Source organism: Lampris incognitus, chromosome 1 (assembly GCF_029633865.1).
Source record: "Lampris incognitus isolate fLamInc1 chromosome 1, fLamInc1.hap2, whole genome shotgun sequence".
NCBI lineage: Eukaryota > Metazoa > Chordata > Actinopteri > Lampriformes > Lampridae > Lampris > Lampris incognitus.
This window is the reverse complement of record NC_079211.1, coordinates 131,280,302-131,351,787: the sequence shown is the minus strand read 5'-3', so window position 1 is coordinate 131,351,787 and position 71,486 is coordinate 131,280,302. Positions and strand designations below refer to the sequence as shown.

Here is a 71,486-nt window from a genome sequence, read left to right as displayed (position 1 = left end):
GTGGCGTGAGTGAGTGGCTCGAACGTGGAACTCATAAGGGGGAGTGGGTATTTATTTTTCACCGTGATATTATTTAACATACGATAATCTATGCAAGGCCTCAGGCTGCCCTCCTTCTTTGCCACAAAAAAGAAGCCCGCCGCCACCGGGGAAGACGAGGGCCTTATGATTCCTGAGGCCAGGGACTCTGTGATATAATTGCGCATAGCCTCCTTCTCTGGGACGGAGAGGTTATACAACCGACCGGTGGGAAGGGCGGCCCCGGGAAAGAGATCTATGGCACAATCATAGGGACGGTGAGGGGGGAGGGAAAGTGCACTCTCTTTACTAAATACAGGGGCTAAATCGTGATAAATGGAAGGAACACCAGTGAGATCCGTGGGAGGAGGCACGGGTCTGAGGCCGCTGGACGGGGAGTGGGCGGAGCGAAGGCAGTTGGCATGACACGCAACGCTCCAACCCAAAATCCGCCCAGTAGACCAAGAGATGTAGGGATCGTGCCGTTCCAACCACGGTCTTCCTAACACCAGGGGCGCGCAAAACCAAGAAACGGATAGCTTCCACGTGATTACCCGAAAGAGTGAGGGTGAGGGAAGCAGTGCTGTGTGTGATTTTACCAAGTGAACGTCCATCTAGGGCAGGGGTCGGGAACCTTTTTGACTGGGAGAGCCATAAAAGCCAAATATTTCTAAATATATTTCATTGAGAGCCATATAGTATTCTTAACGTATAATAAATTAAATATGTCTTACTTTTAATGCGACTTCTGGTGCTGCATGGTTTTGCTGATGGCCTTGTAGTCTGGTTCATACGTGGTGAGGTTGAGCTTCATGCAGGCGTTGAGGCTTCCATCAGTTAAACGTGAGCGTAGGTTGGTCTTAATGTTCCTCATATGCGAGAAAGACTGTTCACATGCATATGTAGAGCCAAACATGGTCAATACGGCAATACTCACACGCTGCATTGTGTGGTATGTCACAGGAAGCTCGTTCCAAGTTTTAAGAATCAGCTGGTCTTCAGGTTGAAGATTTTTAATTTCTGTCCACTTGTGTTCCCTCGCCAGCTCTGCTCGCTGTCGCGCAAGACTTTCCAACTCTCCATTAAGTGACTTGAACTTACTCATCCACATGTCTGATGCCTTCAGGTCAGCAACTTCCAGCTCAAAGTCTCCGATAGAGACCCCGGGGATGCATGTCAGGTCGATTTTGTCCACTGCACACTCATGTGGATGAGTGATGAACTTGAAAAGACCAGTGCGCGCACGAAATTCTCCAAAACGTGCTTTGAATGACTGCAGGAGATTGAACGTAAAGCCAGCTAGCTGCTGGAGATCCAGATGTTGAGTGGAGTCACTTGCTAAGCATGCATCTCTAAATTGTTGCAGTCTTTCAAAGTGCAGAAGACGACCTGTTTCAATGTCCCTGAGAAAGACTTCCAGCTTGCTTTCAAATGCAAACACTGCTTGTTGAAGGGATGAGATTGTATTTCCAATACCTTGCATTTTCACATTGAGCTGGTTCAGATGGCCAGTTATGTCCACGAGATAGTGAAACTGCAGGAGCCAGTCAGTGTTGTCTAGCTCAGGATGCTTGACGCCTTTCATTTCAAGAAAAGTCCGGATTTCACTCAGGCAAGCTGCAAAACGGCTGAGCACCTTCCCCCTTGACAACCAACGCACGTTGCTGTGTAAAAGCAGACCGGGATAATGATTCCCAACTTCTTCTAACAGAGCTTTAAACTGGCGATCATTTAAAGCTCGGGCAACAATAAAGTTGACCACTCGAATGACCAGAGACATCACCTCGCCAAGCTCCTGGCCACACGTCTGAGCGCAAAGCGCCTCCTGGTGCAGGATGCAATGAAAACTTAGGATGGCTCTCTTTTCATGTTCACGGAGAAGCGCTACAAATCCTTTGTTCTTCCCCAACATACAGGGTGCACCATCAGTACAGACAGAAATAAGTTTATCCATCGGTAGTTTTTTTTCTTTAGCAAACTCCATGAAAGACATGAATAAATCCTCTCCTCTTGTTGTCCCTTTCATTGGCAAAACAGCCAAGCTTTCCTCACGCAGTGTGTCACCTGCAGCACACCTGGCAATGATACTGCACTGAGATAGATGGCTAACGTCTGTTGACTCATCTAACGCGAGAGAAAAGTATGTCCCGGCGTTTATGTCCTTAATTTGTGTTTCCTCGACCTGATTTGCCATCATGATGCTACGATCGTGCACAGTTCTTGCTGACAGGGGCATGTCTTTTATTCGTTTGATTATCTTGTCTTTATTTGGGAAGTCATCAAACAGTTCATTGGCCACATCAAGCATGAATGTTTTGGCATACTCGCCATCTGTGAATGACTTTCCATTCCTTACTATTGCCAAAGCCCCCGCAAAGCTAGCGGAATTCCCGTCACCTTGCTTGGTCCACACACGTAGTTGCTGCTGACTCGTCTGCACTCTCCGCTGTAGCTCCTCGCATGCCCTTTTCCTGCTGTCCCCCGCTGGATATTTCGATGCAAATGAAGCATGGTGCGTATCGAAGTGCCGCTTTATATTTGACCGTTTCATCGATGCAATTTTATCATTGCATATTAGACATACCGCAGATCCTGCTCTCTCCACAAATGCAAATTCCTCTGTCCACGCAGCCTGGAATGCACGGTAATCATCGTCTTTTTTTCTTTTCGCCATCTTTTCCGTTACAAGGGTTGAAGCGGATAAACTAGTTGGCTATCTGATAAAATTGATTTCTTCACCTTTACAATGACCCGGACATGCTCGCGAGCCATTGGTTCCCGACCCGACCCACGGGTGACCCGTGACCCGTGAAATTTATCTTCAAAACTAATTTCTGTTTACTTTAAAATGACACAGTATTATTAAGAAATATCACAAGTATTTTAAAATCAGTTCCAAACTGATTTTTTTGAAAAAAAATAATTTTCAACTCAAAATTGTCTGGGAGCCATATGCCGTCACCGGAAGAGCCATATATGGCTCGCGAGCCATAGGTTCCCGACCGCTGATCTAGGGCTTGGGCTGTGAGGGGTGTGTCTAGGGGGACGAGTGGAATGCCGGCCTGCCGGGCCAGCGAGGTGTCCATCAAACACTCGTCCGCCCCCGAATCCAGGAGTGCACCAACAGACAGTGAGCGGTTACCCCAGGTGAGAGTGACCGGAAAAAGGTGGTTGTGCTCCTTCTTGGGCTGGGGCTGAGGAAGGGTCGTCAGGCTCACTAGGACACCCCTCACCAGTGAGCCGGGTCTTTTTGGGCGAGTCGGGCAGGCCTTGATATAGTGGCCCGACCTCCCGCAGTAGAGGCAGAGGTGGCCATGCATCCTCTGCTCCCTAACTTCCAGCGGGAGCCGTGACCGACCCAACAGCATGGGCTCCTCCTCCGGCCTGGATCCAGAAGCCACCCAGGGTTGCGAGGGGGAGTGTGAGGGTGGAGAGAGCCCACGGGACGCTGACCCAGGGAAGGCACCGGTAGGACGGACGGGGGTTGGTCTATGGGAGGGGCCAGCGCGCGGGGCGCGTTCCTGGCGCCGCTCCCGCAGCCGTTCGTCCATCTGGAGGGCGAGGGTGACGAGCTCGTTGAAGGAGGCAGGGCGGTCCCGAACGATAAGATCCTTGATGGGCTCGCTCAGCCCCCTCCTGTACGCGCTCTTGAGCGCAGTGTCATCCCACCCACTGTCTGCCGCGAGTATCCTTACCTCCAGGGAATAATCTGCCACCGACCTGGCTCCCTGTTGGATGGAATGGAGGCGGCCGGCAGCGTCCTGCCCGTCAGCTGGGTGGTCGAACACCAGATTGAACTCGCGGCGGAAGGCACCATAGTCCGAGGCGAGCTGCTCGGTATGGCCTACCGCCGCTATGGCCCAGCTGAGGGCTTTGCCGGTGAGGAGGGACATGACAAGGGCTACCTTGGTCTCTCCTGTCCTATACCTAGCTGGCTGGTGTTTGAACAGGAGCTCACACTGACCAAGGAAACCCCTGCACAGCTCGAACTCCCCACCGAAGGCCTTGGGGCAGGGGAGGTTAGGCTCGCACCGGGGGTCCAGTGGGGGTTGACTCGGAGGGGGAACATCGGGACCAGGAACGGGGAAACCGGAGGCCGAGCTGGGGGCAGAGACCGAGGCCAGGGCAGGGTGGTCGCTCATCCTGGAGACCGTTGTGGAGAGTGCAGCGATCTGCGCGGTGAGGGCATCTAACGCGCTCGTCGCGGCCTGGGAGCCGGACTGAAGATCGCTGATCTCTCCGGTGACACGGGTGAAGGCAGTAGTAAGCTCTGAGCAGAGAGAGGCAAGTTGGCAACTGTGACTTCTTACTACTGCCTCTAGGGGGACGGAGCTCTGGGGCGTCACAGGGACCGTCCGCTCCTTAGGTTTGCCTGGGTCCATAATGGCTTCGACGTTCTGTTAAGCTCGCGCACCAGAACCTGACCCGTGTGGCGAAACCCAAGACAGACAGACACGAGATGACTTCAAAAGCTACAAAGGGAGGTTTTATTGTGGGAGGGAAATGTATGGTGAAAAAAGGCGTTCTGTTAGTGGGATGTGTGGTGTCTCGTGGTTTGCGTGAATAACTATGTGGGAGTGTTTTTAGCCAATGTGTGGTGCGGTATGTAAATGACCAGGAGGTGTTGAAAAAATGTGCGTGCGCCTGGCGAGAAAGTCCAGTCCGTGATCCAAGAGGGGTTGTCCGAGAAAGTCCAGGTCCGAGATCCAGGAAGTCGAGTCCGAAAGGAGGGGTCCAGATAGAGGGACAAGGGGGGAGATCGCAGGAGAGGTCCGGGGAGAAACGTGAAGGTCGCTGGGGACGAGGGAGACGCGGGGAGCCGTGGAAATCGCGGAGGGAGAGTCTTGGGAGGAAACAGAGACACGAAGATAAGACACTGGGGAATAAACAGAATGCAAGGAACGCTGGAGGGCTTGTCAGAACTTTACCGCAGGGTTCAGTACGTCGAAGCACTGAGAGACGTTCTGGGAGGCTTCTTGTAGAAGGCTGCCTGATTGCCACAGGTGTGCCTGATGGATGATGGCAAACACCTGGTGCAGTGCAGCGCTCGTCTCCTCAGGGCGCGAGCCGAGCGCTCGGATGTTTCCGGCACGTCCGAGCTGGGGGAGTGGCTTGAACGTGCCGGGGAGGCAGCTCGGGGCGGTGAAAGCACAGCAGTTTCTTTAAGGAAAATTAATACAAATGAACAAGTACAAATAAACAAGTACAAAAGACCAACAAAAAACCCCCAAAAAAACATATAGATAAAAGAAACACTCAATGGTAGGGAAAGTGCTCAACAAATAAGGAGCATAATAATCCAGTGAGTCAAGTAAATTCTTTATGAGACAGCACAAGCCTGTTTCATGCCATAAGCATGTATATAAATATATATATATATATATATATATATATATATATATATATATATATATATATACTACCGTTCAAAAGTTTGGGATCACCCAAACAATTTTGTGTTTTCCATGAAAAGTCACACTTATTCACCACCATATGTTGTGAAATGAATAGAAAATAGAGTCAAGACATTGACAAGGTTAGAAATAATGATTTGTATTTGAAATAAGATTTTTTTTACATCAAACTTTGCTTTCGTCAAAGAATCCTCCATTTGCAGCAATTACAGCATTGCAGACCTTTGGCATTCTAGCTGTTAATTTGTTGAGGTAATCTGGAGAAATTGCACCCCACGCTTCCAGAAGCAGCTCCCACAAGTTGGATTGGTTGGATGGGCACTTCTTGCGTACCATACGGCCAAGCTGCTCCCACAACAGCTCAATGGGGTTCAGATCTGGTGACTGCGCTGGCCACTCCATTACCGATAGAATACCAGCTGCCTGCTTCTGCTCTAAATAGTTCTTGCACAATTTGGAGGTGTGTTTAGGGTCATTGTCCTGTTGTAGGATGAAATTGGCTCCAATCAAGCGCTGTCCACTGGGTATGGCATGGCGTTGCAAAATGGAGTGATAGCCTTCCTTATTCAGAATCCCTTTTACCCTGTACAAATCTCCCACCTTACCAGCACCAAAGCAACCCCAGACCATCACATTACCTCCACCATGCTTAACAGATGGCGTCAGGCATTCTTCCAGCATCTTTTCATTTGTTCTGCGTCTCACAAACGTTCTTCTTTGTGATCCAAACACCTCAAACTTGGATTCATCCGTCCACAACACTTTTTTCCAGTCTTCCTCTGTCCAATGTCTGTGTTCTTTTGCCCATCTTAATCTTTTTCTTTTATTGGTCAGTCTCAGATATGGCTTTTTCTTTGCCACTCTGCCCTGAAGCCCAGAATCCCGCAGCCGCCTCTTCACTGTAGATGTTGACACTGGTGTTTTGCGGGTACTATTTAATGAAGATGCCAGTTGGGGACCTGTGAGGCGTCTGTTTCTCAAACTAGAGACTCTAATGTACTTATCTTCTTGCTCAGTTGTGCAACGCGGCCTCCCACTTCTTTTTCTACTCTGGTTAGAGCCTGTTTGTGCTGTCCTCTGAAGGGAGTAGTACACACCGGTGTAGGAAATCTTCAATTTCTTAGCAATTTCTCGCATGGAATAGCCTTCATTTCTAAGAACAAGAATAGACTGTCGAGTTTCAGATGAAAGTTCTCTTTTTCTGGCCATTTTGAGCGTTTAATTGACCCCACAAATGTGATGCTCCAGAAACTCAATCTGCTCAAAGGAAGGTCAGTTTTGTAGCTTCTGTAACAAGCTAAACTGTTTTCAGATGTGTGAACATGATTGCACAAGGGTTTTCTAATCATCAATTAGCCTTCTGAGCCAATGAGCAAACACAGTGTACCATTAGAACACTGGAGTGATAGTTGCTTGAAATGGGCCTCTATACACCTATGTAGATATTGCACCAAAAACCAGACATTTGCAGCTAGAATAGTCATTTACCACATTAGCAATGTATAGAGTGTATTTCTTTAAAGTTAAGACTAGTTTAAAGTTATCTTCATTGAAAAGTACAGTGCTTTTCCTTCAAAAATATGGACATTTCAATGTGATCCCAAACTTTTGAACGGTAGTATATATATATATATATATATATATATATATATATATATATATATATATATATACACTACCGTTCAAAAGTTTGGGATCACCCAAACAATTTTGTGTTTTCCATGAAAAGTCACACTTATTCACCACCATATGTTGTGAAATGAATAGAAAATAGAGTCAAGACATTGACAAGGTTAGAAATAATGATTTGTATTTGAAATAAGATTTTTTTTTCATCAAACTTTGCTTTCGTCAAAGAATCCTCCATTTGCAGCAATTACAGCATTGCAGACCTTTGGCATTCTAGCTGTTAATTTGTTGAGGTAATCTGGAGAAATTGCACCCCACGCTTCCAGAAGCAGCTCCCACAAGTTGGATTGGTTGGATGGGCACTTCTTTGAGCAGATTGAGTTTCTGGAGCATCACATTTGTGGGGTCAATTAAACGCTCAAAATGGCCAGAAAAAGAGAACTTTCATCTGAAACTCGACAGTCTATTCTTGTTCTTAGAAATGAAGGCTATTCCATGCGAGAAATTGCTAAGAAATTGAAGATTTCCTACACCGGTGTGTACTACTCCCTTCAGAGGACAGCACAAACAGGCTCTAACCAGAGTAGAAAAAGAAGTGGGAGGCCGCGTTGCACAACTGAGCAAGAAGATAAGTACATTAGAGTCTCTAGTTTGAGAAACAGACGCCTCACAGGTCCCCAACTGGCATCTTCATTAAATAGTACCTGTTAGAGCCTGTTTGTGCTGTCCTCTGAAGGGAGTAGTACACACCGGTGTAGGAAATCTTCAATTTCTTAGCAATTTCTCGCATGGAATAGCCTTCATTTCTAAGAACAAGAATAGACTGTCGAGTTTCAGATGAAAGTTCTCTTTTTCTGGCCATTTTGAGCGTTTAATTGACCCCACAAATGTGATGCTCCAGAAACTCAATCTGCTCAAAGAAGTGCCCATCCAACCAATCCAACTTGTGGGAGCTGCTTCTGGAAGCGTGGGGTGCAATTTCTCCAGATTACCTCAACAAATTAACAGCTAGAATGCCAAAGGTCTGCAATGCTGTAATTGCTGCAAATGGAGGATTCTTTGACGAAAGCAAAGTTTGATGTAAAAAAAATCTTATTTCAAATAAAAATCATTATTTCTAACCTTGTCAATGTCTTGACTCTATTTTCTATTCATTTCACAACATATGGTGGTGAATAAGTGTGACTTTTCATGGAAAACACGAAATTGTTTGGGTGATCCCAAACTTTTGAACGGTAGTGTATATATAAAACAAGAACAAAAACAGCAATGACAACAAAAGCACAGCCTCACCTCTGCAGCATTCGTGACATAAATGCTTCAAAAGTCTGTCAGCACATCATCAGTCCTTGAGGGAGTCGCCAAGTGACCCATTCTACAACTCAAACCTGGAAATCGAAAAAAAGTTCCTGTGGCATAACCAAAGCAAAAATAAGAGCTAGGACTAGAGCAAATGCTCATTTGGAGATCTTGGGTAAACACGACCGGTCAAAGATGCATTTTTTTTCAACTTTATAGCCAGCATACACAAATGAAACAGCTGCACATCCAGGATTACTTTCATATTTTGGTGTTTTGCTTTGGCACAACAATGCATCCACACAGAATCCACGACACACCTTAATCAAGCTGTTCTGACAAATTAGATAAATGTGAATATTCTTTTCCATGTTCATTTAGAAAAGCATATTTGAGAACATCTTTGCTCTATATGCTAATGCTTTTTCTTGCTTTTTTTAAAATAAATTTTTTATACACTTATAAGAGAGAGAAAAAAGAAAAAACAAAGAGAAAAATTATGTACAGGTAGGGAGTGATATTTTCTTTACACCGTAATCATTGACTTGTGAAAATAAAATCATGCCTATGGGGTTCAGCAAATTGTTCCAATTTATGATTGACAGATGCTGTTATCTTCTCCATTTTATAAATGTCCATTGTAATTTCCATCCAGGGCTCTCCTGTGATAACCATTTCCTGGTAAGAGTCTTTTTACCAGCCACCAGCAATATTTATCTTTTTTCAACCATTCTTGAGGTATATACCAAAAATATATGGTCTTACTTTCTAGGAGAATTTTACATTTAAAGATGTCCTGTGTATCGCTCTCCATTAGTCTTTGATAACAAGGCAATCCCAGAAAATATGGTAATGGTTTGCGTTTTAGTTTCCACAGTTTCTCCAGCAAACAGAAAGGTTACTATCATAATGGGATTTCTGAGCAGGTGTAATAAAATACCTTAGCAGTTTTTTCCAACCAAACTCCCTCCATTTCTGTGAACTAGTACACTTCCATTGATACCTCCATATTGTTGTCCATTCTTCCTCAGATATAATTGTCCCTCCTTCCTTCTCCCAGTTTGTTTTAATGTATAAAGTTGAATGTGTTTTAAGATTTAACAGATCCTTATACATCCATGAAAGGATTCTACTATCAGTATCTGAATTACATGCTTTTCTAAACAGTTCTATCAGACATGTACTTGCTTTGGTTACATTTTTCTTCTTCATATTAACATAATGTCGCATCTGCAGATACCGATAGAAGTCTTGTTTTTCTAATAAGTGTTTCTCTTTAAGCATTTCAAAACGGAACAGTGTTCCTTCTTTCATGATATTGCATATAACTGTTATTCCTGTAGCTATCCAGTCCTTAAATCTAGTATCTAGTTTATTCGGTGTAAAATCTGAGTCATATGTGCACCATTTAAGAAAAACAATATCTCCCTCTAGTTTTTTTCTTTTATAATAGTTTTTCATATTTTAAGGGTGCATTTCACAAATGCACCCTAAATACTTGGGGTCAACTGTCCAAAGTAACGGGGAGTGCAGGAGAAGCAGGTGAAGAAGATATTGCAGGCAGGGTGGAGTGGTTGGAGAAGAGTGTCAGGAGTGATTTGCAACAGAAGGGTATCAGCAAGAGTTAAAGGGAAGGTTTACAAGATGGTTGTGAGACCAGCTATGTTATATAGTTTGGAGACAGTGGCACTGACGAAAAGACAGGAGGTGGAGCTAGAGGTGGCAGAGTTGAAGATGCTAAGATTTTCACTAGGAGTGATGAAGAAGGACAGGATTAGGAACGATTATATTAGAGGGACCGCTCAAGTTGGATGGTTTGGAGACAAAGCAAGAGAGGCAAGATTGAGATGGCTTGGACATGTGTGGAGGAGAAATGCTGGGTATATTGGGAGAAGGATACTGAATACAGAGCTGCCAGGAAAGAGGAAAAGAGGAAGGCCAAAGAGGGGGTTTATGAATGTGGTGAGGGAAGACATGCAGGTGGCTTGTGTGACAGAGGAAGATGCAGAATACAGGAAGAAATGGAAACAGGTGATCCGCTGTGGCGACCCCTAACGGGAGCAGTCGAAAGTAGTAGTAGTAGTAGTAGTAGTAGTAGTAGTAGTAGAAGATAGGCATCTCCCCCTTTCTTTGGCCAACTGCAAAGTTTTGAGACAAACCCTAGGTCTTTTACCTTGCCATATATACCTTGATAACATTTTGTCCCATTCATTGAATTGGTTTTGGTTAATCTCTATTGGTAGGGTCTGAAAGAGATGTAATAGTCTGGGCAATATCTTCATTTTAATGGATTCAATCCTTGATCTGAGACTAAGGAAGGGAATTAGGTTCCATCTTGTTATGTCTTAATTTTTTTATTTATAGGCAAATAATTGCATTCTGATAGTTTTGCCAAATCTTTTGGCATGTTGATGCCCAAATATTTGAAAGACTCTCTTTACCATGTCAAGGGGTAGCTACTTTCAATTTCTCCCGGTGGGCTATAGTTATATGAAAGTAATTGGGTTTTATCTGTGTTGGTCTTGTATCCTGATAATTGACCATATTGTTCAAAGGATTGCATCAATTTAGGTAAAGACTATGTTGGTTGCCCTAGACAGATCAAAATGTCATCCACGTAATAGGCCAGTTTATGCTCTGTCCTTTTAATGGTAATTCCCCTGATATCTTCATTTTGTCTGGTGTATTGAGCTAGTGGTTCCAAATATAATGCAAAGAGTAGCGGTAACCATGTGCAACCCTTTTCTAAAGCCCCTTTCTAGGGTAAAATTATTTGATTAATTTTAATCCTAGCAGTGGGATTGTCGTATAGCACCTGTATAGTTTTAATAATTGTGTCATGTAAACCTGGACCCCCTGCGTATTTTTGATCTACCCTGAGGACCCCTCCACCTGATCTTGGGGGAGGGGGGTTGCAATTTGATAGAAACAGTAGAAACTGCATTTTAAATTGCATTATAGCATTTATTCACTCTTTGGGGCAAAAATAAGAGCTTTCAGTTGTAACTTAGATATAGTTAACAAAACAGAATTCTTATGCAGTAACTTTCAGATATATGTAACAACAGAATTTTTATGCAGTAACTTTTAACAATGCAAACGGGAGCGAGATCTCTTATTAAAATACAATAAATTACACTTCTGAAACAGATGTAATTAGAGAAAAAAAGTCCTGTTACCCTTTATAGTTTAGGTAGATAAAGGTCTCAGTCACATTTGAGTAAAATAATCCCATTTCTATAAATGTCATAGGATCTTTTTTTAAAGATATTTTATTTTCACGGACCCCTTGCAATTACACCACGGACCACTAGGGGCCCGCGGACCCCCGGTTGAGAAACACTGGTCTAAATGACCCACATTCCATTTTATCCTTGCATTCTTTCGGTGTAGCTGAGATTATTGCCTCCTTCCAGCTGGGTGGAGTTTGCGCCTTTTTTAAAACCCAGTTAAGCGTGGGGAGTATAACAGGAGTTAACTCATTTTTAAATTTTTTATACCACTCTGCTGTATAACCATCTGATCCTGGTGGCTTGTTTAATTTAAGCCTACTAATTGCAGTTTTTAGTTCACCTTCAGTTATGTCAGCAGTCATCATTCTATTTTGTTCGTCAATTTTAAGTGGGAAACTCTAGGGAATCTATAGACCCACTTTTAGAACGAATGCACAACAAATAAATGGTATTTATTAGAGTAGATGAATAAAATTTGTCGTGACATGGGAAATGAATTACACTGACAATGAATTACTGTTGTAGCGAATTCGGGGGACAACGCAACCACAGGAACTGCCGCGGCCGGGAAGCGGACCCGTATCGCCCGCACCGCAGGAGGCATCGCTAACCGCTCGACTAAAGGGTCAGACCCGCGAGCCAGCGGCCAGCGTGTCTTCTTATGCCATGCACGTTACACTATGAAAGTGTACACTTTTTAAAATAATTATCCTTGCCTTTTTTTACAGCATTTGTCTTAATTTCTTCCAACAAATGCTAATCAAAGGAGGTGATTGGCTCAGTAGCTCTCTTCACGACAAAACAGACACAGGTCGGTTCTTTGAAACGGGCGTTTATTGCTTGGGCACGTCTTGTTTTTCTGATACATCCATGCCTTAGTCACGCCGTGAGAACTATATTTGCGAATAAACACAATATAAAATACATCAACAAATTATACAGTACATATTGTAACGTGCATGGATAAGAAGACACGCTGGCCGCTGGCTCGCGGGTATGACCCTTTAGTCGAGCGGTTAGCGATGTCTCCTGCGGTGCGGGCGATACGGGTTCGCTTCCCGGCCGCGGCAGTTCCTGTGGTTGCGTTGTCCCCCGAATTCGCTACATTGGTGTCAGAAGTGGGATGGAGCGACCGTAAGGACATTGGAAGCGTATGCGCCCTGAGGCGTAAAGGAGCTGATATGCTAACAATACATATACAGCTATACAATATCATGAAATCGAATAAAAATACAAAATGGCGCTGAGTGTGAACATGAAAAAAATGCATTCTACAAGTAGAACAAAATACCTCGTTGGCCGCTTGCAAGTAAAGAGCTAAGTGGCTAGTGAAGATTCGGAGGGATGCATTTACCGTCACCAAGAGTACAAAAGTGTGTAGGAGGCATTTTGAACTGGGTGATTTCGCTGTGCCAGCTACAGGTGTGTTAAGGAGTCTCAAGAAAGGAGCTGTCCCCATATTCTTTGCGTGGAATGAGTACTCCAAACCTGCACCCAGGCTAGGTGCCCCTCTGCCAGCTCTGGACTCCTCTGATAATGAGATGGATGTCAGCAGCTACCTGCAAGAGCTGACTATTGCTTGGCTCCTAATCCTGCCACTTTGGATGATGCCCTGGCCCAAAACGAGTCAATGAGGAAACAAATAGAAGTGCTCCAGAAACAACAAGAGCTACAGTCCAAATTCAGCCTGAGGCGATTTGCAGGTTCAGATGAGGACATTCGGCTTCACACCAGGTATGTCTGATTTGTATCACTTCATTTAATCGCCCCTGCCAGCTAGCTAGCTAGCGCTAGCATAGTTCTAATGATGCCATTACTCACCCCCATAGTTGTCGATGTAGCTCGAAATATACATCGCACACTCACGATGCGATGTACATCGTTGACCGTGATTTTGGGGAGGTCCTGCAAACAGCGAGTGTAAAACAAAGCCATCTCTTCGCTCAACAAACCAGACTGGAAGTTATTGTGCAAGTACTCGTATGTCGGAAGTCGAACGACCCCATCTTACGCACCCAGGTTGTTGGCCGTGTCTGCGGGTGGGAAGCCAGATGTGGGTGTGTCCTAGTCGCTGCACTAGCGCCTCCTCTGGTCGGTCGATGCGCCTGTTCGGGGGAAGGGGGAACTGGGGGGAATAGCGTGATCCTCCCACGAGCTACGTCCCCCTGGTGAAACGCCTCACTGTCAGGTGAAAAGAAGCGGCTGGCGACTCCACATGTATCGTGGGAGTCATGTGGTGTCTACAGTCCTCCCCGGATCGGCAGAGGGGGTGAAGCAGTGACCGGGACGGCTAGGAAGAGTGGGGTAATTGGCAAAGTACAACTGGGGAGAAAAAGGGGGAACCCCCCCCAAAAAAAAAGAAAAGGAAAAAAAGAATGGCAACTGTAAAATATCACACCATAGATCTAAATTTGGACAATCAGCCTTCTCTATAAAGGGCAGTCACCTTTGGAACACATTACCAGCTGAAATCAAATTCATTCATTCATTCATTCATCCATCAGCCGCTTCAACGGGGTCGGGTCGCGGTGGCAGCAAGCTAAGTAGGGCACTCCAGACGTCCCTCTCCCCAGCAACGCCCTCCAGCTCCTCCTGGGGGATCCCAAGGGTCCCAGGCCAGATTGGACATGTAGTTCCTCCAGCGAGTTCTGGGTCTACCCCGGGGTCTCCTCCCAGTTGACCGTGCCCGGTAAACCTCCAAAGGAAGGCGCCAAGGGGGCATCCTAATCAGATACCCGAACCACCTCCACTGGCTCCTTTCGACGCGAAGGAGCAGCGGCTCTACTCCGAGCTTCCTCCGGATGTCCGAGCGCCCCACCCCATCACTAAGGCTGAGCCCAGACACCCTACGGAGAAAACTGATTTCAGCCGCTTGTATCCGCAATATCACCCTTTCGGTCACTACCCAAAGCTGATGACCATAGGTGAGGGTTGGAACGAAGATTGACTTGTAAATTGAGAGCTTTGCCTTCCGGCTCAGCTCCCTCTTCATCACAACGTCCGGTACAACGTCCGCATTACCTCCATCCTACCCTCACTCGTGAACAAGATACTTGAACTCCATCACCTGAGGCAACAACTCATCCCCAACCCGGAGGAAGCAATCCACCATTTTCCGGTAGAGAACCATGGCCTCAAACTTGGAGGTGCTGACTCTCATCCCATCTCACCCTCAGCTGCAAACCGCCCCAGTGCACGCTGGAGGTCGCGTTCTGGTGAAGCCAACAAAATCACATCATCTGCGAAGAGCAGAGATGCAATTCTGAGGTTAATTAATTCCACATATAAAATCTTTTTCAATAAAGGTTAAGGAAAAGCAAACCAGAGCTGGACCCATTTTTGGCTAATTGTAGTTTTCTGTTTTGTTTTGTTTTGTTTTGGTTTTTTTTCTTCTTCAAACTGTAGCTACACCCCAGTCAATGTATTTCATGTATTTTACTGTACTTCCATATCTGTAGTGTATTGTGGTTATATGATAATGAAAGCTGTATATTTTAATAACACTATAAAGCCCAACTAGAGACAAGAGTTGAAAATTAGCAATAGCGCTAAACTGTGCGGCATATTAGTTTCATGCTCTGTATAACTATGTTAAATTGCATTGTCCCTATCAAATAAAATTAAAACTAATTAATTGTAGCGGACTATATGGGCAGAGTTCACTATAACCGGTTGGCGAACTGGGTTAGGTAGACACGGGCCCTTTAAGAAAGGGTTTCCGGGTTGACAGGGTGGAGCTGGGAGGAGGGATGAGTGGAGCAGCGCCATGTTGTTGATGATGGTGATTTTGTACGGAAGAATAAATGATACATGCGTTCGTGTAGTCAGTGAGAGAAATTGTCCGTCTCTACTTTCCTGCAATTTCCACATTATCACGTCGGGGTCACCAATGTGGAAATTACAGGAAAGTAGAAGCGGAAAATTTCTCTCATTGACCACACGAACGCGTGTATCATTTATTCTTCTGTACAAAATCACCACCGTCAACAAAATGGCGCTGCAGCACTCATCCCTCCTCCTAGTTCCACCCTGTCGACCCGGAAACCCTTTCTTAAAGGGCCCGTGTCTACCTAACCCAGAACGCCAACCGATTACGGCGAACTCTGCCCATATAGTCCGCTACATAATAAAATTAAACCAACTCTCCTGTCCATATTTATCTGTTTGTCTAAAATTTTACACATCCAATTAATATGAAATATTTTTTTTATGATTCTGTTTCAATTTGCATGTTTACTCTGACTAACGTAGTTGGGGGGGAGGGGGGCTCACAACGCTTTTAGCCTATTTGTTTTCAACATGAGGACGCAAACATTTTAAAAAAAATTATTTTTATTGAACATTGTTCATATTCATGTACAGATTCTTGAAGAAAGTTCATTATAAAACAAACATGGCAAATATACATTCCATCCAAAAATACATAGATATATCCAAAGTGCCAAAGGGAACAGTATGTAAACATTTCTAAACAGTATATCAGGAAGTACATAGAGATTGAATGTCACATGACAAATATACGGTAATGTATTATGAAAATAAGGGTACAAACAATAATAAATTAAATACATGACATACACTAATTGAAAATAATAAAACGTAATCCATCATACAAGGGGGAATTAATAAGGATATCAGTCTTCTAATTCAGTGGGAAAATGTCTTAACACCTCATGAATCTTTAGAGCTTTTGTATCGGTCATTAGTTTTAAAGATTTCAAGTATAATCTAAATTCATTTAAAAAAAACAACAAATTGGGGGGATGACTTAAAGTATCTATTTTTATGAATAAAGAATTTGGCTAAGCAGAGGATTACATTACAACAGAGTTCATCGTTTTTGTTTTGCAAAATCATACCAAATGTTATATTGTCTCTAGAAATCGAAGTTGGAAAGGACAAAATCCTTTGCTTTATCCATTTGTGAACGTCAAGCCAGAACACAAGTACCACACCACGTGAGAAAAATACATGGTCCGTAGTTTCTATGTCATTTTCACAAAATGAACATATATTATCGTCAAAACCAAACCGTGACCTAAGTAGTTCTTTGGAGGGATATATGTTATTCATAATTTTGAAGTGTGTTTCCTTGAGGACGCAAACATACAAACTACCGGGCATGCTACCAGTAGGATTACAGCAACAGCAACCATGCATGGCGTCACGTCCGGTTGGTGCTAACCGTCTCATCTTCCACGCCACCTGGTTCCCTGCGAGTGTACATGCAACACGTTCAACTCTTGTCATCAATTATGAACTGTGTCTTCGAAGCAAATTGCGTAAAAGGTAGTACACGTGAGGCTAAATTATTTTTTCTACAAAAGAGCAACTTTTAAGCAAGTCTGAATAAGGCAACTGTGGTGTAGGCTAGCTAGCTCGTCTTGACTAAACATTGATGGACGAAGTTCCCTGCTACGTCATGACATCTGTTGAGGCTGGGCGATATTGACAAAATCAGAATATCACAGTAGTTGTGGCTAATACCTCGATATCAATATTGTGAAGATATTTTGGGGATGACTATAGGTGCTGCTTTCTTACGATATTTATACACAAATGTTGAGAAATGTGGCTAGGATGCCCAAGCAGGTAGATGTTCCTTGTTAATTTCAGTCAGCTAAAACAATGAAGTTCAGAAAATCGTGTCCCTTTACTGTAATGCAGCCATCAGGGCCAGGGAATGGCAACATATAAGTTAAATCTTGATCTTACAAAAACCAAAATCTCAGATATCTAGTCTTTAATCCCGTCGATACTTTACTCATACTGCCCAGATCTCTTGCAGCATTTGGGGAAGCTATCCACGCCTTGTCACGAATTGGAGATGACATGTGGTTGGATCCAATGGTCAAAGGTGTAAGCAACCCCTCTCTGCGGACTGTAAAGAACTAAATTTTGCATTGTCATACACCTACAACTATTGATGCGTCCCAAAATGAGGCTTTGTCTGACCTCTCCTTCCTCTTTCTTAAAGTTGGCGGTGAGGTCAGTGAATTCATCTCATTCTGCCTACGCCTGCTTCCTCTTCTCGCCATTGTTTTTCAAGCAATACAGCCCAGATGCAGCACAAGCTCGGGACAGAGAAACTCTCAAATGCAAACTAGATTTTAAGGTATACTGACCAGCTTTTACTTCATTTGTATGCAATCTTACATCATCATGACATCAGAGCTCAGGTGTGGTCAGTTCTCCTTTTCTGTTTCTGGAAATTGGAGACAAAAGTGAATAGTCTAAAGACAACTTGAGTAAACATAAAGCAAAGAAAAACAGCATTACATGAAATGATCCTCAAGTAGGAAGCAAATGGTTTTACCCACTTATGGAAAAAAAATTAGCGAAAACTAATCATACAACAAAGATTCCTGTTGAGAAGGACAACACAAATGACATGATACTGCTGGAAATTTCTTGATGTTTATTAAAATGCTGATGAAGGTTTAGTCTAAAAGATGTTTATTTATTCTTTAGTCTGTGCTACCACTTTTTCGGTGCCTGGCTTCCACTGAGCGTAATGTGGAACGATGTCAGATATCAATCAACATCCCTGGTGACCAAGTGACATTCCAGTTTTACTGCAGGCATGGTATACAACACTGCATTTCGTGGCATCAGTTCGCTGTAGACTAAAAATAGATTCACGATACATGTTGCATATAAGACACTAAGACATTTCTTTGGATATTTTTAAGTATACAACAATGAACCACAGGCTGGTGCAATTCCAAAGAAAAATAAAAACTGGAGTGAGAACCTCTATCATTGATCACTTGGATTGGCTTCTCAAATTTTGAACCCTTCCTGTACATGCTTATTTTCTGACATATTCGTCTTTTTTATGAAAGACACGCTTTCCTACTGAGTTAGGCTAAGTTACCCAGAGATAAAATGTCACTCAAATGGAGATTAGTCTCTACTTGAATGAGATAGAAGAGGAATCATCATATCATGTCATATTGGTAGCACTAGGTGGCAGTATGCTCCAAACATTCTCTCTACATTTGTTACAGGTATTATTAAAACCCACGATTTAGGATTCCATGAAAGCGAGGCTCTGCAGGCAGTGTTTCTCTCACACCTCTGTCCCAATGTGCTGAAGGCTCCGGCCAGGTTAGCTGATCAATGGACGAATATAGCTTAAGCATATTTCATCAAGTTAGAATTTTGATAGCCTGTAGCCTAACCACCGGTGGCAAAGTTAGAGACTCCATAGCCCTCTATACACTCACGTTATGCAAAACACCAGCAACATCTTCCCATTACTGAGTTCCAGCCTTTATGCACAACCCATCCCTCAGCTTTCCCAATGCTTAAAAATCCTTCTTTAACCTCCACTATACCATGATTAAGTCTACATCACTCATGCTGGGGACTCAAGCGGACTTAACAAAAGTGTTAGTAGAGATTAAAGAAGGATTTATGATTGAAATCAATAGAAATATTAGCTCATACCTGAAACCACCTTGACTGTCTGATATTGTTTTCTATGTGGAATACTGTAAGCAGAACCCCAAGCCCCAAAATCCAGGACATACATCCACACACCATTTCTGTCAATAGTTTTCCGACACTTATGTATGGGGCAGTGTAGCTCTATCAGCGTCTCATCTGTTGCAATCTCTTAATTTTCCAGGCTGCTTGGTGATACGGTGATGCAGTTTCCTGTGTCCCAGGAGGAGATTACGCTCTCCATGACTCCTCTGAGAGTCGACCTTAGGAATCACTATGAAGAAGAGAGTGACGGTGTGCTCACATTGTTTCCCAAATGTTGCCATGTGAATCAGATGCTGGAGATGCTTTTTATAGAATTATAATAAGGCAATAACAAAGGTCTAACAAGTCATTGAATATATACTGTATTGTACTTATCACACCATTGCTTTGGTTTTCACCTGGGTCAAATAGTATTAGCAAACTAACGTTAGTAGTTGTTTTAGCATACTCAGGATAGCAGATAGGTGGGGTTTCCCTTACAAAACATAATGAGAACCAAAAACCAAGACTATTTTGAAATCAATTTAATATGTTTATCTAAGAATGACTCAGTCTTTTAGGTAATTCTATAAGTTCTTGATTGGTTAAACCCCATCCATCTAAGGCTGCCACCATGTTAAAACAGAATTATTCGCAAATAAATTTGGATTTGGATTTCTTGCAGACCACACGAAGACAGTGTACACTGAAATGACTTTACATCCAAGTGAGTTTGACTATTTCCAGAACGGCGTTGACTCAAACATAACATTCAGTTTGAAGGAGTTGAAGGTAAGGTACTTATTTTTAGTAAAGTCCTTTTTCTGCCCCTTGGGGCTGCGATTATTACTTGTGTGTATTTATGTGTCTCAGTGGGCATGCAGACATATTTGCATGTGTGTATGTGCGTGTGTGTGTATGTGTATGTGAGTGTCTTCTCCATGGATTGTCACCTTGTGGTGGTGAAGCTTGCATGGTCCTGAGATCCTGAGAGCAATGCCATCTAGAGCTATGCTCCTGGTAGGGTCGCCCATGGCGGTAAGGTCATGGAGGAGGTCCCTGACAGAGCAATCCAACCAAGACCTCAATCATGGAACAGGCGGAAACTGATGGCTGACTTTAGAGAAGCATCACACCGGTTGGGAAGGCGGATGAAGGCTGCAGCAAAAATGGGCCTCCAATCATCTTGGAGTCCATGCCACTGAATCCTGACCCAGATCTGTCAAGGACCGTGTGGTGGTTGTCTGTGCACCAGTCTCCTCATGTTAAACAAAGTCACACACAGGTGTCCTCCATAAAGGGAATCCACCCTAACATCCCGGATTAAGTCCTATGGTGACCGGCAAATGGCGATGGGGGCAGGATTGTGAGATATGGAATCCCCTAGTCATGAGCTGGCACTTCAGGCAGTGGGTGCTAGATTCAGTTGCTGGGCTCTTGGAATGAGGTAGAAAGAGAGCCCTTCAGTAGCTGCACCCACAACTGAGCAGCCCTGTTTAGGATCCACTCTGCTCACCCCACCTGAGGAAGGGGCTAGAAAATGTGCCCTAAAAATAGCCTGCCTCCAACCTCCTGACTGGATTACTGCGTCCAGAGGGATCCCCGCATGTGGTCAGAAACATAGAAACATGAACTTCAGAGCCTGGAATGTGCGCACACTGATGAATAGTTGTAACGTGAAGCTGGTGTAGGTGGAGAAGGCCGGCAGCATTAGCAGGGGCTCCGGGATAGCTGGTTAGCTCAGAAAGTCGACAGACAACCAAGTGGAATTTCCACACGGCAACTTTATTCTACAGTACTTAACATCGACCATACAATGCCAGGTCTCCACGGCACTACATTCACTAATCATACATGAGAAGTGGAACATAGATAGCATAACCTGCACCAACTTGTTACTGATGAGAGTCCTCTTTGTGGATGTCGGTCGGAGCATGTAACATGGCGGCTCCATGTGTACAACTCTCAGCTCTTAGTACAACACACCAAAACAAAAGGAGGTACCGCCTTGTGGCGCTATTCAGTATTGCAGTAATACCACATTTACCAGACTCTGGCTGTTACATAGCGCAACCAGTGACAGACCGGAGAGGAGAACCACGATCATCGCTAAAAAAGTGAAGCGATGCCGGATTGCCAAAGTTGCCCTTTCTGAAACCCAGTGGGCAGATGAAGGACAACCGAAGGAGGAGAAAGGTGGCTACACTTTCCTCTGGAAAGGAAAAGCTGCTGACGAGCCCAGGATCCATGGTGTTGGATTTGCCACCAGGAACCAGATCATCAGCCACCTGTCTGAACTTCCTGTGGGGATCAGTGAGTGTCTCATGACCATCCATCTGGTGCTTGCCAACAGTGACAGACCGGAGAGGAGAACCACGATCATCGCTAAAAAAGTGAAGCGATGCCGGATTGCCAAAGTTGCCCTTTCTGAAACCCAGTGGGCAGATGAAGGACAACCGAAGGAGGAGAAAGGTGGCTACACTTTCCTCTGGAAAGGAAAAGCTGCTGATGAGCCCAGGATCCATGGTGTTGGATTTGCCACCAGGAACTAGATCATCAGCCACCTGTCTGAACTTCCTGTGGGGATCAGTGAGTGTCTCATGACCATCCATCTGGTGCTTGCCAACAGCCAGATGGCAACAGTTGTGAGTGCCTATGCTCCTACTTTAGACCCTGAAGAGGAAGTAAAAGAGACCTGCTACGCTTGCTTAGATAAGACACTGTCAAGAATCCCCAAGGAGGATAATCCTCCTTGGAGACTTCAACGCCAGGGTCGGCTGGGATAAACACCTCTGGAAGGGCACTATAGGAAAGGAAGGTATCAGGAACATCAACGCCAATGGAGTTCTGCTTCTTAGCAAATGTGCTCAGTACGACCTCACCATCAGTAACACTCTGTTTCACCAGAAAAACAAATTTAAGGCATCTTGGAGACACCCCCTCTCCAAACAGTGGCATCTCCTTGACTATGTCATTGTACGAACCAGGGACCACCATGATGTGAACATCACATGGGCCATGACTGATGCAGGTGACTGCTGGACAGATCATCACCTCATCCGCTCCACGATGTCCATCAAACTCAAGAGGAAGAGGAGGGTTCAAAAGAAGCAGGTCTGGCCAAGACTGAACCTTGAAAGCCTGAATTCAACTGCCATCCAGCAGCGACTTCAGGCCTCTCCTGGAGAAACCCTCCAACAGGAATATCCTGATGACATTGAGAAGCACTGGAGCCTGCTCAAATTCACCATCTTCGACAATATGAAGACCAGTCTGAAGAAATTCAACATCACATCGAGCAACTGGGAACACATTGCACTGGATAGACACTCCTGGAAGAAATCCTTGCAGGAAGGAGCTGCACGTCATGAAATGGAACGCCAATGTGCCGCAGAGAAAAGCGACAGCACTGCAAGGAGAGAGAAAAAAGCTCAACCACCACCAACACTTTCCCCTGTCCACACTGCATCAAAGTCTGTCAATCATGGATCAGCCTCTACAGCCATCTGAAGACCCACAAGTAGACAACCCAACAGAGAGGACAGTCATACTCACTTCGAGTGACCGCTGATGATGATGATAATGATGATGATGATGATGATGGTGTGTGTGTGTGTGTGTGTGTGTGTGTGTGTGTGTGTGTGTGTGTGTGTGTGTGTGTGTGTGTGTGTGTGTGTGTGTGTGTGTGTGTGTGTGTGAGAGAGAGAGAGAGACAGAGAGACAGAGAGACAGAGAGACTACCTGGGGCTATTTCATGTATAAGGGGGCATATTTATGGTTCTGGGCACTGATGTGTCCTGAAGACTCAGTAGCCAGCTCTCTGTATCATTTTCATGTGAACTTTCCCCTGCAGGCCACAATTCACTTTAATAGCAAGGGTCATCTAACCTCAGTGGTAAATAGAAAAAGTAATTGGTGATATGATTAGCAGATATTACAGGCTACATGTGGTATGAATTGTTTTAGGAGGCTTAATTTTCAAGTCCATTCAAAAAGAGGGACCCTGGGACTATAAATTAATTTGTTATACTAAATGTAAAGCCAACGCAAAACAAATGATCTCTTAATACAGTAATGTCATCCCGTCATCTGAATTAGCAAAGTGCCTCCATTGAAATGTCTACGTGAACCACATCTGGACCTGCATTGCTCGCATTTGTGTCATAGTTGCCTTTGAAAATAGAGTGCAAGGGATTCATTGTCAGTCATTTGGAAATCTGGATAGATGGTCGCAGTATAATTAATGAGATTTGACCTGCGCAAACGCCCACAACTCTGTCCCAGATGTCTTGGAATGTTTCTTATGGGCACCCCATGGTGAGTTTCCTCATTAGGTTGCCTAGTCCTCAAAAACTTCTTGTACTTGTGAGCTGCTGCTAGGGTGACATTGGGTTTAGATGATTAAGATCAAGGCTTTGAGATTCTGTTGGTTATGCTTATGAGAGAGTGTTAGAATTTCTCTTTCAGTCTGTTCACTGGAAACATGACTGGCCTTCCATGCTGGACAAAGAAGTTATTGATCAACATTTGTCTGTACAAAGATGTGTGAGCTAAAGCCACTCTTTTGCTTTATAATTTGCTTGCTGTTTTGTTTTTTTGTTTTTCGTTTGTAGGGTTTTATGTCTTTTGCAGACTCCCATAGTTTACCAGTGTCGGTCCACTTTGGTGCTGCAGGAAGGTAAGTCTCTGCGCTGTCATGATGTGCCCATCCCATCTCGGGTTACAGTGAACAGGTCAGCCTGTCTAGACTCCCAAGTAGCCCAGCCCTATGTTGCGAAACAGGCCAAGTTGGGTAAATTGGTAAATTTTGGGTATGGATAATAGTCTCCATTTTAGAAGGTAACTATTATAGTCTAAAAGATTGTTTTCCTCCTGTAAAAGATTTAAAAGATTGTTTTCTTTCCACGTGGGGGGGAACAACAGAAGTGAGGGATGAATCAAAGATTTCCTCAGCCACTAGGTCAAATTGGGAGGGGGGTAGTTTCCTGCCCAGGTCACAAATGCTGACATGGTCATCCTAATCACTGCAGATATTCAATAATGATTTTACTTTGCCACTGATGCCATGCTTTTGCTGTACTTTAGCCCTGTGTGCTTCAGTGTGGACAACGTGGTCCTGGAGGCCAGTTTGGTGTTGGCTACCCCAATATATCCTGAGAGAAGGGACCTCTCTCAGACTGCTGCGGTCCAGCCCATCACTTCACTCAGGTAACTGTCACTACGCTGGCCTTTTGATATTTCCCTGCTCTTGTGTACCAGATACACATACAATGGCACACAACGCCTTTAATTTGACTTTTTCTGTCGTGTCAATATTTGTTATGAACTTAGAGTAGCAAGGGTGCTTTTCTGATGTACGTAATTTTGACTAGACAGGATCCATGCCTTGACTTAAACTGTTGTAAGCCTAGTTTCCTACATTGGCAGTGACGGTGCATTAGTGCATATAATTGAATTTTCCCACGGGGCTTTACCTGAGCATTCACGCTGGCACCCTGTCAAGGCTGTTGGCACTCATTTGCGTTTTTAGCTTCCATAGGGTGTAGTGTACCATAGGGCATAGTGTTACCCGATCAGCTTTGTGTCTGTTACAGGGACATATGGAACAAGCCAAGGGTTTGTGGGGGTTAGAAGCCGGACAAGCTGATCACCCATAATCCCTGGCTTTCCCCCACACCAACCTGATTCCCTTTTCTGCTGATGTGACTTTATGGCTCTGATTGCTTTCCTCTCCTGGCCTTTTTTGTCTCTCTGAGTATCTCTGCTGTACTCTGGGCTTTACGGGTGGAATTTACTTTACCCGTCTCAGCTGGATTATTAGAGATGTGAGCCAGCTATAGCTCTTTTTCCTTACGTTCACTACTGGGAGTCCACAACCACATCACTGACCTGATGAGCAGGCAGTTTTACAGAGCGCTCTCCATTAGTATATTTCCACTTTGCTTTCAAATAAGTGATTCATGCATTGTGTGTGCAGGTGACGTTACCACAGTCGATATATTTTTGGTACACAAAATATGCTTGTAGTAGCAAACCTTGATTTTTCTGCTCCCGTATGGGCATTATCAAGTTTAACTAGAGGTTAAGGTTGTTTGCAGACATTTCAGAACCAGCCAATTTTTCTCCCCTTCCACAATACAGATCTCTCATTTATAAAACAGTGCATAGGATCCTTACTAAAAGTGTGCGTGCGCACAAAAAAAAATCGGACTTATAAAACCGTGCGTACGCACACCTGCATGCAGTCTTCCCGTTATAAATCACAGTCCACCTGGAAGTGGCTGTTGCAGCTAGAAAAGCGCTATAAAAAAAAGCAACTTGATTGATTGATTGAGATGTGCGCACCTGTGCCAGCCTCATATCCCGCCCTCTACACGCCCAAATTCAACCATATATGGCCAATGCAAAGCGCCGCATGAGCGCTGATGCATATAAATGAGCCTGCTGATCAACGGTATTGTAGCGAATTCGGGGGACAACGCAACCACAGGAACTGCCGCGGCACCGCAGGAGACATCGCTAACCGCTCGACTAAAGGGTCAGACCCACCAGCCAGCGGCCAGCGTGTCTTATCCATGTACGTTACAGTATGTTACAGTGAATCATGGCAAAAAACCGAGAGGGAGAAAATGATTTTTTTTTTGACACAGAAATCGAGGTACTTGTGGGTGAGGTGGAGGTCAGAAAGTAGATATTGTTTGGTGGCCTCAGCAGTGGGGGGGTCATAAAACAAAAGAAAGTGCAGCGAGTGGCAACATGTTGCTGCTGCAGTTAATGCTCTGGCTGCGACAGAGTGGACAGTACCAGAAAAAAAACATTGGTCAGATCTGAAGGTGGAGGCAGAAAAAAGAATCGCATCCCACCGTTAGAGCGTGTCTGCACACCCAAGCTCACGCCGCTGAAGTGTGTGTGGCATAGTGTCGGAGAAGGAGGGAGACACGGACATGGCTGAAACCACAGACGACCCCGGTAAAGCACTGTTTTATCTTTTATTTCATGGCTGTGTAAACATTTTAGAGACGTGAGCAAAACTGCTTTTATTTATGTTGGTTTTGTTATTTTAGCGCCAGTACAAATGACACCACTGGTTTGAATGTTTATTATAAGGTGGATCTATATTTAACGTTTGCTATTAAGTGAAATTAAACGTGTGAGAGGCATCATTACACAATCTGGCCTCAATTCACCGCCTCACCATCTGCGTCGCCAACTTCGCATCTCAAACGTTCGTACGCATGCGTCAGTGTTGACGTACAGCAGCCGTGCTCGGGGGGGGGGGGGGGCACCGTACACATTCTCCCATCAAGTGTGTTTTGCGTGGGAAGTGGCGTACGCCTCTTTCCGTTTTGTGCGTACGCAACGGCTATAAACGAGACCCTCCCCCCTGGTCTGTTTGCCTCTGGATGTTTGTGACATGGATTGTGTTAACATGTACAGAGTTACAAAAAGTTCATACTTAGTCCCAGATATTCTGGTTTTGAAGTTTTTTTTTTTAAATTTTTTTTTTTAATCTACAAATTTTGATCAGAAACTCCTGAGGATCCAAGGAAAGGTGGATGGGAGGGATATGAGGGATGGAATGCTTTGGGATGTAAAGACGAGTGAGGAGATAATTGTATAGGCCTCTGTACAAGTATATGTGCATTTTTTTGGTGGATGTACCTGTGCTAGAAAAGCTCAATTTAAAAAAAAAACTTGTATGTGAATGACGAGAATATTCCGGACTACCTAAAGAACAAATCTCTCTTAAAACCATCATTAGTTGTTCACATACCCTGCGCTCTGGTTAATATCCCAGTTGTCATAATTGGGTGTCTTTTAATTGGTATATGATCTTATCTGGATGACAGTATATGATGTTAACAGGGGAAATATCACAAGTGGAACACGCAAGTATACCAAATGAGAAATATATGTTCATAAACAAATGGCAAGAGGCAAGATCTTGAGCTGCATCCCTGGTATTTGTTAGTATGCAGAGCAGTTGAAGTTAATTTTTCAGGTAATATCAAAAACCACCAACTCTGCAACATGTAAGGTGCTGATGATCTAGGGAACATTTTGTGCAATGTAGTTTGCCAACAGTCTCAACAACACTCTTAAATAGATATCTGACCTTATGTCTCTTAAGTTTTCCTGGCAACATGATGTTCCTGTGTGGTTTAAGCAGCAATGCTTTGGCAACTCCAAGGGCATAGTTTCCCATCAGTTACCCAAAATAATGCATGTATCTGTGTTATGGGGACCATGCTAGTGAAGGGCTGTGTTTGAGTGTTTCTTACGTCCTCTATCTCCACCCCGTGTTCTCCCTGGTTTCAGGACATACTATGTCAGCACATGTGCCGGCATAGTAACTCGGGCGGTGCAGTGGTGACCCCCGCATCCTCATGTGGATGTTAAGTTTCATTTGAACATGCAGACATCATTGCTTCATCCACATTGAGAAAATGGCCCTGTTGCTCTACGATGCAGCTCTTGTCCACCAAACTTTCTCATGCTATCTTTCCCGCTGCATGGTTTCATGATTTATTATATACTTTTATCTTCCTTCTTAAAATGATTTCACTGTTGAATGTTTTCATGTTTCTCAACAGTCGTCATTACCCAGATGTTATCTGCTGGGTGTTGAGAAACCGTCTTTGCAGGCAGCTTGTCTCTGTGGATACAGACAACATAGCCGTTGTTCCTCTGATCACAGGTGTGGAGATGCTGTGGGTCCTGCAGAGGGTTCATGTGAGGCTGTTCCTCTTGTGACCGAGATGATAGCATCCAGTCAAGGAAGTGAACCAATGAGCCCAGCACCCTCCAAGAGACGGGGGAATGCAGTTGAGGACTTTGAGAAGCTTGGTGCAACCGACCGCGGCTATGCCAGAGCTATCACTACTCCTACCTTCCATAAGGTAACAGTAGAGCTTCTCTGGAGATTAATTAAAGTGCAGTTTTAACTCAGGACACTCCGTTTATGCCTTGAGGTTTGTCTGTCCTTATTTTGACCCTAAAGTGGAAGCATGCCCAGACTGCTATAATGCATCACCATACAAGGTGTGATTATGAAAAACAAGCAAGGTTACAGTGAATGATGGAAACCCTTTGTGTTTGCTGTTCAGGCATCATGTCATCCTTATAAAAAAACTTTTGTTTGCATCAGATTTTACTGCTGCTGATTTTCTTGTTGCATTCGCTTGTGCTAGGTGGGATCCTAGTATTGTTGTACTGTGTAAGATGTTTTGGTCATGCCCATTTTTTTCTTATCCCCTTAGAAGCCCTGAAAACAGTGTTCTAATATTACTTCCTATTGTACTTAAACTTTTTAGTGAGCTGCATGGAATAGTAGGAGTGACCTGATAATGAGACCATATATTTGAGTTGATTCACTTCCAAAACAGTTGAAAGTGTCTTTGCATATGCTTCGTCTCCTCTTCCACTCCTAGAGCCACTCCCTCTTATTCGGGGCCTTGTTTGTGAAGCAGGGGGAAATCAGTTGTGCCTCCATGCCACAAGTGCTGGCATGTTCCAGTGACGAGGAGGATGATATCGGAGGTGGTGTTCAGGAGCCCTGAGGTTTTAACCACAAACCCATTACCCCCTTTTTGTTTCCAGTTCAGTCTGTCATTTTAGAAAGCAGCCACTTGAGGTATTAAACGTTTGCAGAAAGAGGAGCCGTTATAACAAAACATGAAAAACCACATCTTCTGATTTGCGTTCTTAAGTGCTTATTCATATTCTATTGCATGTTACTTCTAACGTTGTTTTTTTTTAAAATTTCCCCACAAAATGCTGAAATACCGTTGACGGGAAAGAATTTTGCACATTTGTGGGGTTTGTTATTTCACAATACAAGAAGTTGGGGGGGGGGTAGCCAAGCTGTCTTCCCCATGGAAAGTTACTCGGGATCTTTTGAGATGCCTCACCAGTCTGTTGATAGCAACGCGTTGCGTGCCCAGCACACTGCCTGAGGAATGTGGGAATAAATATAAAAATCCCAAGGAGTGGTCTTGTTTGGTGTCATCTTTGTCGTAGCACAGAACGGGGTTTAAGTTTAGGTAAAATCTTGCGATGGCGCATATGGAGCTACAGCTGGAGAATATCCTGGTGGGAAATGGTGTCTTGGAGATGAGTGGCCTCCATATGGAAAGAGAGCCTGCAAAGTAAACTTTTGAGGGTACAAGCCAGTGAAGTTCTACAGCAGAACAAGTTTATTCTTTTTCTCAAAATAAGGGCAAATTTATGCTAGTCTCTTGTGAATTGGAAAGAAATGGCATTCCATCCTTTATTAAAATAAACATACCAGGATAATAAATACTATATGCTTTATTTAAATATTTATACAGATCTGAAAACACTTTTTACAGAAATTGTATCTACATTGTTGAACTGTACACCCAATATATATATATGCATATATAGACATGCATCTCTGGTTGTAACAATTGTGTTTTGAAACAGGGAGGATGAAATGGAGATGACGGGTACTGTGAAATATGGTAAGACGTGGGAACAAAGGCTAGAGGTAACAGTACCATGACTGGGAGGATCGCTTCAATATTAAGGCTGCTTGGATTATCTTCACTGTTAAGTGCCACGATGTTTGAAAAACATTTTTAAAAGAAACATTTCACCAGAGCGGCAGCAATCCTTTTCACCCGATCTTAATCTACTCTGCCACGCTCATTGGTCCACTTCTAACAGGAAGTGATAGCCAACGGGGCCGGTCAGATGCCTTCAGCCAGGGAGGGAGCCTTGAGCATGTTATTAAAAACAATACCTCGTTTCTTAAAGATAGGCAGCTCAGTTGTATTTCACCATGACAAAGACTGCAGATTTCCAATTTGAGCATGTCAATCCAGGGAAGGCATAGAGGACAAAATGGGAGTTTACCAAGCAAAATAGTGCAGTTTTCTGAGAAACATTGTCCTATCTGAAAATGTCCACTTCCAAAACAGATTCCAGAGCAGCAGATTTCAAGCAAGGAGAAAAGTTTAGTAGTAAGACAGCAAGGCATGATGGGAAAGCTGTGATTTATAGCTGCTCAACAGTTTTAGGCTCTGTGTCCAATATAGGGCACACAGTGAGAATTTAAAAAATTATGTACATATTTGCCAGTATCTATAAAAACTGATACAAGGCACATCTGCTCGGCAATTTGAAACCAAATCGAATACATGTTTGACAGACAATTAACTGTTGTTGCATGTCATGTCATTGCTGCCGTAAATCTGGAGCAAGGGAAATTGCAAACTCAATGATCAGTTTGCACATGGAATTAAACCTTTAATGACCTTAAAAGATGTGCCAGTGGGGTTTTACAGCAGGGAAGAGATGAGAGGAACATAGGAAATATTCAGATATGACAGTCAGTCCTTCAAACTCAAATCGGTCCCAACAGGAAAAAAGGTTTGTGCCTCCTATGGCTGTATGACCAATGTAGCCCAGTGGATTCTGCCTGGAATTTGAATTCGCACAATTTTTATAGAGACAATTGCGTAAATCATCTGACACACGCAACAGACAGGAAGTTACATACTGTGACAATGAGCGCAACATACACACACACACACACACTCAATCCTTTTAAGCAAAATCAATACTTGAGCAGCAGCTGTGAGATCAAAGGTATGACATCGGTTTGGGAATTAAAATCATAGACTTCGTTTGTTACTTTATAAGACCTCTATATTAACAGCCATGAAGTGTCAAGGTTTTTGCAAGATCAAGATACAAATTGCACCGATATGGAAAAGGCAGCTGCTGCTGTTTGTCATTAAGAATTATTGGGAGACATAAATCTGCCCGCCCTCTGCAAAAAAAGGAAATACATAGTCCCTTTCTCAAACACCTACTCGCCAACCACTCATATCATGTTGTTAATACTCCCATGTACCCGCATACAGGGTCTCGGGCCCTTTGATGAGGTATTCTAACCTGGCATTGTGTCAAACTAGAAACCCTTTGGGGACATCCTCTTGCACAACACAGCCCAATTATTTAGCCCTAATGCTGTGTTGCCAGTTTCTGTTCCAGATCAGCTCAGTTGCCCTTTCAGTACTCCTGGCCTAATCGACTGTCCGTTTTCCCTTCCAGGGGCACAGCAAGGAGCCATTTGACAGTCTAATACCAAATGTTTGACTATGTCTGACCCCCTTTCTACCTTGCAACCTTTTGAGTTTTACTGCCAGCCCCAATCCCACACTCGGGAGAGGACAACTTATCCACTTCAGACAGGAGTCTCATCTCCTATGAGCCCGGTGATGGTGTTTATTCTTAGGAATAGGATTACCCAATGTCAACTGGAGCACTTCCAAGATGCACCCACTGCAGACTGGGCTAGAGAATGTGTCTGTCCAGCCTACATTCTGCAGTTAAATTGGTATGGATAATCACATCAGGGAGGCTGGCGTGCATGACAGTTGGGAAACAGTCAGGTGGGGGTAGAGGCAGTGTAGCAGCACAGGAGGCGGGGTCCAGCCATCCAATATCAGCCCTTTATCCTAACCAGCAGGAGTCACAGAGCCTGACGCCCGTAGAGTCAGATGCCCACAGTTCCATCCCACACAGAATTGCTAGTCAGTGTACTCGGCCACTATGGACAGCAACACTGTGATGTCGTCTGGCTTTCCTCCTGGGGAAAGAAAGAACACACCAATTAAGATGATATGTTATACGCTGTCTTCACATGAACTTTATCCATGCCTCCCCCCCCAGAGAGTTCAAATTATAAAATGTTACCTTGCATCTTCATTACAATTCAGTATATGCTTATTTTCTTATTTATGTTGAGCATGCTTATACTGTGAAGACAAGCCTTGCTGGTGCACCACGGCAGCATCTTAAGTTTCCAATAGTTTCTTGTAGACTCGAGACATTTACCTCTTACATTTAGTCCGTTGTCACAAGCAAACTGTGCAAAAGGTGACATGTAATTTGGATCGTATGCCAGAACGTGGGCCTGCTCCGCAATGCTCCTGGCGGTCTGCTGGATACTCTCATAGTTGGTGTTCTGACAGACAAAGCATGGCAGACAACATGTTAGCTTTAATGGCTTGTTTCTTACTGTGATGCAACTCTTGTGCAAAACCCGTTTGTGCCAAAGTTAGACCTACCTTGAGTTTCTTCAGCTCTTTCAGGATCATGTAGTCGGGCATGTTGTCAAATAGACCGTCGGTGGCAGTGAGGATGATGTCTCCAAGCTGAACGTCAAATGACGAGCTGTCTGCAGCGTTGGGACTGAGGACACACAAAGAGCAGGATTTTACCAACCGATATTACTGTATGCTTATCTGGGTCCATCTGTAATAGCCAGGAAAAAGCAACACTGAGTGTCATACAACGGAATGTGCTATCAGTGTTCTAATAACTTTGAGAGCAAATGCGTTTTCATGTTCCATATTCAGAAGTCAGCTTTAACAGCAAGCAAAGAAAAGCTCCAAAAGAGAGCAATAATGATTTCGCTAGGTTGACCCGCAAACTATCCAGTTTACTAGTCCAGCATGAAAGGGGCAGAAATATCTCAGTTTTCACTGTATGTGACATCCGGTTGGTCTTCTGTACTGTGAGACCAAGTCTTGCTAATGTCCCTTCAACAGTCACAGAGAAAAAAATTGGGGGTTTATTTTTATTGGCGATTATAAAGAATATTTTTCTTCAAAAATCAGTCACTGTCTCATGGGGATTATTTAAAAAAAAAGAAGTTTATTTACGGGTTGTGACCATACTAATTCCTCAGCTAAAAGCTCTTTGCTTTACCTTCCATTTCTAGCTCTCCTCTTTCACACCACCATGTAGTAAAATCAGTACTGACTGACCAGGCAAACCTTAATCTAACTCTTTCTAAACCCGCCCCTCCTCCACTCATCTGTGACATACCACCACACACTTTCAGGGCCAGCCGGGTACTACTAGATTCCACCCCCCCTTTTTTCTCCCCAGTTGTACTTGGCAAATTACCCTATTTTCCGAGCCATCCCAGTCGCTGGTCCACCCCCTCTGCCAATCCGGGGAGGGCTGCAGACTACCACATGCCTCCTCCGATACATGTGGAGTTGCCAACCGATTCTTTTTTTTCACGTAACAGTGAAGAGTTTCGCCAGGGGGACGTAGCGCATGGGAGGATCACGCTATTCCCCCCCAGTTCCTCCTCCCTCCCGAACAGGCGCCCTGACCAACCAGAGGAGGCGCTAGTGCAGCGACCAGGACACATACCCACATCCGACTTCCCACCCGCAGAAACGGCCAATTGCGTCTGTAGGGACGCCTGACCAAGCCGGCGGTAACACGGATTCAAACCGGCGATCCCCATGTTGACAGGCAACGGAATAGACGGCTATGCTACCCGCATGACCCTGGGTACTACTAGATTTACGGGGTAGGAAAAGATACTAGTAAAGCAATGAAAGCTTCACCTGTTACCGATACTTTTGACAGTTATATGACTCTGACTAATGACAAACTCTTATTGACGTAACATGGTGACTATGAAAAGTAATCTAAGGAGTGGTCACATGGGTACTATGGAAAGTACACTTTGGTCCAGTGAACCTTCCATAAGGGACAGTAATTACTATGAAGTCTGCCATGCAGAAGCAGAAGAGGTCAGCCAAGTTTGGCTGACAGTGTCAAGTTCACTTAATGGTAGCGGAAGGGGCTCCTAATTCCCTTGTCCAGGGCAATCTTGTCAGTGCTGGCTGTTATTCATTGCACATCAAAGCTGCAGTCTGAGTTGGCTAAATTCTTTAAAAAAACAAACAAACTCCAGAAATGATTGTTATTGGCTTGCAATCACAATGAGAATTTGGAAATGGTGGCTGCAGTCATGTTGGAAACCAATTTGCATTTTGAGACGTATTTAAGTCCTATCAGCAACAGATGAAGTGACGGCAAGGTCATCCTTGAATTTTAAAACCACCGAAACTACATCTGTTTATCTCCTTGACAAGACTATCGCGACACCATTTGCTTAAACCAGACAACTTAAAATGTCTTCAAATTGTTCCGAACTCTGCTGCAAGGCATTTAACAACAACAACAACCAAGAAGCAGGATCATGTCTCCCATCTTTCAGCCTTCTTCTACTGGCTGCCAGTGTGTTTTAGAATTAATTTTATGATTTTACTTTGTACATTAAAAAAGGCACTTCATGGTCTTTTTAACCTCATATGAGCCAGCATGTAGCCCAAGATCCTCTGTATGGGCCCTTTTGGCTGTTCCAAAGTCCTGATTAGAGACCAAGTGTGACTAGGCTTTTGCTGTAAGAGCCCAGGGGCTTTGGAATGACCTGCCTGAAGATACTGGGTGAGCAAACTCAGTATGTTCTTTTAAAATCACTTTATTAAAATGTACTTGGGTCCACGGTGGTTTAGCGGTCTAAGCATCGGCTTTGTGTCGATGCAGTTGCCCACTGGGGACCGGGGTTCGCGCCTCGGTTTCGTCTGATCCGACTATGGCCGGACTCAAAGCAGCAATCATTGGCAATGCTGTCTTTGGGAGGGGGGCGGAGTCGGCTTGTGTTCGTCACATGAATGCGTCTCTGTGTGTGTTGGAAAAAGCAGTGGTTCAGCCTGAATTCGCCTTGTCACGAAAGTGGCGAGGGGTCTCCTTCGAGACTGCTGGCCGGAGAGATGAAGTTGGCAAACGCATGCAGTACGAGGGTGGGTGTTTGAATTAAAAATAGGGAGCGATTGGCCACTAAATTGGGAGAAAAAGGGGGGAAAAAACAGAAATAAATGTAGGGGAAAAAAAAGAAAGTACTTTTATCACAATCTTTTCATTTCCCCCTCTCCCACTCAGTCATGTGCCCTCTCCCAACCTCCTCCTCTATTCACTTTACTCTTCCACCTTTCTCTGCCGTTAACTCCTCTGTTTTTATTCATAGCACATCTTGCTCACTCTTATATTCCCAGTGATATTGTCAGAAATGCAGGGTGGTGTCTAAAAAGTTAACAGGAGCGTTCAGGAAGCGGTTTCCTTTCCTGTATCACTAGTCGTGCCACTTGATGCCTCCTCCTGTTTCATCTCCTTACCTCAACCATGCTCAGAGATACTCAAAAGGGAACAATCATGATTTTCATCATTACCTCAACATACATTTTGTAGGTATAAAACTCAATTAGCAGCCATAGTACTGAGCAGTATTCTGTGCGTATCTGAAATGGCGCTGAAATCTTAGCAATGTAACTGGTGATGCTGGTTGCTGGTGATGTAACTGGTGGACAATCCATGAGCTCGGTCCTTGAGATTTACTTCCTGGTTTGAAAATAGGCCGCGTTGTATAAGACAATGTTAATAACAATACTACATACAGCTGTATAAGAAACTGAATAACACTGCTACACTGAATGTAGTGTTGTTCTTCACATTTTTTTATATTCTTATATTCAGAGATTGTTTGCCAGTGACATCACCAGTGAACACTGTCGGTGTGTCCTCTTCGCAACTGTCCAATTGGCAGACTACATCCTGGTGCAGGAAGCGGGATTTGAAATCTTCTGTATCCCTTCTAGACACCAACAGAATGCTAGGGTCAACAGTCATGATTTAAACTAGAAATATAAAATTTAAATTTGCAGCTCAAATAAAAAACACTGTACTGAAAATGAAAAGTGGGACTGAGGCATATATGTGAGTTAAAAATTATTCCATCTTGCTCTTACATCATTGATCTTAGGTTACTTTTATATCTGTTCCCATTTTGTTGATGGCAATATCTGATTCGCTTTAACCCGTGGTTCCTCTATCTGTTGAAAGAAACACATGAGCACCTCTCAGTAATCTAAATTGAGAAATGTGAAAGGTCTTTGGGCCAGCCAAGGCAGGACTGGTTGCAGAGTAGAAAGCCCTCAATACACCCATCCAAAAGGGACTTACCGGACACAGAGAGAGTGAGAGCTAGGCAGCCATCCAACTCCCACCCTGCACTCTACAACAGTCTGCTGCGGCTTGCACTCAACAGTGATAAGACACAGCGGCACACACATACACACTGACAGCCTTCCTGTACTGTATACCTCTACCACTATAAACAGCCTTCAGTCAACGACTCTACTGCTGGACCGTTATGAGGCAGGAAAAGCTAAAACATACAACCACAAAAAAAGGAACCATGCTCAACACTTTGCCGAACTATTAGTCTTGCTGTCAGCATGTGAAAGCCATACCAACAAGTACTCTGGGATTCTGCTGAATGACAGAAGCTAAGTAGGTATGGGCTTGGCTAGTACTTGGATGGAGACCTCCCGGGAAAACTGTTACTGTCGGAAGTGGTGTTGGTGGACCAGTAGGGGGCAGTCTTCCCTATGGTCGTAATAACAAAACCCCAATGCCCCAGTGCAGTGGTGGGGACACTGCTGTAGGAGATGTCGTCCTTCGGATGAGATGTTAAACAGAGGTCCTGATTCACTGTGGTCATTAAAGATCCCATGGCACTTATTGCAAAGAGTAGGGGGTGCCTTGGTGTCCTGGAAAAATTCCTAACCTGGCTCTCTCCATCTGGCCACCTAATCATCTCCCTGTGTAATTGGCGCAAAATGGCTGCCATGCATCACCCAGGTGGGTACTACACATTGGTGGTAGTTGAGCTGAGTTTCCCCCTGTCACTGTGAAGCGCTTTGCGTGCCTAGATAAAGCAGTATTTAAATGTAATCCATTATTATCATTACATAAAAGATGCAGGGAAATTTCATGTTAGCATTTTCCTGCTAAGAATGCAGATATACCTGAACTACCGCTTGACCTGCCTTTTCCAGTCAGCTCAACACTCATCTAGTATGGCTTACAATGTGTGGCAGCAGGAGAATAACCAGCCTCACCAGCAGTTAACAGAAAAACTGATAAAACAGCTGCTTTTGATAGATAAATGTGCACAGCCATTCACTCATTCAAGAACAGCTGAAATATGCTGCTGAAATTTTCTAAAATGGTGAATGCAACCTGTGCGGAGAACCTATATAGACTGCAAAGAACCACAATGCGTGTGATAAGACATGGAAAATGTCCAGGCAAGTGATTGTCTGACCTGTCACTGAGAACAGCGCCCTCTACTCCTGGGGGAGCTATAGACAGCTGAAAAGGGGTGTTGAAGTAGTGCTGCTGCTCGTCTGACCGGTGGACAACCTCACCTCCCCGCACAACCAAGAAGCCCGAGTCACCCAGATTGGCTGTGTGCAGCTGGTGGCTCTGCCGGTCCAGCACCACAATGCAGGCTGTGCTACTACCTGGGGGGGAAAAAAATAGAGAAATCAGTCATGCACAACCAGACACGGGCTGCTACAACCCTCCTCGCTCTCTATGACTGCACATGTTTAAAGGAGAAAAAAAAACACTCAATGTTTATGGAAAAATACCCAATATCTGAAAGGAATTTGAACAATTAATGAATTCAGCTTGAAAATATAACATTTATGTAACTTAATGAGCAAAGTGGTTGATGGAATGTTTTTCAGAGGCCCAATGCCAGAGGGATGCTGAGGAGGAAGTTGGCAGAGAGCACCAAGAGTGTAACAACCACACCCTACTGGTGATTCATCGGGCCCACCAATATGTGGTCTCTGGAATCAAACTTCAAACCCCTTATGCACTGTGACTCACTCCCTTTCCTCTCCAATCTCTACAACAGTACAATTATACACTGCCGGCCTCAAGAACAGTCCCTCTGCTATGAAGCCATAGAACAATGCAGTGTTGTTTTCCCCATTGCACATGTGATAACGGGATGGAAAACTACTAACACTGAGACAGACATCCTTTGCAAACTTTGTTTCCCCTCCAAAACGCCTGATGGCTGAAGCTGCAAGTCTCCGCATGCTACAGTCAGTCCTGCCTCAAAAGCAGTTGTGGAAATCACTTGTAGGGGGCAGGTCAAGACTTGGGACATTCCCAGGACTTCTTGATGGGATCTAGCAACTCTGACTCATGTTGCAAAGATTTCAGTGCCACCGACCACTAAACTACAGACGTAAACAAATAACCTAGCCCTAAAAAAGCTTATCTTCGCTAAGAATTTGCTGGTACATGGAAACAGCTATGCTTCCACAGCTTTAAAATCCCTTATCATACAACCTGTCACTTTTAGTTCTCCTACTCAACCAGTCCCACCCTGTGCACAAACTCTAACAAGGTCTCCTACGGACTGGAATTTTTTCTGATGGATGCTTGTGTCCAATGTGCCCTACGTCCCTATGAAAACACAATAAGGGAGTCCCCAGCAAGCATCAAATCCCTAGCCTTGGTAGTGTTTGTGCCATGCGCTACCTGTTGGGCTACACAAAGAATGGAAACCACAACCCTGACAGTGCTGGTGTACCGACAACAGGAACATGAAAACAGATTCATCTTCTATGATGTGTCTGAGTTTAAAGATGTAGCTTAACAGACTTCAGCAGGATAATGACTGAGTACAACAGAATTACAGAATTGGTACCCATACATACCACATCAAAAAAGACATGCATGGCAATAGGTAGAAATAACTGGAATTGGTCCCTGGGTGTTGCACAGCAGCTGCCAACTGCTCCCAGCTACACAGCTAGGATGGGTTAAATGCAGTGAGTAAATTTAATTTGTATGCATGTACAAAATGACCAATAAAGAGTATTCTATTCTTCTATTGTATACTATGTTTACGTACCATTGGTTGTACAGTGCTGCTTTTCACATATGCATGGATAACTCAATACACTCTAGAGCACTGGACCTTTTTTAGAGCATTAATACATAGATCCAAGTATTCAACTACACACTGAAATGTTTCAGACCTGTTCCATTACATTCAACATTTTTATGTTTTTTTCATGGCAGTGTGAAGACAGCCGAATTGTGAAGAAGTCCACAAGTCTACGGAGATCCTTGTGTTTTGCACTGGTTTCCTCACCTAGTAGTGGTACTTTGTTCTGAAGAAGTTCATAGTAGCTTGTGGTGAGGACTCCTATGGGGTTGCTAGGGACAAACCTCCCCTCTTTCACCAGCCGTTCACAGGTCTTCATCAGGGTTCCTGAGAACTGAGAGGGGTCCACACCATAGTCTCGCCATCCACCCACTCCATCTGCCACACCTACAAGAAGAGGTAGTCAGGTACTGATTCAATGAAAATGTGTTTAGTTTGGTTTTATTACGTAGTTTGTTTGGCTGTTGGTGTCCTCTCTAGTTTGGCATATGTGCTGTTAAGCTAGCATCTTGTTATGAGATAAACACTTCACCTGAAAGCAGGTTAAGAGGAAAAATAACTATTTTTGACATGTTTCGGACTTCTTTGTCTTGGCTGTGGCTTTTTCTACAGCAGAGGAACAAGTAACTGAAAAGAAACAACAATGTTTTCATGTAGTTGTGTGATTTAAAAAAAAACCAAACAAACAATGGGCACTTTCACCAAGATACCACTAAGACAACAAGTACAGAAACAGGCAGTAAGACTGAGACCCCAAGTGCACATAGGAAGCTACTACCTATATTAGATTTCAAAATGATCAATGTTTAATAACACTTATGGATGAATTTCACCAATAAGCTTACAATTTGATTTTGTCTTCAAACCTCTGAAAAGGCTTGGGCACCGTTGCTCAATTACATTCTCAATAAATCCCTCCACTTAAGGCATTACTACCCTTTGTGTGGGGGGACGCCCTTTGCTTTTAGGTTAATAAGAGTGCCCCTTATCATTTGAGTAGCTGGCGAGATCCAAGATTTTCCCAGAATGGAAACTTCGCTTTCTTGTAAAGATACAAGCATCTGCTCTATTGACCATACAAGGATGGCCCTCTGTGTCCTCTGCGTCAGCCAAATCAAGGACAAAGACCTGCTAACTAGCAGATATAAAATGATTTACAGCTAATGCTGCGTTAACACAGTGAAGAGTTATGCCCCGATTTCCACCTTCACGTTGGTCTCGGATGAGTGTACGGTGCAACTCCAACACATCTCCACATACAGCCTGTGGAGGTGTGCAGGCGTGGAAGACGTTTGACGGAAAGCACTTTTAAGATTAGTTACAAAAGAATTACAGCCATAATACATCAATTTCTGAACATTGTTAAACGACATTAAACTGGAGCCAGCTAAGGCTTTCAAGCTGATCTTACGCTTATCTTGTCACAAGATGTAAAAATAAACATGGGTATGTAAATCGATTCATCAGAATAACCTTATCACTCTTAGGGTGAGATAAAAACTTTTGTCATTTGTGGGAGATTTAGTTTGCAGTAAGGTCTACCATACTATAAATACATTATATAGAACAAAATGCAAGGAAATAACCTTGACATTGTAGTTGCCAGCCTCAGCATGCAGACAATAGTTTATTACGGGCCTACCGGTAGTCACCGTGCTACAAATGTAAACAGACTGTAGAAAATCATTGAACCGTAATGCACAGCCAAAAATTATTTTCAAAAGGACATTGCCATGGGTGACCTTTGACCCAACCACTAGACTGATAGCAAACGTAAATTCAGTTCGGAGCCAAATGGCGAGACACTCACCCAAAACATCAGCAGATCTGTGTCGAGCAATGAAGCAGGCGTCGTCGCCGTAGCACGTCCCTTTCTTCAAGATGCCTTTGCGAAAGTCCTTCCCGAAGCCGCAGCTCGCTGTCACCAGGCTGTAGTCACGGCTGTCGGTTTGAGAGAGTCCGCCGATGACAGCTCTGGCAACCAGTCTACCGTACGACAGTACGGACAACATCACCTACACGAGCACCAACTCCCGCCCAACTAACCCGTCCGAGCGAGCACCAGGGGAGGCTGGCCGTCGATGTGAAACGCCTAACTTTTGACTTGTAACAACGGGAAGAGTTAATTTGGCCAAGGTGCCACTTTAAACTATGCGCAACCGAGCCGTGGCCGGACACGATATAACAGCCCGCCGGGCACACGCGGACAAAGCCCCCCCACCCCACCACGCCGAGGTAATGCCGGCCTGGATCCTTCAGAGTTGGAGCGACCTCAGAGACAAGCAGTGGTCCGTGGAACATCCAGATATGCGCGGTTTCTCTTTCGTCACATCCATGGTGCCGGGGACGACCTGAGCCTGCGACATTACACAAACACGGCCCAGGGACGAGATACCCTTGGTAAGCCTGTCCCGCTGCGTGTAGTCTTGTGACTACGCTGACGTCAGACACCGTTACGCAACTCTACTTCCTAATATGGTAACGCTGCTTTTATCTTGCCCTTCGGTTTGTTACGCGAATTAATGTACGCAGAAATACAATGGCGATTAATAAATAACGCCTATTTATTTTACATTAATGCAGGGGATAGCCATCGTAAATATGTGAATTCACACACTGCTGTTCGTTATGTGTATTGAAACAATAATATCGGGACGAGAAGAAAAAGAAAGCTCGACTTTCAACACATCCCAAACTGCTTTATTGTTGAGTACTTGCCACATCTTTGGGGCATTTCTGATCCGACGCGCGACTTATTTTTCTTGATGCACCGGGTTGTGATACCCCCTTCCGGATGTTTACTGCCCCTTCTTTCACCGCTAACACGAGACCCCTCTTGAAGTGTTCCCAGGTCACGCACAAAACCACGTTTAGCCCCATTTACAGAGAAAGTACTTAAAAAAATCGAATACCAACTCTCCCCTAAAATGCGCTCAAAGTTTATTAGAAAGATTAAGACATTACAAGAATGCTTTTTATTTACTTAATTTAGCACAAGACTGCTTTTAAAAATGTGATGCTGAGCCTGTGTCAATGTCCTATGATAAATAAAGTTTTAAAAGAAATAAACAGGTGTTTCTGACATATTCCAAAGTTGTTTCATAACCATTTATATCCATGAGCAACAGTGAGGAAATGTGATGACAAGAATTCATAAAAGATGAACGAAAATGGAAAAATTGTGCACAGCTTCAAACAAGGCATTCCTGTGCATAATTAGCCGTATTGTTACATTTTTCCTGATTGAACAGTCATATGTGGCAAAGACTTGTTGCAAAATGGAGTGCAAAACACCTGAGGTTTCATGGTGACATATCAATTTACCCTTGTGGACAAAACAACAAAACATTTTGCTTTCATCGGGTAGGAGTGGATATCTTTTCAGTATTGGCAGCATGAAGGATAACCAACCCTTCAAATGCAAAAGACGAAAGCAGTGCAGGGAGTGGGACCCCCCAGAAATGGCCCCCTCTCATTTCTTGGCTTGCTTAGTGACCATGTTCCGAGGAGGTGTCACAGGACGGCTGCCATTAGGTTTCTTCTTCTCAGCTGGCTTTAAAATCTAAAAGTGAAATAAATGGAGTGATTAAAAAGGGTGCAAGGTGATGCCTGCAATTAGCATTATTCAAAAGAGTAGAAAAAAACACAAGTAGTCAATAATCAATGACACTTCTATTATTTCCTCGCTAACTTTACAAGCTGTATTTTACCAGGTCATCCTCACATGATTTGCTAAAAAACGGAGAAAAAAAATTATAACTCACTCAAACTTAAAAAAAAAAAAACCACAAAAAAAAAAAACCGAGGTTATCTTTTAAATCTATATGCATCAGTATTGTGTTCCAAACATCCAGTGCTACTCTGCAGTGCCAGGCACGGTCCCTGAACTTTTGGTCCACTAGGTTTTTTTTGTTGATTCCCATATTCAAGGTTATTACAATACATCAAATTCAGCACACTGGTCCTGTTACAAAGCAACCTCTATGTTAATGATGAAGATTAAAAATATTTACTTTTTATTTAAAAAAAAAATCAATATTTTGCTCCTCCTAACATGTCCCCTTAATATAGAATGTACCCAGAGTATCAAAACTTAGAGATAATATTGGATAAAGTGTTGAGTTTGTCACACATTACTACGATGCAGGAGCTAATGTCAAATCAAGCGGCTGACATCTTTGTACCCTTAGTGCATCGGTTTCTTTTCAGAAAAAAGTTAGTGGTGCTGAGTGGCTGGTAAACCCAAAGTTTGCAGATGGTGTTTGCCGTATTCTGTGGCTGAAAAAGTTTAACATGAATGACATCCAAACATTTTTTTCTGTTACTAACCCAAGTCACTAATCAAACACAAACTTTAACAGTGTTTCCCACATGTCTGAAATACATTGATCAGCCAAAACATCAGCAAAAACCACTGACAGGTAAGTGAACACACACACTTGTGGTGGTAGCCGACGGAAAGGGATGGCATTACCTGCCGGCACAAAAATGGTGACAAACAACAAATATGTGTGACCTTTAACACAATATTTTGATTTATTGAATATTTTTATTAATTTCACATACTGTATTTCACAGATACAACCCCCAACCCTCTCCTCCATCTACCCACATGTGAAGAGTAAGACAAAGTTAAAAAAAGAAAGAAAAAAAGAAAGAATAAAACACTCAGTGTGTACAAAGACAGCACTGTTTGTCAGAGCACTTAGTCTTAGGTTTTTCAAAGAGCTCCAATGCTTGTGCATCGGAGAATGCCTCTGGTACTGGTCTATTTATGGATATTCGCAGACATGCAGCCAGGTACCCCCCCTTTCAGTCTGTTTCTCAGATCAGTTCTGACCTGAAAACAGATGAAAAACAGGCTTTAAATTAACTATAGAGAAAGTAGATGCAAAATAGATATTAAGTGCTGAAAGAAAGATAAAATTCACTTGCTCTGCTGAGTAAATGCATGAAAAATCAAAAGCCTAACCTTAACTAAAGTTAGTCTGTGTCTTTCTAACTGCCATAGCCTGAAGAGAAGACAAATTATAATCTTTCTTATATTTAGCCAGGACAACTTTGCTGCATGTTGCACGATGGTCAAGTTGGGGCCTGTGTACGTCTCCTGAATACACTCAAGTCTTGTAGCTACCAACGCAACATAGTTGCCGCTTTCGTTCATAGAATTTGGCGCTACTACCAAAGTCAGAGAACAATTACACAATGAGGAGAAAAGGAGTTGCTTTACCTGGTCCAGAATTGTAAAATATCCACTGTGTCCGCATCTTCTAAGTTTATACCAGAGAGTGTTGCTTTCATAAGATTGTCAGTAGACCCTTCTCGCGATAGCAGAACGATCGCGGATGACGGTGTTCTCTCAGATGGATAAATAAAAATAAAAAATGCTAATATGGGTCACCAAATATACTTTGGTTGCTGTTAATATACCTGGGCAGCCCAGCCTAGTAAAGTCTATGTGTGGGAAACACTGTTCAAACAATTAAAGATTTGTCAGCACTTGGCAGGTATCTATCTTTTATAAGCCTCTACGGTGTCCAGAAAATATTCACTGATTGACAAGTAAAAACCCAATTACTAATGAAGTTGGACACTGCTGTTTCTTTGTTAAAAAAAAAGGAAAAAAAAGGCAATTTCTGAGAATGAATGTAAGTTATTAAAAAAACGCAAAATAAAGCTGAAATATAAAATAAGGTTTTTGGTAACAGCACAAGAAGGATGATTGTTGTGTGAGTAGCTTTGCAGTTATATGGTAACGCAAATAACAGTGCAATCTATAGTGTAAAATGGTTAGTTCACAGACAGATAGACCTACCTGAAAAGAACACATGAGCGTCTCATCCACACTCATCATAGCACCAGCATTGTCAAACTCTCCACAATAGTTAGGTGCTGAGAACAAGGTCACAAGCTGCCTCTTTGCAAAAAATTCATAGCCATCCTCAACGACCTGCAAATGAAATAGAAGCAGTGCAGCGCAAGGAAGGGAAAATATTAGTACATAATCATACATATAAAAACACACGAATAACTGACTTAAATTATATGCATCGATACAGTGAGAGAAAATCAGTGATTTCTATTACCTGATGGGCACGGCAGATCAGATCTAAGTCATGTTTGTGCAAGAACTTTGCCACCACCTCCGAGCCAAAGGTAAATGACACACCCCTGTCGTTCTCCCCCCAGCCCAAAACATCCTTATCTGGATCAGACCAGAGCAGGTCACAAAGCAGTCCCTGGTCTGGCACATCTGTGGGCCGCATGACACGTCTAATCTGCTCCATGGACTGAAGGTCTGGTGACAGCCCTAAAAGAAATGGCCACAGCATATAAACAAACAGTGACATGGAGGTCAGTACCTATCACATCTGTATGAGGCTGTAGTCAATTGCACAGAGAACATTATGCAAGGACAAACATTTGTGGTGGTTGACATCAAATGAAAAGCGGGACTTTGTACAATTTGCACCAAACATGAGACGTCACAGTGACTAGTGCAGCATGGGACAAATGTCTAGAAACAAGCAAATTTGGCACATATTTAATTTTAAAAAGGCCCAATCAACCCCAGACTCACCTCCATGGCAGCAAAAGATCTTCTCATCTACGATGGCAGCAATCGGGAGGCAGTTAAAACAATCTGTGAATGTTTTCCAGAGCTTGATGTTGTACCTTCTTTTACCTAGGGAAATAAAAACATAAAAGTCTTTATTTCAGTCATGCTCAACCATCCGCTAGAGTAATTGTGAAATTTTCAAAATGTTAAAATACGACCCGCTTTAACTTAAAAACAATGCCAACACCAAAACAACTATTCTTTTTTGCCCATTCATACTTAAAAGTCCAGTTAGAAAAGTATTATTATTCCATCGGCCCTGGTCGTGTGGCTAATAAAACAATCTGTTAGTGCCAAAAATTGGACAAGATTTAAAAAAAAGCAATCCAACAACCACTGTAAAAAATAAAGTAGATGGATTTTAATATATGAATATAACATGTCTTACACATAAGATGACACCATGAGGAAGATGCGACAAATACCACATTCACAAACAACTTTGTTGGGCCACGCCTACAATTAGCATGTTACTCACACTCATCATAGAAACCATATATTCTGTTGATTGAGGCACACTCATGGTTTCCCCTCAGCAGAAAGAAGTTCTCAGGGTATTTGATTTTGTAGGCCAACAGCAGACAGATAGTCTCTAGAGACTGCTTCCCTCTGTCGACATAGTCTCCTAGAAATAGGTAATTGCTCTCTGGAGGGAAGCCCCCATACTCAAACAGCCTCAGCAGGTCATAGTATTGTCCATGGATGTCACCTGCAGGATGCAAGCAACAAAAAAAAAGCATCAGTCGCAAAACATGATTGGTGAAATGCACATCTTTAACCTATGCGATAACGCGCACCGCTTTGTTATTTAAGCAAATTTAAAAATCGGGTCTATAATAAATCCCACGATGCTACATTGATTAAACTTCACTGACCCAGTTTTACTACTGTATCTATGGGGAGTAAACACATCCGCACAAACCCAACTTACCACAAATCTTGAGGGGGGCTTCCAGCTCCAGGAGTATGGGCTGACTGAGAAAGATCTCCCTCGACTTGAGGCATAATCCGCGAATTTCATTTTCCTGCAGTTGCACATTCTTCCCAGGTTTTGCTCCTCTGACTGTAACAGTTAAAAAAAGATATGACAGTCCGCGACATCATCGATCACCATCTGTCTAGATAATAGTGTACGTGTGTGTAAGGCGGATAACGGTTCCCTTCAGACAACCCCAATTTAAGGATCATGGTGACGATCAATGTTACAGTAGGCAAATTACGGTTGCTAGTTAGATCAAGGTGTTGCTGATAAACGCTTGGTTACATTTACTGGAGGCACTACCAATAACTAGCTTTGTTAACGTAGCATGCGGATAAACGACCTAGAAATATTTGGGAAGGAAAATCCGTATATCCCTTACCTTCTAAGAGACGTTGGATGATGCTGTCTATATTGAGTTTATCGACATCAGCCATGGCGACGTTTTAATGGTTAATAAAATGGACGCGGTGGAATCTAGGGCTTGTGTTTACGGGCTTGTGTGAGCTAGTCAGCCAACTACGCTAGTATTAGCAATAGCTACCCAAACGTTCTCGTCGTCGAATTTCTGTATAGGGGAGATGTTTTGACCCCGCTTATTGTTTAGCTGTACATCGACAATACGGGCGATCTAATAAACTACTTTTGACCCCGCACCTTTACGCGATTCTACATCTACGGTTGGTTATCGTTCGGAAACCGGGAGTAAAAGAAATAATAAACGTCGGACAAACTAGCCGTACGCTAGCTCTAATGTCCTCTCTCGCTCTTTTCTATGCCGCACCTTCTTCTTCTTCCTTGGATTTATTGGCGGGTTTACAAACCAACGTTAACGTGCATGCCGCCACCTACTGTAGTGGAGTGTGTAGCGTCATGGTTTTATAAATAAATTATATTCTGGATGTCTTGATGCATGTTCAGGGTGATCATATTCCCAGAGGCTGAATACGGGACTTATAACAAAACTGACGTATCCAACTGCAATCCATTAAAAAGACATAGCGGCCACTATAATTTACACAATATTGTAACGTGCATGGATAAGTAGACACGTTGATCCTTGATTGACGGATCGGACCCTTTAGTCGACTGGTTAACGTTGTCACTTGCGGTGTGGAAATCACGGGATCGCGTCCCGGCTGTGGTGACGGTCTTCCGGGCTGCCCCCCCGAAATTGCTACAATATTAATACTAGAGTCATGTGTAACGGGGGCAGTCCTATGCTGTTCTATGCTGGTCAGCCTGCTGCATGCCCGTCACTCTCATCAGTAGCTCTGCGTTGTGTTCTAGTTGTGTGGGGCCCCAGGTGTTGTGGGGGGCCCTCAGTCTCTCATCATCATCATCATTATCAAGGAAGGAGCGGGGACACACAGGACTCTATTTGGCCCACCTTGCCATTTATTTTTGGATTCAAACCCTTCGACAACCGTCCAGTCCTCCAGCGGGAGCGGTGTTTCTTACGGACGTGGGGGTCGAAGTTCAACCACTGCCCGGACGCGATATTATGAACCCTACATAGGCCTCGCCAAAATCCCGTTTCTGGCTTTGTCACGTGTGCGCCACCGTAGCAACGCGAAAATATGTTGTTATGGGGTTAGCGCTCATCAAGGAAACGCTGTACACCCACAATTTAACCTGTCTAAGTTATCCACAATCAACATTAACGTTTTTAACTCAATCTTTGCTTGCTCGTACACCCACAATTTAACCTGTCTAAGTTATCCACAATCAACATTAACGTTTTTAACTCAATCTTTGCTTGCTCCACGTTTGAGCATAGGATACTTCACCCCTTATCATGACTACAAACAAAACGAGCTCCTATATTGTAGTAATATGACTTTTACAAGTCTTACACATTAGCGCCACCTTCAGCTCTTGCACATTAGCGCCACCCTCAGGAAGATGACATATTTGACTCTGTCGTGATGTAATACTCAATGTAAGCTTTCTTAAATGTGAGAAAGTCTATTTATTAGATATATGTTCATTTTCAGACAACTAACGTTACTTACCTCCGTTCTGTTGTTGACAGCCAGCAGTCCAAAATTACAAAAGCAGCCAGCTGTCCAAAATTGCGAAAAATACAAAATTACAAATTGAAGGTAGCTAACGTTAGCTTTGCTTCGCACCGAGTTGATAGTTGATTGTTTCCTTAGCAACGCAGCGGAAATCCGGCGTCCGTTCGCGAGATTTGGGACAGGGTACGGGATTTTGGCGAGGGCTATGTAGGGTTCATAATATCGCTGCCCGGACTCCACTCGTGTGCGTTGGAAGGAGAAACCGTCCACGGGACTCCGATGTAAGAAAGGATAAACAAGTATTTTATCCCACAGCTTGCAGTATCTTCTTACAGGGATACTCAAGGTTACGTTCTCCTCAACCAGCAAAACTGTCCCACGGTAAGAAACACGTGTGGCTCGGCTCGATTGCTGCTTGAGACTCCTCCCCCAAAACAAAAATGGCCTCTCCCGCGTTCCGTCTTCCGTGTACCCATAAGACCTCTCTCTTAAAGCGACAGTACACGTATATGACGGTCGTTGTAAAACACATAAAAGTAAATAATGACATAAAATAAAATGTAGTAAACACAAATAACAGCACACAGACAGGATTTGGTGATATTTCATACTCAAACAAAATAAAATAAAAACATTAATTTTAACCTGGTCACATTCACCCCTCCTGAAATTCACCAACATCCTGACAGCAGGATAAAAAGAGAAAGAGGAAAGGAAAAGCCCATCACTGACTACTGGCACAAGTGAAAAGAAGGACCTAGTCCTCCAGTCAACTTAGGAGCTACCTCGGTTACGAGGTCCAGAAAATAATGAGGTTGATCAAGTCTCAGAATTCCCTTAGATCAATGTGACGCCTGATACGCCACACCATGCACTTGGCCCAAAACAACCCTGTCTGATAGACACCTAATAACTCACATTAAACTAGTTTGAATGACTCCAACCTCCATCAAAGTTCAAACCCTCACACTCCGTAGAAATGGCATCTGAGCCATAGATTCTATTAACCTGTTCACTGACCTCACCACCCTCCCTGTGCGTGTCCTAACCCGACCATCGCTCTCTACTTGTGTGCGTGAGACAGTGCGAGCTGCAACATCTGTATCGAGTGAGTGTGGTGCTTCTGTGTGCGAATCAGTGTGAGATATAACACCAACATCGAGTGAGTGTGATGCCTCTATGTGTGGTGCATGTGTGTTGTGTGGTGCGTGTGTGTCAGGTGGAGTCTGAGCAGTGGCCCCCACAGGACTGACTACCAGACTAGACGGAATGAACTCTTCCGCTTCTGCCCACTCAGGTCTAGGCGAGTCTCCAAGTGATGAGACTGCTAGCCCCACTGCATCCCCTGAGACCGTCAGGCCATCTGCACTGTCCTCCTCATCGGACTCTGCGCAGTCAAGCAACTGACTGGTTGTACTGGACTCCTCACCCTGATCTAACTCAGGAAGGGGCAAGAAGTTGACCTCCAACAAACGGTTCCTGTGCACCACTCTGGTGTGCCCCTCTGCATCCTGAATCTTGTAGACGTGGATATTGGGGTTGACACCGACAACCGTGTACACTCCGTTCTCCCATTTGTCAGCCAACTTTCTCTTCCCTCGCTCACTCTGGTTCGCAACCAAAACACGATCCCCGACAGACAGGACAGTGCCCTTGGCATGTCTGTTGTACTGTCGCGCCTGATGCTGCTGCTCAGCCGTGGAGTGCTTCTGAGCGATCTCCATTGCACTCCTTAGACAGGAAAGCAGAGACTGAGCATAAGAGTCATAGTCAACAACGCGAGGATCATGCAAAACCTGCCTGAACATAACATCCACCGGCAGTCTTGGGACACGCCCATACATCAGGAAGAAAGGTGCATAACCCGTGGTCTCGTGAACAGTGGCATTGTACGCGAGCGTGAGAGAATGGATCTGCTGAGGCCACTGTTGCTTCTGCTGAAGCGGAAGGGAACGGAGCATATTCCCCATTGTGCGATTAAACCGCTCTGTCCCGCCATTACCCATAGGATGGTAGGCCGTCGTGTGGGACTTCGCTACACCCGCCAACTTGAGAAGCTCTGCGATCAGGTTGCTCTCAAAGTTTGTGCCCTGGTCAGAATGTATTCTTTCCGGAAACCCGTAAACACAGAATACATGATCCCAGAGTTTCTTGGCGACCTGCTTCGCCGCCTGATTGGTGCAGGGGAACGCGTGAGCAAGCTTAGTGAAGTGGTCAGTAACCACTAAGACATCGACTGACCGCTGCTTACTGTCCTCAGCGGACCAGAAATCCATACACACAAGCTGCATCGGTGCGGAAGTTTTAATGCTCTCCAGGGGCGCGCGAGCAGCTGGCTCTGGGGTCTTCCCAAACACACATCTCCGACAGCATCTGACATATGCTCTGATATCCCTCTCCATGTCAGGCCAATAAAAACGCTGCCTTGCAAGAGAGAGAGTACGGTCCTGGCCCTGATGACCAGCGTGATCGTGGATGCCAGACAGTGCCTTGTCTTTCAGACTCAGAGGTAAAACATACTGAGACCTCCTCTGCTTGGACACTGGGTCCTTTGTCACCCTGTACAAGACACCATCATTGACTTCCAACTTCTCCCACTGTTTCAACAGCCTGAGGACCTTCTGGTCAGCACCATGCCTCTCACGCCTCGATGGCCGCTTCCGAACAGCGACAAAGGGCAACACCTTGGAGATGCAGGGGTCCTGCTCCTGACTCAACCTGAGCTCCTCGGTGGATAACATTGGCAGTGTATCCTGACCACCCGACAGATGCTGAACGTGCTGGACCAAACTGAGTGCTGTGAATACTGATGCATCAGGCCAGTCACATTTGGCTTGCCAAAAAGCCCTGACCTCAGCTGCATCACAAGCAAACCCAGATCGCGCACTACTCACTGTTTGGGACTGGCAACTGAGTCTGAAAACATCCTGCACAGAGTCCCCCTCAACCCCGTCGGCTTCCTGAACAAGGGCCGGGTAGGGCTCCCTAAGTAGCCTCTGACTGACGGGCTTGGAAAAAGGGTCGCGACTCAAGGCATCCGCCACCACGTTTTTCTTCCCTGGCAGGTGTTTGAGATCGAAAGTGTAAGACGCCAACTTAGACACCCAGCGGATCTCACACGCGTCAAGCTTCGGCTTCGTTAGGAGATAAGTCAGCGGATTATTATCTGTCCAAACGGTGAAGCTTTGACCCTTCAGCCAGTGGCTGAACTTTTCACAAACACTCCACTTCAGCGCCATGAACTCCAGTCTATGAGCTGGATACTTCCGCTGTGAGACACTGAGTGACTTGCTTGCAAAACCAACAGGTCTGGCCTTGGACTCTCCTCGGGGCACTTGAGACAGCACCGCGCCGAGTCCGTCCAAAGACGCATCGACCGACAAAATGAAAGGCACCTCAAAGTCTGGATGGGCAAGCACCACACACTCCAGTAACATCGTCTTCAACAGATCAAATGCTTCCCCACATTCCACCGTCCAGTCTGCGGAGGTAAGCTTACGGAAGCTGCCATGGGGCTTCTTATCCTTAGCCGACCTCCCCCTCCTCTTTTGTCCAGCTGTAAGGGCGAACAGGGGCTTAGCCACGGAGGAGCAGTTCGGGAGGAAATGCTGGTAGTAAAATACCATACCAAGGAAAGATTTGATCCTACGAACAGAAGGCGTGCACCCATCACCTTCCATGAGATCCTGCACTGTCATGTTGGAGATGACCTCTACTTTGGAGGGATCGACAGACACACCTCCGCCATCAACCACGTGGCCCAAAAACCGCACCCGCTTCTGCAGCAGATGACACTTCTTCGGAGCCAGTTTCAAGTTGTTCTCCCTCAACCTCTGAAACACAGTGCGGAGCCTCGACAGAGCCTCAACCTCTGACGGCGCGAAGACAAGAAGATCATCAAGATAGCACAAAAGCTTCGTGAAGTTCAGATCCCCAAAGATCCCAATCATCATTCTCATGAAGGCTGCAGGGCTATTACAAAGGCCCTGTGGCATGCGATTGTATTCATGCAACCCAAGGGGAGTCGTGAAAGCAGTGTACTTCTTGTCATCTTCATGCATTGGGATGTTGAAGAAGCCAGAGGTGAGATCCATCGTACTAGAGAGGCAGTTACCACCCAGCGCGGCAAGACAGTCCGACTGGTGTGGCAAGGGATGAGCGTCTTTCAAGGTCCGAGCATTCAGCCATCTGAAATCAGTGCAGATCCGAAGCCCGCCATCCTTCTTCCATACCATAACCAGCGGTGAAGCGTATGCGCTCGAGGACTTCCGGATAATCCCTTTCTCCTCCATATCAGTGAGAACCTGTCTCAACTTCTGATAGTGGGCTGGGGGAACCCTCCTGTAGGGCAAGCGAAAGGGGCGCTCATCCACCAGATGGATGCGATGTGTGTATCCTGTGACCTCGCCACAGTCCAGAGAGTCCCTGGAGAAGATGTCATGGTACTCGGTGAGCAGCTGAGTGAGCTGGGACTTGCATGCCTCACTAACCTGACAGGAGCTGAGGTCAATGTCACTGAGTCCAAGCTCTGACAAACTCCTAGCCGGCTGGACAGGGGGACAGGCACTATCTGTGGCGTTGGACTCATGCCTCCCTGCAACTGATTGCAGTCCCTGGAAAACATTAAAGTCCTCAATCGCCAAGCATGGAAACACATCAGCCAACTTGCAGTTCCTTTTCAGTGTGATGGCTTTGTCAGATGGATTGACAACAGTCATGGGTACCCACCTATCACCCCAGAGCGGTGTGACAAGTCGACCTACGAGGACACTGCGTGGCATGGCCTTGGAGTCTGTCGGCTCCACAACAACAGTGCTTCCAGCTGACATAGGCACCTTAGCAGGAAGTCTGCCCCAGACTAAGTGCTCGTGCCTCGAGTGTCACGGCCTGGGTGAGCTTAACAGTACCTATCTTCTTAGGAACTGCACCACCCCTCCAGCGCTCTACATTCGTGAACATGGACAAGAACTGTTCAACGTCAGGACTAGACGGATGTTCCTGTCTGGACGCGATGTCCCAGTACTCAGTACCACTCTTGAGTACATGGACCACATGTTTAATGACATTTGTGCCGACTATCAGATCATCATGCTGACCATGCACGACCAGAGTGGGTATGACAAAGGAAACACCATAAAGCTGCATGTTGAGGTCATAAAAACCATCAGGCCTAGTCTCCAGACCACCGCAGCCAATCAAGACAATGTTCTCTTCAGGCTGCTGCTTCTCAAGTAACACACCCCCAGAGCGGAGCTTCTCTGCTGCATTTTCACTGATACTGCATGACATAGAGCCAGTATCCAACATGCCATTAAGCTGCACACTCTGGTTGACAAGAACAGGAGCATAGAACAAGTCACTGAAAGCCTGAATCCTCTGTGTCGCCTGAATGACCATACGCGAACCCTGAGGTGCTTTGGCACACTTGTCTTCATACAAGTGAGCTAGGTCGGAGACATCAGTGAGGGATACATCTACATTACCCACACCATCCCTCTCTAGGTGTGGGTTTAGTAGTTTAACGGACGAGACTGACGACCAGCTCTTCCACCAGGCTGAGAACGGAGCTGGTTGGGCGGCTGAGGGTGAGGACAGTCCCTCTTCCAATGACCAGGAGACAAACAGTTTATACATCGGTTCTCCCGGCTGCAGTGGGAAAATGTGGAGTGATCCGGAGACTTACAAACCCTGCACAACCGCTGCGGTGCGTCTGACACCTGCCTTGCGGCGCTAGCTGGCGGTTGAGTCTGCGTCGGTGTCCGGACTGCAGCACTAACTGGAACCTGAGTCTGCATTTTGACCAAACGGTCTAGCAAGCTCACCAAACTCCTCATATAATCATCACCGCCAGAGACAGGTGCAGGAGACGGTGTAGGAGACCTTGCACAAAATGGTATAGGAGATGACGCATGAGCCAGGACGGGAGATAGCACCACCGGCACGGTCGTGTTCAAGTCGGGAGCCATGTCGACTACAGGGACATGAACCTGTGAATGGAACCTACGCTCTACCGCGCCTGCTTCACGTTGTCCACCTGCAGCAACACGGGACTTCCTCTCCAGCATGTGCTCATCAAGCCTCTCCTGGATCTCGCTAGCAGACCATTTCCCTGCGGACTTGAACTTAAAAACATTGGCAAGAGACTGATCTGGACAGTGTTTGATAAACATCATGCTTACCTCGTGGCTTGGCTCTTCAATACTACGGCCCTGCCACTTCAAGCATTCGTCAGCCACCTCCACTGTTTTATTAAGCCTAATCCAATACTCCATAGCGTCCTCACCTGGCTTGGGCAGCGTACTGTAAAAGTCCGCCAGGGGCATGCTCGAGTATGTGAAGTCACTAAAGTGTTGCTTCAGTACATCAAAAATAATGTGGGGGTTCGCTATGTGGTCGACAGATGTGTTGCGCAGCTTTATCCTCACCACGTCCCCTGCTTTCCCCATAAGCTTAGCTAGAATCTCATGTGACTGCTCACTAACTGGAATGGCTCGCTTCCTCAAATACAAAGTCATAAGGCTCTCCCACTCATGAACTGTAAACTTATCAGAGCTATCGCCCCTGAAAATAGGAGGCTCCCTAGCGTCTGTCTGCATTACTACTCTAACACTAGGAGCTGTCTCCAAACGCTGTTCAGCAGACCTAGCACTGTCTGTGTGTGTGTTTCTAAGCAGTTGTGTTTCCTGCAGCTTAGCAGTGATTGACTCTCCTATCTTCTCTGCCAACTGAGTAATGAGCATTGCTAACTCACCCACTGGCTGCTCGCTGTTACCCAGCACAGCCCCTTCGCTGATACCTGGCCTGGCCCGTTCTACGTAGTGTGTGGAGGTGAACTGAGGAGTGCCAAATGTGGTCGGGTCTCTAGGTCCTGGTGCTCTGGTGTCTGGTTCCCCGCCCTCTAAGAGCTGCCCGAAACTCCTACCTACACCTAGCCGTAAACCCCCACCCACATCTAACTGGTACCCCCTCTCCATAGCACACTGGCGATCCAAAAGATCCTGATCAGCAATGTTACCCCCACCTACGTACGAACCACCCTCTGCCATGTTCCTACCTCTAACACTCAGATAAAATAAAAAATGAAATAAAAAAGTGAAAAGCTCAATTCATTTAAATAATTGAATCTAGAAATCACTAAGAGATTGAAACAATCACACACAATCAACAAATTCACCAATAGATTAATCACATATGCACATATCCAGTAGTTTAGATCAATAGATTATTCACACGAGTCCTTCAATCACGTCAACATTAACTTTTTTCCTTTTTTTGTGTTTTTCTTCCTTCAATATATACAAATGTCCTGTTCACAAGCCCAGTCCATGGTAACCACAGCTATGACTGTCCAGTGTCCACACAGCTCAACTCCAGTCCACTGTAACATGAGCGTACAGTCTATAGAAATACCTGAGGACGTCTGGGGCTTGATGACGACAGCAGCCTCCCGCGGCGAGCAACTGATGTCACTCTCAGAATCCAGGAGGGTCACGGCACCAATGTAACGGGGGCAGTCCTATGCTGTTCTATGCTGGTCAGCCTGCTGCATGCCCGTCACTCTCATCAGTAGCTCTGCGTTGTGTTCTAGTTGTGTGGGGCCCCAGGTGTTGTGGGGGGCCCTCAGTCTCTCATCATCATCATCATTATCAAGGAAGGAGCGGGGACACACAGGACTCTATTTGGCCCACCTTGCCATTTATTTTTGGATTCAAACCCTTCGACAACCGTCCAGTCCTCCAGCGGGAGCGGTGTTTCTTACGGACGTGGGGGTCGAAGTTCAACCACTGCCCGGACTCCACTCGTGTGCGTTGGAAGGAGAAACCGTCCACGGGACTCCGATGTAAGAAAGGATAAACAAGTATTTTATCCCACAGCTTGCAGTATCTTCTTACAGGGATACTCAAGGTTACGTTCTCCTCAACCAGCAAAACTGTCCCACGGTAAGAAACACGTGTGGCTCGGCTCGATTGCTGCTTGAGACTCCTCCCCCAAAACAAAAATGGCCTCTCCCGCGTTCCGTCTTCCGTGTACCCATAAGACCTCTCTCTTAAAGCGACAGTACACGTATATGACGGTCGTTGTAAAACACATAAAAGTAAATAATGACATAAAATAAAATGTAGTAAACACAAATAACAGCACACAGACAGGATTTGGTGATATTTCATACTCAAACAAAATAAAATAAAAACATTAATTTTAACCTGGTCACACATGTAACTCTTCTTTACTAATCCAAATACTGGAATTAAAATATTGCTAACATTCAATAGGCTATAGAGCAACATTCAACACTGTCAATATCATAGCATTTTTAAACTCACTGGGTGTCCGGACAAAGAGGAGATTGAGACATATTCACAGAAGAATGTTTATTGCCCTTTTTAATACTGTAGTGGGAAATGCCTGGGGATGTACTTGGAATGTTGCACTGGGCTCGTGCAGCTAGAGGACCAATCACAGGTTAGCTCGCGCTGTCACAGACGCAACTATATTAGACACCGCGGGAGAGACGAAGCGCCAGAACTGTTTAGTAACCATATCGTAGACTGTCACCTTAGCGTGGGATAGAGCAGGGAAACCTAGCGTATCCTGGGCTAGACAGTAGATACGGTGGCTAGCAGTGGTAGTGTTAGCAGCAGACTGCCTCGGTACCTGTAGCTAGCTGACTACCCCCGAGAGCTTCCCCAGAGAGACTGAGAGAGACATTCACCCGGTCACACCGGAGCCAGAGTACAGAGAGAGAGAGAGACACGCACCCCGGAGAGCAGCCATCCATCTCCCGCCCCGCCTAGAGCTCAGCCGCCCTGTTCCATCACCAGCCCTGGTCCCAAGGTGAGCTTGCTAACCCATTAGCACACGGCTAACTAGCTAACTAGCAGGCTAGCCCTAGCATTGGCGCAGCTATCTAGCTAACGGTGGTGAAGCCCGGTTTGTCGCACCTAAAAGTCCCCGCCTCCATCCATAGTTACCCGGGCTATAGAAAAACCGCGACAAGTGGTGTCAGAAGTGGGATAAAAGGTTGGGATTCGCCATAATCTCAACACCGGAGGATCCTGCCCCGGTCAAATGGCGGCATAATTCAGCCTGCACACTGTGAGCTAACCCAGCTAGCAAGAAGCCATTTTGTACTTCTTCGTGAAGTAGAACCCCAACGAAAAAAGTGAATAAGAAACTTCTTTATGAAGTGGAACCCAAACGAAAAAGTGAATGAAAAGACTCATTAGTTTCTCAACGCCATTCACACTGTGAGGATATTGTTTTTCACCGAGTTTCACCCTGAAAGTGCACAAAAGGACGTCCAGTGGCGCTAGCTAATTAGCATTGACATTCTGCAGCATTTCAAAGCAGCATTTAGCAGCTTTTTGGCGGCATCGCTATAGCTAGCTAGCAACTGAGTGAGTCAGCCATTTTGTGAAGCACTGTAATTTCTTCAGTAGTCACGTAAATCAGTGGAAAAATAAAAATGTCACAGGACAAAGAAAATGTAAAAGAACAGTCTGAGTTGAGTCTGGATGGTGCTGGTGTGGGGACAGAAGACCCCGGAGAGCACGCCTGGATGAAGCTCCTCCTGGCGCAGATGGAAACCATGAACCAGACCCAGGTTCAGATGCAACGCCAGATGGAAAACATGGAACGCCAGACCCAGGTTAAGATGCAACGCCAGATAGAGATGCAGATGGAGGCCCTCACAGCGCGTATCGATGGACTAGCGGAAGCGGTGGCTAAGCGATCTCGTCCCCCCACACCTCCCATTCAGCGCACCGATTGGGCCCGTCATCGTTCAGATATCCAAGGTGAGCCTCCCGGTTTGTCGCCCATCGCTCAAGTAGTGAAGCAAGGGGTTTCTCCTAGTAGCCCTCAAAGCGATAGTGGTGTAGGGTCGGCAGGGGCTGCGCTCGGAGAACGAACTAGCAGAACGGTGCAAGACATGAGCCTACTCTCGCAGTTCACCCCGGCCCGGGAGAACCCAGGGGCCAGACAGCGAGACGGCGCTGATCACCTGTTGCCAGCAGCTATGGCCGCAGTGGCTAACTTGAGCGACCGGCGCAACGAGGAGACGCCAGCCAGGCCGAGCAGCAAAGCGGCCCCAGCAGCCCTGCGCTATACAGGAAATGGACCCAGTGAGCCCGCACCACTTACCAGCACTCCGATCGGTCATGGTGGAAAAAATGGAGCGACTGCAGTACCACCCCCCGACGGGATGCAGGGTGGCCAAATGTCCCTGGACAGCAACGGCGGCCGAAACCTGCTGGATGACAGCGTTGGAGGGCAGGCAGGTTCCTCTAGAGGTCAACAGAGCCAGACAGGAGACCTTCAAAGTCGGAGCGGCAACCGAAGCTCACAAGGTCCCGACCGAGGACACGAAAATGACATCAAGCTCCTCGCCACTTTTGATGGTAAGGGCGACTGGGATAGTTTCGTTGGACCATTCGAACGGATGGCGAGAAAGAGGGGCTGGACCGACGAGACCTGTTTGGACGCCTTGTATCTCCGACTGAGGGACAACGCCATGTCTTTTGTCATCGCGCAGCCGGCTCCGATAAAAGATGACTACCACGCGCTCATCACCCAGTTACGCCGCCGCTACGGTAAAGAGCTGCCTGAGGGAACTGCGCGCCGTAAACTCAGCGAGGTTAAGCAGGCCAGAGAGATGACCCTCTATGAGTTTGGCGAGGAAGTGAGGAGACTTGTCACACTGGCATACCCGCAGGTTGGTGTTACACTGCAGGAGGCCTACGCTGCAGAAGCCTTTCTGCACGGGCTGAAGAACCAAAACATCGCGTATGAAGTCCTGGGGGCAGAACCCAAAACACTAGCTGAAGCAATCAGGAAGGTTGAGGCACGCGAGTATGACTTTAAAGCGACGCTGGGGCGAGAGGTTGAAGGAAAAGGGAGAATCCGGCGAGTAGCATGGGAAGACGAGCGGCGTCGCGATAGCTCTCCAAGTCCTCCGCCGGTAGGAGACAGCATGAGCACCCCCGAGCTCAAGACCCTGGCCAGTGGCATCGACAACATTAACAAGGTGCTCTTAAACATCGAGCGGTACATGGCCAAAGAACAAGTAGGAGTGGAATGGGGAAGGACGCTTGAGCGGGCTACCTACGCGCACACGGGGCAACGCGCGCAGCGGTCCCCGAGCCCAAGTTCCCGCAGCAAAGGGACCTGTTACCAGTGTGGAGAGGAGGGCCATTTCAAGCGAGAGTGTAACTCACGGTCACCAAGCCCGAGGGCTCCGAGGAAGGTCAGCGAGCAGCCATCAGTCAATCTCGGCCGAGCCTCGGGGAATGGACCCAGTCTCGTCATTCCCATCACCGTGAACAGCCTGCAGCTGAAGTGCATCGTTGACACAGGGGCCGAAGCCACGGTGATGTCCCGAGACACATTCCAACGATTAAATCTGGCCGACCAGCCGAGCGTCGGAATCGCCATTCTGCGTAACGCTGAAGAGGGTAAAGACATGGCTGAAACCCCGAAGTATAGGGTGACCATCCGCTTGAGCCCCAAGACCATCGAATGGGATGTGTTCGTCGCGCCCATCCGCGACCCCTTCCTCCTGGGCCTAGATGTCATGTTGGCCGCTCATGTCACTGTATCCGGGGGAGGCCAGGTCTACGTCGAAGGGGAGCCAGTGGCCACAGTTATCGTGGGTACGTCCGTGGGGGAGTACGCCGTCTCTCGCGTACTGCTGCAGGACTCTTTGACACTATCAGCGGAGAGCGAGCAGGACGTCTGGGGTGTGGTGGAAAGCCCCAAGGCAGGTATCTCTGCCGTCCTGGAGCCTGCTGGCCTCACCGAGGGAGTTTCATCTGGCAGTGTGTTGGTCAACGTTGCCCCACACGGCCCTGTGCGACTGTGTAACCTGATGCCGAAAGAAGTTAGGCTGAAGAAAGGAGCCTGCCTCGGCGTGCTAGTGGAGGCGGAAGAGGAGCTTCAGGCCCCACAAGAGGACGACATGAGCCGAAAAAATGAACCAGCCACAGTCCGACGGATGGAGTCGTCACCAACTATGGGTCTGCCCGACCATCTGTCGTCCCTGTATGAGTCCGCCAGTGAAGGGTTGGATGAGGATCAGCGGAGGGCCCTGCAACAACTCCTGATTGAACACCAGGGCGTGTTCGCGGCCAGTGACGCGGACCTGGGGCGCTTCGATGCGGTCCAGCACCGAATCAACACTAGCGAAGGCCAACCTGTCCGACAACCGGCTCGGCGCACGCCCCTGGGCTTTCAACAAGAAGAGGAGCGGCACCTGAAAAGCATGCTAGAGGCCGGAGTGATTACACCATCCACTTCGGAATGGGCCTCTCCAGTGGTGTTAGTTAGAAAGAAGGACGGAGGTGTGCGGTGGTGCATAGATTATAGAAGACTCAACGACCTGACTCTCAAAGATGCATATCCAATGCCGCGGATCGAAGAGTGTCTGGACACCCTCGAGGGGGCCACTGTATTCTCGACTTTAGATATGCAAAGTGGATATTGGCAGATTGGAGTGCACCCGGATGATCGTGGAAAGACAGCCTTTATAACACGCTATGGGCTGTTCGAGTACACCCGAATGCCCTTCGGGCTGTGCAATGCGCCCGGCACATTTCAACGTGCGATGGAGGTGGTGTTGAGAGGGTTACAGTGGAGACGCCTGCTTGTATACCTCGACGACATCATTGTGCTGGGGCGTGGAGTCGAAGAGGGTCTGCAGAGCCTGGGGAAGGTCTTGGAGCGCATCCGGGCGTACGGTCTCAAACTCAAGCCATCTAAATGCCACCTGCTGCGGAGGGAGGTCCTGTTCTTGGGGCATGTCGTGAGCGGAGACGGAGTCAGCCCGAACCCGGAGCTTGTGAAGTCTGTGAACGACTGGAGGACCCCAAGAAACCTCACTGAGCTCCAGGCTTTTCTCGGCTTGTGTAACTACTACAGACGGTTTGTGCGAGGATTTGCCCATCTGTGCAGCCCCCTCTACGAACTTCAGAAAAAGGGGGAGGAGTTTAAGTGGGGCGACACACAACAAGTAGCCTTCGAGGAGTTAAAGGCAAGACTCACCACGGCACCTCTTCTGGCATACCCCACTCGAGATGGACTGTTTCTGCTCGATACTGACGCGTCCAACACATGCGTCGGAGCTGTCCTGTCACAGATGCAAGCAGGAGAAGAAAAGGTCATAGCCTACGCCAGTGCACATCTGCAAAGCACACAGCAGCGATACTGCGTCACACGCCGAGAGCTTCTGGCTGTAGTCCGCTTCACACGGCAGTTTCGCCACTACCTGTTGGGCCGGTCGTTCATCATCCGGACGGACCATAACAGTTTGATTTGGCTGTTTCGGTTCAAGGGCCCAGAAGGCCAGCTGGCGAGGTGGATCGAGGAGCTGAGCCAGTACGACTTCAAAATCGAACACCGGCCAGGAGTCAAGCACAGCAACGCGGACGCGCTGTCCAGGTCACCCAAACCCGCCTGTGACTGCTATCATGCTGGGGAGAGTCTGGACTCGCTGCCTTGTGGAGGTTGCTCCTACTGTCACCGTGAACACCACCATTGGGCAAGGTTCAGCGACGATGTGGATGATGTGGTCCCGCTAGCGATCCGTCGAACTGACTCGGAAGAGAACACCTCCGGAGCGGCAGAAGAGGGCATTCCACCATCGGCTCCAGGAGGAGAGGCAGGAGGCCTAACGATGTCACAACCTGTCAATGAACATCAGAATGGTGCTGAAGAGAGTGAACCACCTGCTATCAACTGGTTAGCCCAGTATTCGACCAACGAGCTAGCGGAGCGCCAGAGGGGAGACGCCGTGCTAGCGAAGTTGCACCAGTGGAAGGATGAGGGGAAGCTACCGTCACAGGAGGAGATGGCGCTGGAAGGACCTGCTGCACGGAAGTACTGGTTGGTCTGGACGCAAGTAGAAAGGCGAAATGGAGTCCTGTACTACCGCTGGGACGAAGGAGCTGACACGCCATCCATCCTCCGTCTCATTGTTCCAACAGCGCTCCAAGAAGAGGTCCTACGTTTGTGTCACTGCGCCCTGCTGTTCGGTCACTTGGGCCGTGAGAAGACCTACCATCGAGTTCGCAGAGAGTTCTACTGGGTTGGTCTGACTGACAGTGTGAACCAGTTCGTCCGACGCTGTCCTGAATGTCAGGACATGTAAATCCTCTGGAAGAACAGGCAGAGCTGCCTTGCAGATGTACCAGGCCGGCGCTCCTATGGACAGGGTTCACATCGACGTGGTTGGACCGCTCCCAGTATCCAAGATGGGGAACCGATACATCCTTGTGATGGTGGACCAGTTCACGCGCTGGGTGGAGGTGGCCCCGATCCCCGAGCAAACTGCAGAGATCACCGCTCAGAAGCTGCTACAGGAGTTCCTCTCCAGGTTTGGAGTACCCCTGGAGATCCACACAGACCAGGGACACAACTTCGAGAGTGCCCTGTTTCGTGAGCTCTGTGAACTTCTCCAGGTGGCCAAGACCAGAACGACCCCCTACCATCCTGCGTCGAATGGTCAAGTCGAGAGGTTCAACCGAACTCTCCTGCAAATGATCCGCTGTTACGTGGGGAAACACCAGAGCGAGTGGGACCAACACCTCCACCTCCTCGCCGGGGCTTACCGCAGCTCACCCCATGCCTGTACGGGTTACACACCAAACCGGATGATACTTGGGCGAGAAGTCACCCAGCCGCAAGGACTCACCCTGAGGGTGCAGGAAGCCAACGTTCATCGCACTTCCCCAGCCGAGTACGTTGCTGACCTGGAGGCGAACATGCGGGACACCCACGAAGTGGCGCGCCAGCATCTCCGTGCTGCCCAGCTCAGGAACAAGAAGGACCACGACCTACGTGCTCGACAACGCACATTTCACCCTGGAGATCTAGTGTATGTCCGGGACGACACCAGGAAGAAGGGTCAATCTCCAAAGTTGAAGCCACGGTGGAGAGGTCCCGGCCTCATCACAGAGAAGATGGGAGACGTCTTGTACAGAGTCCAGGAAGGTCGTAAGGAGAGAGTCCTCCACCACGATCGACTGCTACCCTACCTCTCAGACGACGTGCCGGTCTGGATTCAGCGGAGGCGCCATGCTCTGTTGTCTGCTCCAGCACCAGCCATAGGGCCGCAGGAAACACCTGAAGGAGGTCCTCCCGCTGCTGACATGGAGGAGCCGGGGGCGCAGAGAACAGAGGAGTACGAAGGAGTGACAGAGCAGGAGGAGATCGATGAAGACCTTGATCTCCGGCTGGAGGACCTGTTCCACGCAAACGACGATGGAGGACCCAGCACACCAGGCTCCCCGGCTCGGTTCCAGCCGCTCCAACACACTGCTGCCAGCTACTCTTCAGGCGAGTCGACAATCACCCAACGTCGTGGGACAGCAGCCTGTGCTCCGGGCGGGCAGTCCAACGCCCCTGACCCAGAAGGAGACGAAGCCGACGCCGCTGAGTCCCATCTCCCGTACACCACCAGACGGGGCCGGCCAGTCCGGAGGCCCGCCTGGCTCCTAGACTAACTTTGACGGACGTGACTAGTTGACTTGGGGGTTACTAGGCTAGTCACAAGAGTCCAGTATGGATAGCGACCACCCACATTTGTTTGACGCCCTTTGTTCCGGGCCTAGTTCATTTCGCGGGTGTTCTGTCCCGTTTATCGTGTTAGATTAATCAGACTGATCTCTGTAGTCTGTTGTTCATTTATGTTGAAGGGACTCAACAGTGCTGGAGGGGGGCAGTGTAGTGGGAAATGCCTGGGGATGTACTTGGAATGTTGCACTGGGCTCGTGCAGCTAGAGGACCAATCACAGGTTAGCTCGCGCTGTCACAGACGCAACTATATTAGACACCGCGGGAGAGACAAAGCGCCAGAACTGTTTAGTAACCATATCGTAGACTGTCACCTTAGCGTGGGATAGAGCAGGGAAACCTAGCGTATCCTGGGCTAGACAGTAGATACGGTGGCTAGCAGTGGTAGTGTTAGCAGCAGACTGCCTCGGTACCTGTAGCTAGCTGACTACCCCCGAGAGCTTCCCCAGAGAGACTGAGAGAGACATTCACCCGGTCACACCGGAGCCAGAGTACAGAGAGAGAGAGAGACACGCACCCCGGAGAGCAGCCATCCATCTCCCGTCCCGCCTAGAGCTCAGCCGCCCTGTTCCATCACCAGCCCTGGTCCCAAGGTGAGCTTGCTAACCCATTAGCACACGGCTAACTAGCTAACTAGCAGGCTAGCCCTAGCATTGGCGCAGCTATCTAGCTAACGGTGGTGAAGCCCGGTTTGTCGCACCTAAAAGTCCCCGCCTCCATCCATAGTTACCCGGGCTATAGAAAAACCGCAACAATACAATCGCGAACCCGCTCTAACAGCGACTCACGCACTTAATTTGGGTCACCCTAGCCCCTCCCTCTCACTTGCTGTCACCCAGCAACATCCAATGTTTCTTTCGCGCTCAGCTAAAAGTTGTGGTTGTTGTTGCTTAGAGCGACGGCATCGCGAGGTGGACGAAATTATAAGTGATACTGTAGCAAATTTGTGGGGCAACCACAGGAACTGCCGCGGCCAGGACTCGAACCCGTAGTATCGCCCGCACCGCAGGAGACATAGCTAATCGCTCGACTGAACGTTCAGATGCATTAGTTAAGGACCAACGTGTCTACTTATGCATGCACAACGTTATTGAGAATGTAATTGAAGTAGCTGAGCCGAGGGGCAAAGCTCTCAATTTACCAGTCCATCTTTGTTCCAATCCTCACCTATGGTCATGAGCTTTGGGTAGTGACCGAAAGGGTGAGATCGCGGATACAAGCGGCTGAAATGAGTTTCCTCCGTAGGGTGTCTGGGCTCAGCCTTAGAGATAGGGTGAGGAGCTCGGACATCCGGAGGGAGCTTGGAATAGAGCCGCTGCTCCTTCGCATCAAAAGGAGCCAGTTGAGCTGGTTCAGGCATCTGATTAGGATGCCTCTTGGGCGCCTTCCTTTGGAGGTTTACTGGGCAGGGCCAACTGGGAGGAGGGACTACATGTTCAATCTGGCCTGGGAACGCCAGGAGGAGCTGGAAAGCGTTGCTGGGGAGAGGGACGTCTTAAGTGCCTACGTAGCTTCCTGCTACCGCGACCCGACCCCGGAAAAGCGGCTGAAGATGAAAAGATGAGATAATTCTGTTATCGTCTTTCATGTTGTATTCTGTAAATTGTGTAAACAACATCCATTGCACGTTGTCCTTCTTGGGAGAGAGACCTCTCCTCTGTTCTCCACCTAAGTATGAAGCAGGGTTAAAAGGTTTTTTCTTTTTTTTTAGGGAGTTGTTCCTTATCTGACACGAGGGTCTAAGGACAGCATGTTGTGTTCCTGTAAAAGCCCCTTGAGGCAAATTTGTAATTTGTGATATTGGGCTATACAAATAAAATTGACTTGACCTGTAGTGGCCAAGGGCTCTGGTGTCCTATCCAGGGACACCAGCTAGCCATTGGTTCAGATTGTGAACAGCACCTGGATTAAAATTAAATCTCAGGATGTACCACATTTCACTGACCAAATTAGCTCTGTGGACAACTACATCAAGTTCACCAGGGAGGATGAGAAAATGACAGGTTAGCCTTCTTAGATTGTGAAATTGCACTTGGTTGTGGGGACATTTGATTGTTAATATTTACCATAAACCAACACATACTGATCAATAAGATTTGACTCTCATCATTCATTGGAGCACAAACTAGGAGTCATCAGTATGCTGTACCACCGAGCTGACAATGTCTCCGCCGACACAGCAGCCGGGTAAGGGGAGAAATCCCACATTAAACAGGCCCTGGTTAAGTGTGGTTATCCTAACTGGGCTTTTGTCAAAGCCAGGAAGACACCCAAACAGTGCATCAGCCAATCAAAGAGAGGAGAAGGACAACAGCTGCCTAAGTGTAAACTGGTGGTGGTTCTGTATGTGGCAGGAGTGTCGGAAAAACCGAGCCACAAACACCAAACACCGCGTTTCAGTTGCTTTCAAACCCCAAAACATGCTGCGCCAGAAGTTGGTCCACCCCAAGGATCGGGTCCTCTGGCACAAACAGAGCAATATAGTATATGCTGTTAAGTGCCAGGAGGATTGCCGTGACTTGTACATTTGGGAAACTAAACAGACGTTGGCCAAGAGGATGGCACTACACAGGAGAGCTAACACGTCAGGCCAGGACTCCGCGATCTACACCCATCTACAGGCCAGTGGCCACTCTTTCAAGGATGAGGATGTGCACATCCTTGACAGCGAGGAATGCTGGTTTGAATGCGGAATCAAAGACGCCATCTATGTTATGAGGGAAGACCATCCCTGAACTGTGTGTGTGTGTGTGTGGGGGGGGGGGTACTTCTGTTGCCATCTTACAATGCTGTGATTGCAAAAATTCCCAAATCCTCTGTGAATAGTACACATGGCCATTGAAACTCTAGTTAATGTTCACACCCATATGTCTTGTTGCATGCTCAATAATCCAGGTAAGAAAATCTAAGAAGGTTGAGTCAGTTCATCTGGATACAACATTTATTGACAGATACGTTTCATCACTTAGTTGAGTGATGAAACATGTCAATAAACGTAGCCAGAGGAACTAATTCAACCTTCTTTGGTCACAACCATATTTGTATGTGAAACGTCATTGGTTTCGATCGTTATGCAACTGCATTGTTTATAAGGGGTGGGGATACCTGCAGTCAGTTTAGACTGAAGAGGTCACTTAATTGAGGAATGAAATATATCTGCATGGTGGATATCTTGCGGAAGAGACTGTTGTGGTTACACCCAGAGCCCCAGAAAGAGAGAGTTGCGTCAATGAGGGGTCAGAACGCGAGAGGGCCACGTGGTTCATGTAGCTGCCGAATAGTTCCAAACGAAGCTTGGCGGGTCATTTAAATGAACTGCTTAGCCGCGATTTCTGGTAACTACTAACCAATATTTTCAGATTTTTACATTTATATATAGATATAGATATATTCCAACGTGACACATATTCTGTGCGCACTGTTTGGAACTATCCGGGGCTCCCATGATCCGCCATTGCTGTTGGCCCATTGACGTTTACGGAGTTGACGTCAACTCTCTCTTTCTAGGGCTCTGGTTGCACCGCCCCGAGCTGCCTCCCCCGGTTTTCCATGATCCTCCATGGTCCTGGTTATGTATTCTTCAAATCCTGATTGTTTTAACCTAGTTCACTGTTCTGCCAGACTCATGAGCTCACTATGGCCACCGTTGCTCTGCTATCAAATTTGAGCAAACATTTGCTTAGTTCTTGAAGGGCTGTCAGTGGAAGGCCACTGGCACTGGATGTTAGCTGAATAAAGTTTTTAAGCTCCAGAGGAGCCACGTCGGCATACAAAGTGCCATTACTGAGAAATTGCCGATGGACGCAATCTATAACTGCATCCAGAATTTGATTATGGACACCAATCCTGTAAGCACACTCTGCCCCAGTAAGTCTCACCTTATACCATTTCTCCAGACATGGTTTTCTTTTTTGCCACGCCACTTCCGTTGCCTAAATACGTGCGCCATTTTTGATGACGTCGGTTATAAAAAGGTCTGAGTTCAACGTTTCAAGAGTTTGAGGCGACGCCAAGATGGCTGCCGAGTAAGTCGTGATTGCTGAGCTCCTGCACAATAAACGATTTATCTGGTGAAAAACGAAGAAGTTGTCGTTTAAATAACTTTAACAACAACCGGAAGAACTTCTTCAACGACTGAAAGCAGCTTAATGTCGAGTCGAGACAGGAAAAGATCGCAAAAGAGCAAAGTCCCCTCGCGTGCGGTCCACTCGGGTAACATGCTTATATCCTCATGCCATGATTACGCCCGCTCCGTAGAACCAGTAACGGTCACTATGGCAGAAGAAGAATTTCCTCCGCTACCTGTGACTCCATGCAAGTCCCCTACTGCAAAAAAAGCTCTTTATGAGACTAAAGAGTCCACGTCCCAAGATAACGCCGTTATCTCCATACTCTCCAAACCCATGAGCGAGCCGACTCTATTGAAAGGCTGGTGAGTGAAAACTCTTAAGAAAATCGACCAAAATACACTGAAGATAGAAGGGATGAAAAAACAATAGACTTTGCATGCAGTGAAGTAAAAGACACAGAAGAAAGTGTCAAATGTTGAAGCTCGTCTTAAAGAGGAAGAACGCAAAGCTGCCAGTCTTCAAACACGTGTGTGCCAGCTGGAGTCCTACTCAAGACGGTGGAACCTGAAGCTTTATGGCGTTGCTGAAAACTTAACCGAAAATGTGAAAGAAAAAGCTTTAGAGGTTTGCCAGAATATCCTTCCAGAGGAAAAGAACAAGCTCTCAGATGTTATCGATTGTTATGTCTGCACACATCGACAGTGCTGCATTTGATTTGGTGCTGTTCTATTGTGCTGGGATCGATTGGTGATGCCTGCGGGCTCTGGGTTGTTTGATCGGGTCTGCCTTTGATGCTGTGTCAGTCTAAATAAAGAATGCCACGGAGAGGTTGTGTCGAGCGACAGCGCTGTGTCCTGAAGTGATTTAAAAATACAATATTGGCGACGAGGATGGCTGATATCTCTCTCCCACCACCTGCCCCCTTCCTGGCATTACCTGGCGAGCCTCCGGTACCATGGACTCGCTGGCTACATAGTTTTGAAAATTACATCATCGCCTCAGGGCTCGACGACGTGAGCCAGGCTAGGAAGACGGCTCTGTTGCTACACTGCTTGGGAGCAGAGGGTCATCGTGTGCTCGGGACTCTGGGGAACGTCACAAGCTTTGACGACGCTGTGGGACTTATGAGCACCCATTTCGCTGCTCCACAGAGTGCCCTCCTTCGGTGATTTATATTCCGTCAGCGACACCAACTGCCTGGTGAGTCTGTGCGGCAGTACGTAGCTAATTTGCGAGGGCTAGCTAGCTCATGCAAGTTTGGCGCGCTTCAGGACGAGATGGTTCGCGACCAGCTAATCGAACACACCAACAACGCAAAGGTGCGTGAGACTCTCCTGCTGGAAAAAGACGATCTGCTGCTGTCCAGAGCAATTACCATCGCACTACAGGTTGAGGGAGCAGCTGAGTGTGCTGCTATGCTAAATACACAGCAAGTGGCCACCTCCAGTCAAGCTGCCAACGACTCCTCCCTCTACTCACGGCTGCCCCTCGGGACGCAACCCAACCAGAGCGAGGCGGGCGCCGACTCCACTGGGGACGTCTTGCAACTGCAACGACGGCGTTCTCGGCCCCGCCCTCAACAGTCCTGTGGTAACTGTGGGTCTCGGTCTCATGTTTCAAGGGCTCAGAACTGCCCTGCCCGTGGCCAGACATGCCGTAGCTGCGGTAAGCACAATCACTTTGCCAACGTCTGTCGATCTTCCCCGGCTGGGTCAGAGGGCCACACCCCCCAGTCTTCAACCGCCGTCATTCACAAGGTGAGCTCTGGGCCAGTGTCATTCAAATCATGCACAGTCAACATTAATGATGTGTGCATCCCCCTGCTGTTGGACACCGGTGCAAGTGTGTCTCTCCTGAATGTTGATACCTACAGTCAATTTTTCGGTTCACTGCCACTGTCCGCACCCTCAGCTGTCCTCTGTGGGTATGGTGACTCCAAAATCGATCTGGTTGGCTCTCTCCAAGTGACTGTCCGCTATGGAACCAAGCTGGTGCCCAATGCAGTTTTTCATGTGGCACGCCGTGGGGCCAACCTGATGGGCCTGGACCTGTTCTCCGCTCTGGGGTTCTCCCTCTTAGACACAAGGGGGGCAGCAATCCTGACTGTTGCCACACCTTGGCAGCAGAAGTGGCCATCGCTGTTTATGGGGCTGGGCTGCCTCTCCGCCTTCGCCCATCAACCTCTCCTCAACCCTGCTGTGAAATCTGTCATCCAACCACTGCGCCGCATCCCGTTGGCTCTCCGTGATGGGGTCTCCGCCGAGCTGCAACAACTGCTGGAAGCTGGCATCATTGAACCGGTGGACGCGTCACCTTGGGTCTCAAACCTCGTGGTGGCTAAGAAGAAGTCGGGGGGCCTGCGTGTCTGCGTCGATCTACGTGCAGTAAATAAGGCAGTGGTCCCTGATAAGTATCCACTGCCCACCTCAGAAGAACTCACTGCTCAGTTCTATGGCTCTGAGGTGTTCTCCAAGCTCGACCTCAGACAGGGGTACTTACAGGTGCCCCTCCACCCCAGCAGCCGAAACCTCACAGCCTTTGTGACACATGCAGGAGTGTTTCGCTACACCAGGATGCCTTTCGGTCTCAGCTCCGCCCCTAGCTGCTTCCAGAAAATCATGGTCTCCGTGCTGGCTGGCATACTGGGCGTGGCCAGTTATCTGGACGATATAGTGGTACACGGGCCCACCAGTGAAATCCACGACAAGCGCCTCAACATGGTCTTCGCAGCCCTGTCCAAGCACAAGCTAACTGTCAATGCTGAGAAATGTGTCCTCTCTGTGCCAGCCATCGACTTCGTGGGGTTCCGGCTGTCAGCGAGCGGTGTAACTCCACTACAATCCAACGTGGACGCCATTCAGGCCATCCCTGAGCCCAGCTCGGCCGCCCAGGTCGCCTCCTTCCTGGGTATGACAAGTTACTACCTGAGGTTTCTTCCCCAGTACTCTGCGACCACAGCCCCCCTGCGCCAGCTGCTGCGTAAGGACGAGCCATGGGTGTGGTCAAAGGCATGCAGTGACGCTGTGCGTGATCTCAAGACTCAAATGACTTCACCACCAGTGTTGGCTCACTTCGACATCTCCAGCTCCACCTTTGTGACCTGTGACGCATCAGCCACAGCGATAGGGGCTGTGCTGTCTCAAACCCAGAACGATGTGGAGAAGCCCATTGCCTTCGCCTCCCGTGCCCTCAACCTGACCGAGCAGCGGTACTCCATGGGTGAGCGTGAGGCGTTAGCCTGTATCTGGGCTTGTGAAAGGTGGCACCTCTACCTCTATGGCCCCTCCTTCACCCTCAGGACAGATCACCAGGCCCTGACAGCGCTGCTGTCCACATCTGGGACAGGCCACAAACCCCTGAGGCTGCACCGCTGGTCTGACCGCCTCCGCCAGTACAACTTCAGCCTGCAGTTCACCCCAGGCAGAGACAATGTTGTCGCCGACCTGCTCTCTCGCTCTGTCTCCACCCCAGCTCCACAGACGGACACTGACTGTGTGGAAAAGGACATTG

General features: G+C 46.5%; 3 protein-coding genes across 3 annotated transcripts; 1 reads left to right on the top strand and 2 right to left on the bottom strand.

The window, feature by feature from the left end:
* The first annotated feature begins 16,848 nt into the window (after positions 1-16,848).
* Positions 16,849-27,820, top strand: rad9b (RAD9 checkpoint clamp component B). Its single transcript, XM_056279697.1, has 10 exons — positions 16,849-16,882; positions 17,382-17,452; positions 17,571-17,708; positions 18,065-18,179; positions 18,604-18,703; positions 19,227-19,336; positions 19,752-19,858; positions 23,680-23,744; positions 24,152-24,274; positions 27,661-27,820. The coding sequence occupies exons 1-10, from the start codon at positions 16,849-16,851 to the stop codon at positions 27,818-27,820; spliced, it is 1,023 nt and encodes a 340-aa protein (XP_056135672.1).
* Positions 27,821-29,312: 1,492 nt separating this feature from the next.
* Positions 29,313-41,159, bottom strand: pptc7a (protein phosphatase targeting COQ7 a). Its single transcript, XM_056286343.1, has 6 exons — positions 40,531-41,159; positions 38,928-39,107; positions 37,074-37,272; positions 32,167-32,290; positions 31,934-32,063; positions 29,313-31,685 (listed from the first exon to the last, which is right to left on the bottom strand). The coding sequence occupies exons 1-6, from the start codon at positions 40,730-40,732 to the stop codon at positions 31,627-31,629; spliced, it is 894 nt and encodes a 297-aa protein (XP_056142318.1). The 5' UTR covers positions 40,733-41,159; the 3' UTR covers positions 29,313-31,626.
* Positions 41,160-41,645: 486 nt separating this feature from the next.
* Positions 41,646-47,104, bottom strand: ppp1cc (protein phosphatase 1, catalytic subunit, gamma isozyme). The gene is made up of 7 exons (XM_056295155.1): positions 46,701-47,104; positions 46,271-46,402; positions 45,818-46,048; positions 45,301-45,405; positions 44,807-45,030; positions 44,536-44,670; positions 41,646-42,282 (listed from the first exon to the last, which is right to left on the bottom strand). Exons 1-7 carry the CDS (start codon positions 46,753-46,755, stop codon positions 42,193-42,195), a joined length of 972 nt encoding a protein of 323 aa, XP_056151130.1. The 5' UTR covers positions 46,756-47,104; the 3' UTR covers positions 41,646-42,192.
* Between the last annotated feature and the right edge of the window lie 24,382 nt (positions 47,105-71,486).

What these genes read in the sequence shown, in the direction of transcription:
- ppp1cc (XM_056295155.1), bottom strand. Translation starts at nt 46,755, where the DNA reads ATGGCTGATGTCGATAAACTCAATATAGACAGCATCATCCAACGTCTC. An exon ending in CATCCAACGTCTCTTAGAAG is followed by an intron (nt 46,403 to 46,700) that starts GTAAGGGATATA and finishes TAACTGTTACAG; the next exon opens with TCAGAGGAGCAAAACCTGGG. An exon ending in AGCCCCCCTCAAGATTTGTG is followed by an intron (nt 46,049 to 46,270) that starts GTAAGTTGGGTT and finishes TGCATCCTGCAG; the next exon opens with GTGACATCCATGGACAATAC.
- pptc7a (XM_056286343.1), bottom strand. Translation starts at nt 40,732, where the DNA reads ATGTTGTCCGTACTGTCGTACGGTAGACTGGTTGCCAGAGCTGTCATC. An exon ending in CAGATCTGCTGATGTTTTGG is followed by an intron (nt 39,108 to 40,530) that starts GTGAGTGTCTCG and finishes CTCTTCTTGTAG; the next exon opens with GTGTGGCAGATGGAGTGGGT. An exon ending in AAGAGCTGAAGAAACTCAAG is followed by an intron (nt 32,064 to 32,166) that starts GTAGGTCTAACT and finishes TTTGTCTGTCAG; the next exon opens with AACACCAACTATGAGAGTAT.
- rad9b (XM_056279697.1), top strand. Translation starts at nt 16,849, where the DNA reads ATGAACTGTGTCTTCGAAGCAAATTGCGTAAAAG. An exon ending in CGAAGCAAATTGCGTAAAAG is followed by an intron (nt 16,883 to 17,381) that starts GTAGTACACGTG and finishes GATCTCTTGCAG; the next exon opens with CATTTGGGGAAGCTATCCAC. An exon ending in CACTTTGGTGCTGCAGGAAG is followed by an intron (nt 23,745 to 24,151) that starts GTAAGTCTCTGC and finishes GCTGTACTTTAG; the next exon opens with CCCTGTGTGCTTCAGTGTGG.